The following is a 72,089-nucleotide window of genomic DNA, read 5'->3' on the forward strand; positions in this document are numbered from 1 at the left end:
GTCACATGCTGGGGCAGGTGTTTGCATTGGTTAGGACAGTGTGTCACCTTACTTTGATTAATTATTTTCTGCTGTGTCACATCTTTTGCATAATTTTGGCACTTTCTTGCCATTCTGGACAGTTTTAAATAAATCATGTCTTCAGTATGTCTGATAGAGAGAGCTGTTGGCGAAACTGCTGTTATTCATCTGTATGCATTGTGTGAAGTGAACATGCACAGTCTGTATGTGTGAGTGTGTATATGCAGAATTTAGCTTTGGTTTGAGAACACTATCGGTCACTTGACCTGTTCACCACAAAATTAAGGATAATTAAAAAAATTGATGTAAGGAAAAAATAATATTCTTCCACCCACTTCGCGCCCCCATCCCCAACACACACACACACACACACACACACACAATTATATATATTATGTGTGTGATGCTGAATAACTCATTATCAGAAATGTAAAAAAAATCTAGTAATAATAACATCAGAAGTATTAATATAAGGCAGTTTTCACAGTATTCAGCTTCCGTGATAAGTTTTGGATTGGAAAGTATCTGTATGCAAAATTCTGAAAACATTATGTTTAATGTCTATACAATGAAATGCTATACAATATAGGTACAATAAACATATTCTGAATGCATCTGCTTGAGTTTTTACTTGATTTTTTTTGGTTTTTGTTGTTGTTTTTTTGTTTTGTGGTTGTGTGTTTTTCCACAGTTAACATTTCCTTCTGTTTTCATGTTGATTACGAATTTGCACACAGCAAAAAAAAAAAAAAAAAAAATGAATGCACAATCAATATCATTCACATTAAATGATAAAACTTTGATTTCTTAGGGTATCTGAATCAAATGTTGACTATTATAATGGTTTTAGTTGATGACACAATTCCAACCTCCATCTGCCATCGAATCTACAGACCCAACCAATCATGCTATGCTTACCTGACCTAGTTCTATCCACAAATCAACACACATACATACTTTTTAGTATTTCTTTGCATTTTAACAGCAAATATTTTGTGTTTTCTGATAACAAAAGGAAAAAAATGGATTTTGTGCAAGCCATCACTCTTGTCTGCCATCCGAATCACACAACCTACCTTTTTTTTTTAAAGCATTGCTTTTGGGGAATTTCAGCAGAAGTGATATTTACTCAGTGGTTATCCACTTCCATTCATTGTAAACAAGTTTATGGGTGTTGCCTGCTTTCGAAAGTCAATAGGTATGTTCCCTGCATCAGATTTAGTATCTGTTTCCAATGATTTAATCACAAATGGCTTTAAAAACCTGAGTACTGGTAAGTTTTAATAGTCTTTTTATTGTTTTGTTATGTTTATATTTGTTGAAAATGTGCAAAGTCTATGAATGCAGTCTTTGTAAATTATGTTCTGTCAAACTTCTTTGCCTTAACACCTGCATGTCCTGGGCAGTATAACCATGTAAGTTTTTTAATCTGAAAGTTGCATATTGCCTCATTCCACTTTCAGTTTTTTGGTAAGAGGTTCATTGAGTCTGTTAGAATCATGGCATGTTGGTTTCCAGGCGTATGAATAGATGATAGCCACTGGAAAGCATGTGTCACAGTTTCAACTTCCATCATTAGGCTGGAAGTTGTACTTTGTTCGCAGCTTTCTCTTACCTGATTGTTTTTCCATTTTGCTACGCAGTGAATCCCCAACTGGATTGGTCTTTGGTGACTTAGCCATCCGTGTGTATGATGATGTCCTCTTCTTTAATGTTTTCTTCTATGAGTAGCTTCACTTCTGCATCAGTTTGCCTGCTTGCTATTCATGACAATGTCTTCAGAGACTGGGTGAAATGGCTGTGTTGAAAAAATGATCAAGGTTTTCAGAGTTTTCCTCCCCTTCTTTTGTTTCCTTCAGGTCTTGTAGCCGGCATACAGGTTGGATTGTGTCTTTGGTTTGCTTGCCCCATCCATGATCTTCTGCGTCCTAGATGGCTGCCTTTTGGTTCCTTGACTGCATCATGCAGTAGGTTTTCAGCGTTTTCTGATGCTCTGAAGTAGGCCTTAACCTGTTCCTACTTGTTTCTGGCTTGCATTGAAGGAAGGTCAAGCAGGTATCGCATGGTATCTGCAGATGTGTCTTTTTTTTGTTCCAAGGATCAGCCTCACAGCTTCATTTTGAACTCGTTCTAACTTCAGGAGGCTGCTTTGAGACAGTGTTGTAAGCCCAAGTTCATAGTCGATCACACTGAGAATGAGTGATTGATACAGCCGGAAGAGGTAGCGTTGTTCAATACCTTTGGTTGCCATTGCCTTTAAGACTGAAAGACCCTTTTTGCTTTTGAGAACAGTATTTCAGTGTGTTTTCTGAAGGTCAGCATCATCTCGAACTGTATTCCTCGGTAGCATAGGCAGTTGGTTTTCTGGATCTGAATTCCGTCGAATGATACAGCTGGTGGTGATATGCTTGCAGTTTTGTTGTTGAGAGTGGGGGTTGGCGGTGGGGGATATGGGCGTATGTGTGTGTGCTTGTACAAGTAAGTGTGCCTCTGTGTGTGTGTCTGCCGTGGAAGCTGCGATACGTAGCCTAGAAATGAGTGTGTAGAGGGGGTGCAGGGTAATGTGTGTGTGTTGGGGCTCATGTACGTTTATGTTTATTTGACTGTGCTTTCATATCTGTGAAACTGCATGTTTGGTGCATATGTTATGCATATGTGTGTGAACGTGTGTCTGCATTTTTTACATTTATTTGCTTATTTATCGTCATTGTTGTCTTTTTTATTTATTTATTTTATTTATTTATTTTTTATAGTTTTGTTTAATTACATTATTCAGCTAGCACACCGATTCAGCTAGCACACAGGTAAATAAAAGCTAATTTGTGTTTGCACATTTCTTCTGTCTTTGCTGCTGTGTGCGCATGTCAAAAGACTGGTATAAGGACAGGCCCAGCGCTTCCTTTTTTGAGGAAGTGTCTAGGTTTGTTCCAATGTACCTTTTATTTACCTGTGTGCTAGCTGAATCAGTAGCATAAGCATCACAGACTTGAAGTTGTGTACCTTGTGTAATGGAGAGAGTTACCATTCTTTACTATTATCATTTCCTCTCCTGGCCCCATTATTTGTTAATTTCCAGTATATGTATATATATATATATAATAAAATAAGTACAGGTAAACACAAAGCAAATTTAGCGCTGCTAAGATCGCTCTTGCAATCCAACTGAGTAAGTCTTGACTGTAGTTGTATATCAATGAACTGGGATAAACTGCAAACAACTGTTGCTGCTTCCATTCCTTTTTGCCATATGTCACTGCTTCTATTCACAAAGAATGAATGCCAATTAGCTCCTCATAGCAATCTAACAGCTTCCATGGAAAACATGGGCAGAAAACTAATGGAAGCTGATGATCGAGAAAGTGGACTGAATGTGATAAACTTGAAAAAAGTACAGAGTTTCATCTGCAGTGGATTGGAAACCTGTTCCACACAACTGACAGTCTGAGCTGGATTTCCAAATGACACTTCACAAAACAGCCACACTGCAAAGGAATTTTCTTAATATACAGCAGATCAAAAGATCTTGAACTTTTAAATAAAATGAAAAATGCTGTTTTGAAAGATGTTTATATCATACACCCTGATAATAAAAGTAAAGAAAACGTAAACGGTGACAGCATTCATGGCCATGTGTTTTGTCATGACAGCTTATGCACATACAAAACGAGACTTTTTTTTTTTTTACAATGAATAGGGAAATTACACTGAATTAAAAAACACCAACAAGAATAAAAACAGTCACCAGCCGCCTTGGCGAAGTGGTTAGTGTCGCTGACTGACGGCTGGTTCGAATCCCAGCAGAGGTGGGTTTTTCGGCCAGAGTTGAGTGTGCTGTGGGCTGAAATGGGGAGACTGGGGCCACACAGTCGAGTGTCATCCACTTCAAGGATACGTCTTTGGGTGTGTTGCTCTAATTACCTGACCAACACTGCAAGTGTCTGTATCTCTCGGGCCTGGTTAACACCGGGATATCATTATGACAGGAAGCGTAGAGTACAGCCTTGTCACGCAGTCCCAAACCAAAATGGACCTCCATAGCAACATCGTCATCATCATCGTCATCCTACCCCTCCTCCATCGTCATCAATATAAACAAAATAGTCTCAAAGTTTGTGGCCTTTCATGCCCTGCTCTCATGGTGACCTCAGTTTCAATAGCCCTCCACTTCCGTGCTTGGGGTGAGTCCTGTCAGTGTCGGCAGATTCATGGGGGGCTGTTATTTGAGGGACGTGGTGGCGGTCTCCACTCTGGGAGGGACATCACTCAGTCTGGCTCCGCAACTAAGCCATTATTGTCGTTAGTAGGGGGCTTAGTAGGTGGTGTCCTAAGTACGTTAAAACAGAACAGGCACCACTGAACACCACCGAAGTGCAGGGTCTCCTCTGGTGTGTGGCCTCCTGGGACCTAACATCGATGGTTCCCTGTGGACTGCCGATGCTGGAACTGCGACGGATGAACCCAGGTGTGGCCGTGCATGGGGGAATCTAAATAAGCGGCGTGGGAGTAATGTCACTGAAACGGTGCAGATGACGGGACAGCAAAAAAAATAAAAATAAAATAATTTTTTTAAAAATTTTTTAATAAAAATAAAAAGTCAATGCATGTGAAAACTAACTACTTAGTTCAGATGAGATTACAGAACTGTTGGGTACAGAAAAGTCTAACACTGTATTGAATACAATGCTTTGTGCAACGCAATCTCATGGGAATGGCTGGGGTAGCTACAAGAAAACAGAAATCTACATGGGCGTTTCGAAATGTTGTGTCGGATTGCAGGTGCCTACAAAGAAAAACCAACAGATATTACGAAACTGTTAATGGACAGAAACAGTAGTCCCTCGTGCTGCTGAATTTTGGCAAAGAATCTCTTTATTTGAATGACAGCATCTGGATTATACCAACAAAACCAATATAAGAGGTTTGGTTACACGAGTTGCTATGGAAAACTAATCACAATATGCATCCCAAAACTTAATTCTTCAGATATCTAGAATAAAAATAACAATCTTACAGACATGGATATTGTGTGAATGAATTTGAATATTTATTTATTCTTCTGTTACCCTTCAGTGAAAATATTTTGGAGAAACACTGAAAATGTTCACCCAAGGTCAAACTGTAAAATTAACTGAAACATTTCGTTGATGTTTTTGTTTAGTTTTTTTGCCATGGAAGAAGTCATGTGAAGCACCAATGAAAGACAGAAAAAAGGTAAGACAAAGCTGTGCTCATGCCTCTGAAACCACAGAACAAGCTCCTCACAAAACCCTGTGGGAAATCAGTCTCAAGCAGATATCAACTGTAACATTATTTATCAACTGATATTGGAAAATAATAACTGAAACATTTTGCTTCGAATATTGAAGCTTGATTGTTCCTTTTGCAGTGAGAGAATGAAGGCATTTCAATCGCTTAAGACTTTTCAAGGACAAAATAGTTGGGTTCCTCAGAATCTGATTGATGCACAGATTGACCAATGGCCTCAGCAACAAGATATCCATCATCTCCTGTGGGCAGCTCCTTGGATGTTCTACTGCTGACTGGGGCAGCTCCCTGTTGGCTGAGGGAGGAATAGGAACGTGCAGTCTGCCCCTGTTCCTCCAGTGCTGAATACTCTGGGGGCAGGGGGTGTACGGCTCTGTCTGAAGGCAGGGCGATGTCTGGCTGAAAGGCGGGATTGTCATAAGACACTTCCACGTCATCCTTATCATAGGTTTCGTTAGTATGGGACAGACTGTGAGCCAGGTGTGGCCCTCCCGATGTGTCTCTGTACACCGCCTGTTGGACAGAGAGCATAGAGGCTGTGATGACATGACACAATGCATAGAGGATGTGATGACTTGTAGACAGTGCATACAGGCTGTGATGACTTAACACTGACACAGTGCATAGAGGCTGTATTGAATTAACACTGACACAGTGCATAGAGACTGTATTGACTTAAATGACACAATGCATAGAGGCTGTGATGACTTATAGACACAGTGCATATAGGTTGTAATGACTTACACTGACACAGTCATAGAGGTTGAAATGACTTTTATGACACAGTGCATAGAGGCTGTAATGACTTAAATGACCGTGCATAGAGGCTGTGATGACTTTTACTGACACAGACGTAGAGGCTGTGATAACTTAAGTTCAGTTATGTCATATGACACACAGCAGATATGCTGTCATGACTTAATATGACACATAGCAGAAAGACTGTCATAATATGATATGACACATAGCAGCGAGGCTGTTACGACTTAATATAACACATAGCAGAAAGGCTGTCATGACTTTAAGGCAAATGGCAGAAAGGCTGTCCTGATTTGATATGACACACAGCAGAAAGGCTGTCACAATTTAATGTGACACATAGCAGAAAGGCTGTCATGACTTAATGTGACACCTAGCAGATAGACTATCATAACCTGACACCTAACAGAAAGGCTGTCATGACTTAATGTGGCACATAGCAGAAAGGCTGTCATGACTTGATATGACACATAGCAGAAAGGCTGTCATGACTTGATATGACACCTAACAGAAAGACTGTCCTGACTTGATATGACACATAGCAGAAAGGCTGCCCTGATTTGATATGACATAGAAAGGCTGTCCTGACTTGATATGACACATAGCAGAAAGGCTGTCATGACTTGATATGACAAATGGCAGAAAGGCTGTCACAATTTAATGTGACACATAGCAGAAAGGCTGTCATGACTTAATGTGACACCTAGCAGATAGACTATCATAACCTGACACCTAACAGAAAGGCTGTCATGACTTAATGTGACACATAGCAGAAAGGCTGTCATGACTTGATATGACACATAGCAGAAAGGCTGTCATGACTTGATATGACACATAGCAGAAAGGCTGTCCTGATTTGATATGACACATAGCAGAAAGGCTGTCCTGACTTGATATGACACATAGCAGAAAGGCTGTCATGACTTGATATGACAAATGGCAGAAAGGCTGTCACAATTTAATGTGACACATACCTGACACCTAACAGAAAGGCTGTCATGACTTAATGTGATACCTAGCAGATAGACTATCATAACCTGACACCTAACAGAAAGGCTGTTATGACTAAATATGACACCTAGCAGAAAGGCTGTCATGACTCGATGTGACACAGGAGAAAGGCTGTCGTAACTTTATATGACACAGTGCATAGAGACAACAATGATTTAAATATGACAGTGCATAGAGACTGTTGGCTTAATATGACAAATTGCATAGAGGCTGTAATGGCAAAACTGAGATAAGGCATATCATAGATAGATAACAATGCTGTTTTAACCACAATACAGCATAATCACAAATTCTCACATATGTACATATATCTTCAGCAGCATATACCAAGTTCAGTTCAAGGACTTAAAGGGGTGATCCACTACTGGGCACTATCATATGACTGGAGCGCTTCAAACCAGAGTGGGATACCGATGAAGTGCTTTACTTCAGACAACACGAGGAAGTACTATGATTCATCCACTGTTGCTGCTGCCCACCACGAGCGTTCAACAACACGTGGCAGCTGATGCTAGCGGCAGTGAAGAAGCACTAATCATGACCAGTGTCTTGTGACAAACAATTTAATTGGTCATTCTATGCTCCTCAATGTATGATGATGTGGATCTCCATCAGACAAGACCTCCCTGAACGGTGTTGTCTTTCTGTTGCCCAATGTACTGTGTTGTTTCACTTGTGTAAGACGGCATATGATAGTCGATCATCCTCACTGGACAGGTAATGTAGGTGGTAAGGTAGGTGGGGAGACAAGCAGATAGACAACTATGTCCCGTACTGTGTCCTCAATTTCTGCATACGTCTCCTCGTTGCCAGACGCCCATGGCGCGGAAGGCTGGCTGCTGGCCTGGCCACTGCCTTCCTTGTGAGTCATGCTTCGCCACACCCGGGACTGCTTCATGTGTCTGAAACACCCAGTGGACATGTCATGAGATAATTTTCTTTAGTAACAGGGCTCAGTATAATTGAAAAATTTTAAAGTGTAATGACATAAAATTATAATTTCTGCACTATTGTGCAAACTCTTACACATATGGGTATCTGCAATACTCTCTCTTCCACCAAGTCTTGTATAACAAGGGAAAACTTCGTGATAGGCTGCCCACGAGCGATGATCGCTGCCCGTGCAGTGCTGTAGGTCAAGAGACCAACGTCCAGCCTACGTTGTCAAGTGACCAACGTCCAGCCTACGTCGTTGGGTGCGCGGCCTCCCTGCATGCACTACAGCCCTGTGTATATATAGAGCCTACATTGTAGGTTTCGGCGCTTTTTGTAATGCGAGACAGAAAAGGAACATAATTACATAAGATGAAACCATGCGACCATCATTGTGTAAGCCATTGCACAATAGTGCAGAAATTATAATTTTATGTCGTTACACTTTAAAATTTTTCAATTTCTGCACCATATGAGTGCAATGGCTTACACATATGGGTGACTGTTTGACCGTGGCATGGGTTCAGAAAGTGGGAGAAGAGGATAGAACTGAACATGAGATATAGAAATACAGAGCTATGTAAAAATGTAACAAACATGGACGGATAGCAGAAGAAGGACATGTGTAAACACATGCTGTAAGTACATGCACAAGCAATACCAACCAAACGAAACGTACACAAGAGAACGAACGAAAGGAAAGTACTCAACAGACCGTCAGTCGGTGGGGATAACAGCATCCTGAATCATCTTGGATTCCACACGCGTCACAGTCTCCTGTGGGAGGATCCTGACGTAATGTCTGAAGGGTGTGTCGCAGCGTGACCAATCAGCGCTGTTCATGATGGCCTGCAGTGGAATGTCGTGTAGCACATCACAGCTGGTGGCTGTGGCACGTGTTGACCCCGGCGGTGCAGTCACCCCGGCCTTGTGCAGAATGTTAGTGATCCACCTTCTGACCGTTGCTAGTTTCACGGGTTTGAAGGTGAAAGGGGAAACAATGAGTTGTGAGCCCTCTCGTTGATCCGCTGTCCGGTGCACGTATTCTGACACAAAAGTGACAGGACACAAGTTTTCATTCTCACACACTTTGAGCTTGACCGGTGGAGATCTGAGAGATGGTCTGTCCGTCTTAGAACCGAAAGCTGCTTGCAACACCACACAACTAGAACTGACATGACACAGAGGGCTATCCACTGAAAACAGAAGGAGATCACTCTCTCTTTTAGCTGTGTAAGCAGCAAGCATGAACACGACCTTTTAAGTCAGTTTGTCCAAGGGTAGATGTTGTGCAGGGTGCCACTGGGACAAATGCAACAATACAGTCCCAATATCCCAGGTGGGCACAACTTGTACAGAAGGGGGTCTTTTATTAAAAACACCTCTGATGAACCTATACACAAGGGGATGCTTCCCGATAGGTACAGGTTTGTGTGCTTCTAAAATGGAAGAAATCGCTGAACGATGCACGTTAAGGGTCCTCCATGACAGTCCCTTATCAAACAGGTACTGTAGGTACTGTAGCATTGTTTCTACAGAAACGGTAGCTGTGTCCAGAGACTGGTCGGCACAGAACCGCTGCCACTCGCACCACACAGCTTGGTATGTCGACGGGTACTCCCTTGCCAACTAGTTGCCCTCGAGCACATCAAAGGTGGCCGAGGGAAGGTGAAGCCCTGTGGCTGACCACATATGGGCCATACTGTCAGCCTGAGAGCTTCCAGGTTCTTGACTGGCCGGCCTGTCGCTGTGTTGATCAGGAGACCCAACGACATCGGGATCCTGTGCAGCGTGTTGTATAGCAGCTCCATCATCATCGGCGTCCAAGGGGAGTCGCTCCAGCAGGGGGCTATCAGTAGCATCCTGGAGTGTTTCCCTCAACTTGTTCACCACTGTTGGCACCAGAGTGGGCGGTGGGAAGTTGAGAGCAGGGGAAAGGTCCAGGGCTGGGTGAGGGCATCCACCGCGTACGCCTGGGTGTCCCCCCGTTGTAGGGACATGTATCGGTGAAGCTGTGCCGTCTCGCTGGACGCAAAGAGGTCGATGTGGGGCTGGCCGAACCGGTGAAAGATTTTCTGGACCACACAAGGAGACAGGTGCCACTGCGTGGCTTTGTCGCGTGACAGGGAGTCGGCTATGGTATTGGCCATTCCCTTCACATACACTGGGATTAAAGTGATCCTGTTGCGCCGACACCACAACAGAACACGGCAAGCCAGTAGGGAGAGAGTGAGAGACTTGGTCCCCCCCGTCCTTTGCCAGGTACGCCACAGCTGTGCAGTTGTCTATTTGCGTGCACACGCACTTCCCCGTCACTGTGTCCTGAAACTCCCTCAGGGCATACCACACGGCTAGCAGCTCCAAGTAGTTGATGTGTTGTCCCCCTTCCACAGTCGACCAGCAGCGGCTTGCTGTTAGGGATTGCAAACTCGCCCCCAACCAGTGATGGACGTGTCTGTTGCCATAATGACGTCCGGGCGTGGTCGGCGTAGTGGAAGCGGTAAGGGTTGGAATGTACTCCAAAAGTGGAGACTGTCCCTCGTTTCCTGGTGCAGGTGTACCCTCTTGCCTATGTCTCAAGGGCGCTGGTATACCGAACGAAGTGCGGCTTGAAGCTCCCGTGAGTGGAGTCTTGCTTGGTGCACTCTGTATGCCGCAAAGGATACCTTTCCTAGGAAGGGAAGCAGTAGGCGCACAGATACAGTGTGGCGACTGTGTATCCTGTCTGCCAGCAAGTGAATCTCTGCAGCTTTGTCCGATGGGAGAGTCACTGTCAGTGTGCGGGTGTCCCACTGCAAGCTGAGGTAGGCAAACCGCTGCTGGGGTAGGAAGGCGGACTTCTCCGTGTTGAGGGTAAAGCCTAAACGGGTGAGGAGGCGTATCTTGCTTCTGAGGTGTGACAAGGCTGCTGATCTGGTGCGAGCCAGGAGTAGAATGTCGTCTAAGTAGATGACAAGGCGCACCCCTTGTGCTTGGAGGTAGTGAACAACTGGCCTGGTCACTCTGGTGAAGCAGTAGGGGCTGGATGACAGACCGAATGGCAGCACTGTGTAGCGGAATGTTCGCCCTCTCCATATGAATTGGAGAAACCGCCTGTGCCTGACATGGATTGGGACATGGAAGTATGTGTCTTTCATATCTAGGCACACAGCCCAGTCGCCTCGTTGTATCAGCTGGTGTACATCCTTCAGCATGGTCATGGAGAAGCCGGGAGCCTTGACGAACTGGTTCAGGGGCTTTAAGTTGATGATGGGGCGGAGCTTTCCATCTTTCTTAGGGACAAGGAAAAGGCGGCTGTAAAACCCCACCCCTCTGCCAACTCTCTCGATGGCCCCTTTTTGCAGCAAGGCTTTTATTTCCTGGACCATCTGTTGTTGGTGTGCTGAGGACAGTTTGGTCTCCAAATGCTGGGCCGCCTGTGGTGACATCAGGGGAGGTTTGGTGTGGAACTCCAGCTGATATCCACGGACTGCCTGAAGGACGTAAGGGCTGTGATTTCTGCCCAGGCTGCTGCATGCACAGACAAGCGGCCTGCCATTTTCAACTGTTGGTTGTCATGCCGATTTCTGATACATATTTTTTTGGTAGGTGGTCGTGTGGGCACCTCCTCTGCCTCTGCCAAACCGGCCCCTTGCCTGACTCACCCCGTAAGGCTGACCACGAAAGGGCTGCCGATCAGACTGACGATAGCGGCTGTCATGTGACTGGAAGGTCCTTTTATGCGGCTGCCTGTCACGCTGCGGTGGTGTAGTGGAGTCACGCTGCCTTTGGTGGGGACGTGTAGGCACAGGTCTGAAGGCTTCCCCCACATCCCGTCGTTGTCTGCTGGCCTGCACAACGCTACTGATGTCACCATCAAACAGAGAGGTGCCAGAAGGCTAGATCTGGTCGATGGCAGCCCTACCCTGCTGGTTGGCGACAGTGTCCAGGCACAGCTGACAACGATCTCTGCAGATGGTGGAGCTCTCTGCAGCCAGCATGCGCAGGACATGGCCCAGAGGTGTTGCCACATCCCCACACAGTCGTTGCTTGAGGTCCTGGGGAGTGGTTGGCTGTGAATGGAAGAAGTCAGTGGTAGGGCTGCCAGACATGTCCATTGTCACCTCATTCAGTTTGGTGAGGGCAACACACAGGGCATGAGAGGCAGCACCAAGCTGGTTTTGTAGCGCAGCGAGGTGGTCATCCCGTCTGGCAGAAGTGTCGCTGAGAGGGAACACAGTGTCACGGGACTGTGACCCGAAGGTGGCAGCTTGGTCGTGTGATGTGTACGACGACACAATTTTATTGGCGCGCACACCCCTCCAGTTCCCACCTGAGACCAGCCCCCTGGTGTGTGTCCAGAGTTGCTGGGTTTGCTCCAAAGGTACCCTGCCTTGCCGTGCCTTGCTTATGGCCACACGCGCCCCACAGAGCTGGAAACCACGTAGTGCTGGGATGTCGGCAAAAGGGTCGTGGTTTCCAGATGTGCTCTCGTCGTCCATCAGATCTTCCAGAACGGATGAGAGCAGTGTTGACCCATCGGCCCGTGTGTGTACTGCCGTGGTCAAAACTGGGGCAGGTGAGATTTGGGGAGGGAGGAAATGGTGGGTGGACGCCATGGAGGGAGTGTACCCACTGTGTTGACAGTGGACAATGGCGTAGCACTTGTGATCGGCGGTTGGCCCGGCAGTAAGTGCTGGCTTGTCGTAGCTGTGTTAGCAGCAAGTGAAGTGGTCGCCTGGCCTGTCCCATATACTGACGAAGACATTGGTATATGGCTATGCCCACCCAGCGGCAGAGGCATGAGAGCAGATGCCACTGTGGTGCAGGGAGCCAAACACACATCCACAGACTGGGCCAGATTGGCTGAAGCTGTGGCTGTGGACACTGTGGAAGGCCCCACGGGGGTAACCACTGAGCCTGGGGCCTGCATTCTCGACTGTTGCAACATGAATTGAGACATTTGCCTCCACACAACATCGGAGATAGCCTGAAGTTGTCTTTGGTTTAATCCAGTATCTGTGGGTGCCGCTGTCTCGTGTGCAGACACATTTTCCACGGATGAATTGCTACGCACAGAGTCCGTAGGATCCTGCAAATGGAGTTGAGCACAGTTGAAGCTGGTGTTAGAGGTATCCATGATGGCGTCGCTGAAGCTGAACGAGTGTTGCAAAAAGTGCCGAAACCTACAATGTAGGCTCTATATATACACAGGGCTGCGGTGCATGCTGGGAGGTCGCGCGCCCAATGACGTAGGCTGGACGTTGGTCACTTGATGACGTAGGCTGGACGTTGGTCTCTTGACCTACAGCACTGCGCGATCAGCGATCCTCGCTTGCAGGCAGCCTATCGCGAAGTTTTCCCTTGTTATACAAGACTCGGTGGAAGAGCAAGTATTGCAAATACCCATATGTGTAAGCCATTGCACTCATATGGTGCAGAAATACATGATTTACTGTCCGTCTCTCTGCTTCTTAATTAGTGAATGTAACCATGAAAGCCTCTATAGCTTGGGCTGTCGGCTCCATGGCTAGCGCTGACACACCTGTCTGGTAACTGACACCTGGACTGACCCATCACTGTTTCAGACATGTAATTTGTGATGACATTGTTCTTTGATCCATTGTGCTTGTTCTGATTACCGGATTAATTTGAATGTTCTGTTTCTTCATTAATGATTGAATTTGATGTCTGCCCCAAATGAAATAATCTAGTACGTCCATCTTACTTTGACATGTGAATGGTGAAATGGTCCTGAACTTACTGTGAAGCTTGTATTGTGATACAATAACCCCCTATGTATGCTTACACACACACACACACACACACACACACAGCGAGAGAGAGAGAGAGGGGGGGGAGACTACACAAAACAAATGAGGGAACGCAACTACATAAAACTAATTTACATTGTGACAAACTGTGTGTTCTAATTTTCATATAAAAAATAGAAAGAAAATAGGCTCTTCATCATCAGACTATAACATGCATTTACAGAAGGAAAAAGCAGAAAACAGAACACGATATAGAAAGACAGAAAGAAAGAACGTAGACCAGAGCAACGGAAAACAAAGAAGACACTGCACTGACTGCACTGGGTTCCCTTTCTTCCGGACGTAGACGACGAGCACAGCAGCGATGATGAGGATGAGGAGAACAGCGATGACCACGCCGGCGATCAGCCCCCCATCCACGCCGTCACTGGTGGGGGCGGGCGTGGCGGGGCCCGTCATATTGGTGCAGCGTCGCTGTAGTGCTGACTCGTCCACGTCATCGTAGTCTGTACAAGAGACACCGAGGGGCTCACTGAGATGGAGAATAACCTGACAACCTGGTCATCAGTATGTGAACTCTTCATGGTCACCACCACCACCATCTTCACAACATCACCATCACAGCACAATCACACATCTTCTCCATCACCACCACTACACCATTTGCACAATCAGTAGCAGTTGAGGCAGCAGCAATAGCAGTGGTAACAATGGCAGCAGAAACTGCAGAAGTGGAAGTACAGCAACAGTTGCAGCTGCAGTTTTAGTTGTAGAAACACCAATAGTGGTTGTAACAGCAACAGTCGCAGCAACTACTGCAACAGGTACTGCTTTCCCTCAGTCCGGCCTTTTCATTAAATCATTTTCCTCCAACACATACTCCCCCCTCCCGCCCACCCCTGCCCTCCACCACATAATCTACAATTACTACACATTGACTGTTTACAAAACATTCTACTTCTTCAACCCCAAACAAACTCTTTTTTTTCTTCTTGCTTTTAGAAATTTGCATGTCTTGTTATTTATAGTTTTGCATCTCCCCAAACATGTGATACAGACCTACTATGTCGGAATCGGAACAGCGCTTCCAAGGCTTTTCGTCATCGCACTTCCCATCGTACACCAGGTCAGTCAGCAGGACACATGTCTGCGCTGTGAAGTCGAAGCCAGTGCCTGCGGCACATGCGCTGCGCAAGATGCTGTCTACATTGACACACCGATAGAAACTGGTACAGCTGCACGGGTCGATGTAGTGATCGTCTACTTGGCATGGGTACTTGATGGGAAGGCAGGCGTCTGTGAGACCAACAGTCATCACCCAGGTTGTGAGTATGAACCAATGAATGAACAGACCTCGATAAGCAAATGTGGCCACAAAAATACCTGAGTAAATAAATGAATAAATCAGTCGTACTGATTAGCAGCGGTAATAAAGACACAAAGGGGTAATAGAAAAATGAAAAAACAAATGAATAGAACTAAAAGATTTCATCTGCCATTCCTAAAACGACTTTTGACAAGAGGCAACCAAGGTAAGAACTACACTCTAAAAATCACGCGCGCACGCACGCGCACACACACACACACACACACACACGCACGCACGCACGCATACACACACCTTGTGGATCTGCGCAGCACAATGTCGAATATGTGCTTATGTAAGGATTTATCACAGACGTACAGCCACCTATGATAATAATAATAACAATAGCAATAGTAATGATAATATAATGTAATTAATTCATCAAGCGCCTGTCCAAGTAAAACATGCTCAACTGCGCTGTAAAATGTTCAAACCAACAATTAAAACATGCATTTAAATACAACAGAAAAAACCCATTAACCTCCCAAAAACAAACAAACAAAAAAACCAACCAAACAAACACACAAACAAACACACACAAAAACACGCATAGTCCTGCTACAGACAGCCAACAAAAACCTCTCAAGCACTCATTTATATTCATTCATACATACAATTATCACAGACTCCACAAAACTCAATTATACATATATATCACAGTACCAAAACAATACACATATCTATAACACAGTACTTAAATTCAAAATCACAATACATGAAAACCATAACACGATATTCAAAATACTTCTCAATATAAGAATACATAAGAACCATATGACAACACTGTAAAATCTACTCCAAGCTTTAAAAGCCAGTAACATACATTACAAATACACTAAAAATCTACATTTTATTAATTTCAAAACAGAAGATTTAAAAAGTCACCCTCTTTGCCCCCCCAACAACACATCACCTGACACAGAAAAAAAGGAAACAAGCACTCATCTGTACACATCCTGAGAGGTGAAGCTGTAAAAGGTGCGTTTCTAAATGCTTTTAAAAAGTTGAAAAACATTTAATTTTCTAGGGGACTGAGGCAGGGAGTTCCAGACAGTGGGGCCAAATACAGAAAGATTTTTACCACAGGTCTCGAGGGAGAACCGAGAAACTTTCAGCAGAAAGGAGTCTAAAGAGCACAGAGACCTATAAGGACTGTATAGATGAAGTCTGAAAGATACGCTGGCATACTGTTGTGATAAAGACATTGAAAACTGAGACAGCCAATCTTGTATTGGATTCTAGCCATCACTGGGAGCCAATGAAGTGTTCTGAGCAGTGATGTTGCACTATCGTGTCTGGATATACGGAGCAGGAGTCGGGCTGCTTGATTCTGAATGCATTGAATCTTATTTGGTTTGTTATCAGGGAGAGAGTTACAATCGTCTAATCTAGATAGTATGAAAGAAGAAGCGACTATGTTGGCAGCAGCAGTGGAAAGGAAAGAGCGAACTTTGCCTGTAAAAGTAACTGACAGAATAGAGTACGGCACAAATATTTGATATGTTGTTCCATGGAGAGTGTTCCATCTAAGTAGAAGATAAGATTTCTAACAAACTGGGAGAATGGTATGTCGCAGCCAGAGATGGATCAAATGTTTGGGGTGGCCTGGTTAATCTTTGACCTGGGCCAATGGCAACAAGCTCAGTTTTATCCTCATTCATCTCCAACTTGTTCTCCCTCATCCACCCAGCCACAACCTCAATACAGTTTTCAAATTACAAGCAAGAGTCGGAAAGTCTGATGGAACAGTGGAGTTGTGGAGCTGGGAATCATATGCGAAGACATGATAAGAATGACCCTGCTAACTGACGACACAGCTGAGAGGCTGTGTATACACTGTTAACAAAATGGGGCCCAAGACTGGTCCTTGTGGTACTTCATGCTTCAACACAGATGGAGCAGATTTTTTTTTATGACCAACAAGGATGGACTGGGTACGGCAACTGAAATATGACGAGAACCAATCTAGAACCGTTCCAGAGCAGCGGAAGGTGGTACACAACCGTGTAATGACCATGTCAAGGTCTGTGGTTTCAAACGCTGTCATTAGGTCAAGCAGTGACAAAACAGACAAACACAACAAGGCAGTTTCGGTGCTATGGAACTTACGGTTGGCTGACTGAAATGGCTCTCAAGAAGGTTGTAAGAATTTGAATGCTGCAGCAACTGTTTCAGCACAATGCGCTCCAATACCTTTGACAAGAAAGGTACGTTGGAAACAGGACTGTAGTGTTTCAAATAGTTTGGATCCGGGTTGGCCAGAGCCTGCTTAAAACATTGAGGTACCATGCCAGATGACAATTAGTAGTTCATAATAACAGAAACTACGAGAGTTATCTCTTTCAAATAATAATATAAGACAGGGGCGGGAATATGGTCTCACAGGATTTCTTTGGAATGTTCTGAGGTATCTTTTTCACACACTCCTCAGTTACAGGCTCAACATATGTGACCAGTGTACCAGAGAACTCAACAGCGTCACTGGGGCTCGGTGTGTCATGATCGAAGCTGCTTCTGATCTGTTCAATCTTGCCTATGAAAAATTCACTGAGTTTATTGTGAATAGACTGGTGGGACATTTAAGGGAAGTACAATATCACTTGCTTTCCCTATCAATTGATCATTGAGGCGGAAGAGCTCTCTGGAACTGTCGGCACTTACTATCCTATCACAAATGTATTGCTTCTTTGCCTCACATGCATGTTTTGTCACCATATTACGCATCTGTGTAAATAATCTTCCTGTGTTCAATGAGACCCTAGATTCAAGCCAATTTAGCTCTGCTTGACGCCTTTGTAATTTGACCTGTTTGACTTGGAGAGTTATCCAGGGAGCAGACGTCCGGTCCATCAATAAGAGTAATAAGATGGGCATGATGGTCAAGCAGCTGACGCAAACAGTGTGTTGTATACATCTAAAGGGTCAACTGAACTACACAGAGTGATTTATTCAAATGCAATACAAACATCACACTGGGCTTCACACTGGGTGGGCCCGTAAATGACTAGCAAGTCCAAACGGTCTGCAGCACTGTGGGTAGAGGGGTACCTGGTGCTGTCCAGGATTAAGCGCATTCTCCTTGCATTGCTAGTGTTTCAGAATGGCAGTGCCAATCCTCTGCTCCTCATAAACCGTGACACCAGACCGGACCCGGATGTGCCATGCTGAGTGATCAGAAGCTAGTTCCCAAGTGTTTGGGTCAATGCTGCAGTGCTTGATGGATGTCTTTATAAATTCTTCATAGCGCTTCTTCTGGCCCCCATGGGAGCGATTCCTGCACATAGCTCTTCGTAGAACAGTCTCTTGGGTAGGTGCTCATTGGTCATGTGGACAACATGGCCAGTCCACCAGAGCTGGGGTGCGAAGTCATTAGTAGTGGGGTGTGAAGTCATTGCTTGCACAGGGACTGATTGAGTTTGGATTTCAGTGAGTGAGAAATGGTTCAACGTCGTCAGCTTCACTCTCTCCACGACATCTGTGTGATCCAGTGGAAGGGCAGGGCAGCTACGTCTGGCACGGATGGCATCACAGGAGTTGCTGGAATGATGTTGCATTGCAACACTAGAATGCCTTAGGGATTCCAACTCGGGATTTTTTCTCTGGGTTTACTTTCTCATGAATGAATACAGTTGCAATGAAGTGGAGGTTTGGGGAGGTTGTCAGAGTGACTCACTTTGTAGAAGTGCTTCCGTTTCTATCCTCAGCAGCACCACTGTTTCTTTTTTGCAGCTCTGCAAATGGGAGAGCCGAGTGCGTAAATCTTTCTCCGCTACAGCAAGCCCCATGCATTGCCTCTCCATGAAACCATTCGGATACTGGGTACCACGAAGATCCCAGGTTAGACATGTAGTGACCAAGAGGAGGTACCATGAAGCTCCCAGGTTAGACATGTAGGGACCAAGAGGGGGTACCGCGAAGGTCCCAGCTTAGACATGTAGGGACCAAGAGGAGGTACCGCGAAGCTCCCAGGTTAAACATATAGGGACCAAGAGGAGGTACCGCGAAGCTCCCGGGTTAAACATGTAGGGACCAAGAGGAGGTTTGGCCCCTGGACGTGTGGCACGCAGGCTCACAGCCTTCTGGTGTCCACAAACCAACCACCCAGATATGGGTAAAATAACTGGGTAGGCAGGGGTCGTCAAACTGGGGATGGCAGCCTGGTGATTGTGGACATCTAGTTAAAGTATCAAGTTCGAGAGGATCGAAGGAGGGAACTGTATGGTCTGTTGGAAGAAACTGGATATTGATGGAGTGTGGAATGGAAGATGAACGTTTGATATAAACGGAAGTACAATTAAAGAAAATATTATCATCAAATGGAAGTAGTTAATTTAACAATAGGAACAACTGGTAATGAATGCAATGTCAAAAACATCAACGATATCATTAACTACAGACACACTTTCATGTGAGGCTTCATTGCCTCACAGTCAGAAATGATATGCTGAAGTGTGACATCACTGAAAGAAGTACACTTGATAACAGGGCAATATTCAGTCTGTAATTAATAATTAATTGGATAACAGTCTGGAAATTTAATCTAAAAAAAGGTTGTGAATCGGACCAAAGTCTAAGAGAGTCCACAGACGAGGTATAAGTCGAGCTGGAGCATTTACAAAGCCAGACAGTCACAGATAGTTAGAGCACAAGACATCAGTCTTACCATAAAAATACTTCTTTATTGTAGCGGCTGTCATTCTGTCTCATACGAAATTGATGTCGCACAATGCAACCTAATAACAGAAAGAATATGTGTATTGCACTGCATTGTGGCTAAGACTGTATTTTCACACATCAGTGAAGTCGAATGCATAAACTGTAAGGAAAAACAAACCAAGACCGACAATTAGGGAATAATAGAGGATATCACACACACACACACACACACACACACACACACACACACACACACACACGCTGGCAAGCACGCACACGTGTAGTAATATACACATAGACACACGCATGCATACGCTCGTAGAGAAACTTATACAAATACGCACGTAGGCTACATAACAACTTGCACGCGAACACAAACCCATCTACGAGTACCTGTGCTAGTCCATATTATTGTCTTGTGCTATTTGTAGTGAAAACACATTAACAACACACATATGCACACAAACGCACACACGTGGACACATGTCAGTAAACAGGCACACAGAAACACAGACACGTGTAAGTACATGTGAACATAGTCTGACGTCTCTGAAAGCGGAGTTCAAGGCAGTTACAGAAATGGTAGGTGTACAGGCTATCACCATTCACGTTGTTGGCAAACAAGCACAGGGCTGTGTGAAGCGGAGTCATAACGTGAAAAACAGAAATGCAATGCAAAAATATACAGAACAAAAACATACAATGCAAAAACACAGTACAAAAACATACCTGTGGAAACCATTTAATGCAAAACATTCTGTACAGAAACACAGTACAAAAACATACCTGTGGAAACCATATAATGCAAAACATTCAGTACAGAAACATACAGTACAAAAACATATCTGTGGAAACCATATAATGCAAAACATTCAGTACAGAAACATACAGTACAAAAACATACTGTGCAAAAACATACACACAACAACAAAACACCACACAATGCGAAAACACACTATGAAAATAATGCGAAAAATACAATAGAAAAACGTTCGTTTATTCATTTATAATCTGTTCATCTAAGATGATGACATAGAAAAACATATTGTACATAAACATACAGTACAAAACACAAAAACATGCACAAAAACGTATAATGCAAAAACAAACAGTACTAAAATATACAATGCGTACAAAGGAGGAAGATTCAGTACAGAAAATACAGTGCAAAAACATATACATACACAGTTAAAACATATAGTACAAAAAACATACAATGCAAGAACATACAGTATAAAAACATACAGTACAAAAACAGGTACAAAAACACGCAGTGCATCTTCAGCTGATGTTGCATCGGGATTAACCCAAGTTGTGGTTTGAGAGGTTTGTGTGTGTTGTTCATCGATTTTACGTCTCTTTACCAAGAGTGATACTGGACAACCCCCCCCCCCCTCCCCCGACACCCCCCCTCCCCCCAAAAACAAAACAAAACAAAACAAAACGGGGCGGGGTGGGGGTGGTGGGCTTGGGAGGTCGGGGTGGTGGGGTTCCAAGGGGGGGGGGGATTGGAAGATTTTAAAGGGTGGTGGTGGTACAATTAACAAGATGTGGGAAAAGTGGCCAGTGGCCTGAGTGTACGTATGCTCTCCCCCACCCCCCACCCCCACCCCCCTCCCGATCCCCCTCCCCCCTAATACACAGGTTCAACCTATTGCTATGTATGGAGACGAGTTGTGGGCACTGAATAAAGCAGCTACATATATTGAAAAGGTTCGTTTATATGCATTAAATAAATTCTTAGGAGTGCACATAAATACACCAAATGATTTAGTTTTCAGAGAAACAGGACGTCACCTTACTTATATTAACTAGTCTATTCGTTGCATTAGGTATTGGCTTAAGATATTACGTATGGACGCAAACCGTAAAAGCTTATGAAATGTTGATGTGGTTAGACTCGGGTGGTAAATATACATGTTTCAAGAGTTCGAGAATTTTTGTTCCGAAATAGTTTTGGATTTGTATGGCTTAACCAAGGAGTAGAAAATGTAAACGCATTCTTGCTTGATTTTCGTTAAAGACTTATTGATTTTAATTGGCAAAACCGGTATGAACATGTTCTGAATAGTGACAGATTTTCTTTTTATAGAACATTTAAATCGTCGTGGAATTGTAAAAATTATCTTCGATGTGATATTGATAGATATCTTAAATGTTATTTGGCAAAGTTTAGATTTCGCCACCGAAAAATGAAATTGCTTCCAATACTTTGACATGTCCATTATATAAAACTGAAAAAAGAAGATGAAATGCATATTTTATTGTGTTGTCCTGCTTTGCGTGATCTCAGGTTTGATTACATTCCTAGAAAATTTTACGTTAACCCATGTCTCTTTCATGTAACGTTGCTGATGACAAACCAAAATAACAATATAATGAAGAATCAATCCACATATTTATATAAAGCCTTTAAGTGGCGCACTAACGCTCTTTAAGAATAAAATATTTGTTTCTGAATGCTTTGGCTATGACACTGATTGAAGTACCTATAGAAGCTGTCAACTCACTTTTGCTTGTACATCCTTTAGTTTTTTGTTCGTCATAAATGTCATATTTGTATTTAGATCCCCTTCAGAAGGGGTTGTGGCCTAAACTGAATAATACTTTCGTTTCGTTTCTCTCTTCTAATAACTGCAGAGTCATTTTACTGTCTGATACCGGCAGTAAAGTATTCATTGCAATTATTAATGTAGGATTCGGGAGTATGTAGAATATAACAATATATCAGGTGAACATTAAGCTGGTTCTTAAAGGATATTCAACAATTGATCACATGTTTATTCTTTTTGTTCTTGTTCAGAAACAGTTTTTTCTTAATTGCAAATTTTATGTAACATTTATTGATTTTGAAAAGGCGTTTGATTCTATCAACAGAAATTCATTATGGCCAGTTCTGGCAAAACATGGCATAACAAGAAAACTTTTTAAATGTATGAAGAGTGCGTATAATTTTGTCAAAAAAAGAATTAGCTATGGTATCAAACTTACTGGTTATATCAATTGCACTGCAGGAGTAAAACAAGGAGATGTTTGTAGTCCTATTTTGTTCTCATTATTCATAGATGAATTAGCTTTAGAAGTAATAAATCGAGGAAGACATGGTGCGAGATTCACAACTGATTTTATAGAGCTATTTATATCATTACTTTCTTATGTTATTGTTTTGCTCTCAGAGACGCAACTGAATAATTTTTAAAAAAAACACCCCAAACACTGAGCTAATAGATTACAATCAAATGTTAATTCAGACAAAAGTAATATCATTGTTTTTAGGAAAGGTGGTTATCTGGCAGCAAGGGAAAGGTGGGTGTATGATGGTATAGATATACCAGTTGTCAATGCTTACAAATATCTTGGAATTCTTTTTTTCTACTTGCTTGAGTTTTGTAGCTGCATGCAGGGATCTTTTAAGCAGAGCAAAGAACGTGCTGTTAATTATTATGAAGAAAATCTGTATTGAACAACCATTCTTTGGATATTTTCATTAAGATTTTTGATACCCAGATACAGCCCATCAAACAATATGTTTCAGAATTATGGGGTCTAGATAAAAATGCTATTGTACAATTTGAGTCCGTTCATTTATTCACACTGAAAAAGTTTTTAGGAGTTGAAATGAAAACATCTAAAGATTTAGTATATGGTGAGACAAACAGATACCCTATCTGTATAAATTCTGCAGTTAGATGTGTTCCATACTGGTTTAAACTACTAAAAATGAATGAATTTAGACTGCCACGTAAATTCTATAATATGTTATATGATTTAGATTCTAGAGGTAAAAGGAACTGGGCGTCAAATGTACGAACTTGTCTATGTGAGCTGGACTTTGGATATGTATGGTAATATCTAGGAGTAAGTAAAAAAAATATGTTCTTGAAACCTTTTCGCCAACGGAAATAGACTGAATATGGCAAAACTGGAAAAACCATATCCATTCAAGTGATAGATTTTGTCTCTGCAGATCTCATACTTCTACACATTTATGTAGCCAAGCGCTCAGCTGGCTTCATTGACTGTTTCACGCACGAACTGTATAGCAGCCACCTTTTTCGCAACTAACACGCTGGTCTGCAATGACTCACTCACAATGCGTGACGCCATTCCAAATTTGAATGCAAAGCCCCTTTTGCTCCAAACATGTATTAAATAAAGTCTCTGTATTGTTCACTGCAGATTATATGTTGTGCTCACACACACACACACACACACACACACACACACACTTTAATCAGTTAGAAGCATAGTTTATTTTAGTTTAATTGTTCGTCAGTATAAAGATTTCAGCTGATGCTAAGATTACGTTATTTTGTCTTTTTGTCACATATAAAGCTACAGTTTACAATTCCATATGTGACTGCTGTTGGAAACTAAAACCACACTAACATAGTGTTTGGATGAGAACAGATCAGACATTTAGAAATTACAAGGCCGATTTTCATTGTCTACACTTAAGACAATCACTCCACAACCAGTGTGCTTGACAGCTTTGGCTGAGTTGAAAAGTGTTTCTACACTGTATATTGAATTAAATATCTCTTGTTGGAACAGCTAGTAAACTACAAGTATGATATAATGGCAGAATTGTCGTAATTCCATCTTTAAATCTATACCATTTGTGTTTGCCTACATTAAACTGATGTAACACAGTTTGTAATTTTCAGCGACTAACGCGTTAAAAACTGATCAATCCAGGTGATTTAAATTAAGATTATACATTCATCTTAAATAATCAACGCTCCATTTTATACTCACTAGAAAGGTGATGTTAAGCTCTCTCTTTTGCGACCAATCCGACGTAAATCGGTTCAGGAATCACTGAGAAATCTAACACTAAACACCTGACAACAAACAATAATATTCGTCAAATTTAGCCCGATTTGAGCCCTTTGTTTCACAGGCCATGCAGGCGTCTTTGCAGTTCGCATAATTAGTATAAATATGATGGGAGTACACTACATCGACTTTTCACTTGCCCATGGCAATAGCCAGCTAGCTGACCACTGACTATGTGTGTCACACACAGTGTGTCGCCCCAACGGCTAGGGTCTCACCACATTGCTGTAAGTAAGGATTGTGCTGGGATAAGTTTATTACACTGTTTGACAGATGATTGCCTTTGAATGTGTGATGTTTTAGACTGTTTCTGATTTAAGCACTTGATTCCTCAGTCACAGAATGATGTTGGACATTAAAGGATTTCTCTTTGACTGGATGTGCTATCTGTTGTTCCTAAACATAGGTAGGTAGATTTGATTCTTTTGGAACGTCACTGTCAGTGACGTCTCTTCCCACTGATAGTTTATTGGACTACTCCAGAATGGTTTTGCTGAATGACACGTTCTTTCTCATTTGTTGTCACTGATGAAGGTTAGGTTATTTTTGCATGTCTGGCGTTGAGCAGAGAAGTTTTGAATGATGAACACAGGCTGTACTTAACTGTGTTTATGTATGACGCAACCAGACAACTTGTGTCAATTCATTTACCACTTAATGGTCAAGCCATGATAGTTCTTCCAATCTTTGTATTGAGCACTGGCAATCGGGTCTCTCAGTTTGCCAGTGTTGATTATCAAAGCCACTGATTCTATTATCTTTTCTATTATTCATGTATTATTTCACATGCTGATATCAATTGTACTGCTACAGTGTTTAACTGACGCTCAGTACCATAGCTTCAGAGTTACAGTGTGCTCAGTACTCTAAGATGTGTGTAGTATTCTGTTGTGGTGATTACAAGATAGTGTTGGATTAATATCAGCTATTGGTTAAAACCATCTGATATGTACCACAGTCTGTTAATTGTAATTTAGTTATCTTCTTCTTCTTCTTCTTCTTCTTCTGCGTTCGTGGGCTGCAACTCCCACGTTCACTCGCATATACGCGAGTGGGCTTTTACGTGCATGACCGTTTTTACCCCGCCATGTAGGTAGCCATACTTCGCTTTCGGGGGTGTGCATGCTGGGTATGTTCTTGTTTCCATAACCCACCGAACACCGACATGGATTACGGGATCTTTAACGTGCGTATTTGATCTTCTGCTTGCGTATACACACGAAGGGGGTTCAGGCACTAGCAGGTCTGCACATATGTTGACCTGGGAGATCGTAAAAATCTCCACCCTTTACCCACCAGGCGCCGTCACTGTGATTCGAACCCGGGACCCTCAGACTGAAAGTCCAACGCTTTAACCATTCAGCTACTGCGCCCGTCTGTAATTTAGTTATCATGTTCTCTGCTATACAGCTTACTCCAGTATAGTGCTACATGATCACTGATTCATTTGAGTCACTTTGACACAGTATGAGCTTTACTTAAGTCTATACTGTCAGTGTACTTTCACTAAATCAGCATAGCTTCAACCACTTAATTGCACTATTTAAATATATTAGAACTGTCCTTTGCTGTCAGTGTTTGGTCTTCACACATGTGCATTATCTTATGTTGTTCCTTATCCCAAACTGAGTGGTAGTCTTTCAATGTAATTGGTATACATGTGCTTACTATTCACGTGCATTCCTGACATGTAATTGTTGTGTCTTATTCAGGCATTGTCTTTTCTCTTCTTCTTATAACTTTTGCAAAAATAAAACAATAGAAAAACCCTTTTGTGACTGGCCTGCCATATGCCCCTGGCCTGTGCATGGATCTTTTCTATACTTTCATCTGTATACTCTTTAATACAGTAAATCAGTAAATCTTTTGTACCGTCCCCTTAATATATCACTCGGTCTACGACATGGCTACAAAAGTGACTTCCCCGACAGGATACTGATCCATCACAACATAGATCCAAATCATTCCTTTTAATCCTTTAATCCATTTCCTTTTATTAAAAAAAAAAAAAAAAAATCATAAACAACCCCTTAGGCTAAGTGTACTTTGCTACATTTAGTTAAAAATTATCTTGTGGAAAGATATCTATGATTATTAGTAACAAGATTTAAATTTGACATTTCTGAAATCTATATGCACAGCTAGGTACCGTTATAAAAATGTTGATCATTCAGAGAAGCTGTGTCCTTTGTGCAAGGAGTCAAATGAAGATAAAGTTCGGTTTGTTTTGAAATGTCCTGTGTTGCATTATTTCCTCGTGAGATTTATTCCAAAGAAATATTATGAACGTCTATGTTTGTTTGAATTCTGTTCACTGATGGCATCTTTTGATAATGGTGTTGTACATAATATCGCATTGTATTTAAATAGAGCTAAAACGCTCTAGATAAACGGTATTGTCAACATTTCTGTAACCAATTGTGAAAATAGTGAATGCTCACTGATAGTTATGGTGACATCTGCACATTGTGTTATCGCTCTTCATTCATTATATTTGGCCTTAACTGAATAAATCATCTCTCTCTCTCCCTTCGCACGCACGCACGCGCGCGCGCGCGCGTGTGTGTGCGTGTGTAAATGTGTGTGTGAGAGAGAGAGAGAGAGTGCGTGTGCGTATGTGAGTGTGTATGTGTATGAGAGAGAGAGAGAGAGAGAGAGAGAGAGAGAGTGTGTGTGTGTGTGTGTGTGTCTATGTGTTTGTGTGCAGCTTTCATTAATTTAACGTCTTTTCACGTTGAGTGATATTGACGTGTCATGTGTGTGTGCCTGTTGGTGTGTGGGAGGTGGGGTTGGGATGGAGTTTTAAGGGGGATACATACAAAGAAAGGATAAGCTATAACAATGGAATAAGCAATTCATAAACATATGTGAAACAGCAATTATCAACATGAACAACAAAAGTGAAATGAAGTATCGGTATGTCGCATCACAGAAACAGTCCTATTGGACTATGTAACAGGGAATCAGCAATTTCGAATAATAATAATTGATTGGACATTATTTCTTTTATGTTTTGTTCTGAAAATTTTGGAGCCTTACATGTATTTGGAAGTAACCTGACAATTCTTTGACACTGAAATGAAATTTGATTTCGTGTGATCTGTTTACCACAGACACAATAAACGTTTTTGCTAAACTCTGTCTTGAAACCATTCAGTCATATACGAGACACCAGAGAGATTACCAGTCTATAACAGTACGATGGGAAGTCTATCATTTGTTGTTGTGCAATTTCAGTGGTAAACCCCTTTTCCTTTGGGTAAGAAATCCTGTACACAGCAAGAGAGGACCCAGTCACAGTGCACGGGAGTAAGCTGGAAGAGGTAAAGGCCTTCACGTACTTGGGCAGCATCATCGACAAGCAGGGTGGCACAGACACAGACGTCAGAGCAAGAATCGGCAAAGCGAGGGCAGCATACTTGCAACTGAAGAACATCTGGAGCTCCAAGGTGTTGTCGATTAGCACGAAGATCAGGCTGTTCAACTCCAACGTCAAGTCAGTCCTTCTGTATGGAGCAGAGACATGGAGGACAACAAAGACCACCATCAGGAAAGTGCAGACCTTCATCAACAGCTGCCTGAGAAGGATCCTCCAGATACGCTGGCCCGACACTATCCGCAACGCAGACCTGTGGCAGCGTACCAACCAGCTCCCAGCCGAAGACGAGATTCGGCGCAGAAGATGGAGATGGATCGGGCACACCCTGAGGAAGCCAGACAGTAACATCACCAGGCAGGCACTGAAATGGAATCCCCAAGGAAACGGAAGAGAGGAAGGCCAAGAAACACCTGGCGACGTGACCTCGAGCAAACACCAAGAAAATGGGGCACACCTGGAGACAATTAGAAAGGGCAGCCCAGGACAGAGGACTCTGGCGGACTGTTTTGAGCGTCCTATGATGGGCATAACTGACTGAATGAACTGAAGAAATCCTGTCAACTGTACCAGCTTGACATCTGCTCCATATTGAAGGCTCGAGCTGTCTGCAGCATTCTGAAACTGATTGTTGTATATGAATTTCTAAAGTATTCTCTATTCTTTGTGCACCCCTTTTTGCTGCTCTGTCGGCCATTTCATTTCCTTTGATGCCAGTATGAGAGGGTACCCAGCAAGATTATGTGTTAATGCCTTTGGCTGACAGAATGTGTAACAGATAATATATTTCAAAAATAAGGTCTGACCGGTTTTTATATTAATTTATTCTAATGCATGTAACACTAATTTTGAGAAATCAAGAAAACTATTTTGAATATAGCTACTGGGAGATTTATTAGATATTCCAACACAAGCATTATAGCTACTAATTCAGCTGTAAATATAGATAGCTTAATTACGTCCCAGATAAAATGATCTTTCAATTTTAAGTGAAGGAATTACAAAAGCTGCACCCGTGTTTTTGTTTTCAAGCACTGAGCCATCTGTAAACACCTGAAGGTGGTTTTGATTTTTTTCATATAAACGGGTGTTTGCATTCACTTCCGTAATATTAGTATTTTCATCTTTTTTTTCTGATCAAAATAGTTTACATCAAAGGCTGGTTTCTGTGTCTCCCATAATGGTATGGGTGTGGATACATAATCAGCTGTCACGTTTTGTTTTTTTAAATTAAAATTATATATATATATATATATATCTGTTCCCGAACTTTCAGTTAGCTCAGTAGTTATATGTAGCTATTGACAATTGAGATGAAATTATGCTGGCCCTTTTGGAAAGTCTGTATCTGATCTAATTTTCAACTCCTCTCCAATTTAGTTATCACTTTTTCTAGCTCTTATCATAAACTTTGATGTTGCAAGTTCTTGATATTCATCCAGTGGTAGAATTCCAGCTTCTCTGTATGTTTCACAGTTTGATGCCTGACTTGGGACACCTATTGCAAGTTTATACGCTTTACAATCTAAACTTTGTAACTTTTAAAGTAAATATTTAGGGGCACTAAAGTACACTTCTTGGCCATATGTAAGTTTTCATCTGGTAAGTGCTGTGAATAGGTGTATAAAAGTTTTTACATTCATCCCCCAAGGCTGTTTACTAAACATCTCTAGGAGATCAAAACTTTTCTTGCTTTTGTTAGTATGTAGTTAAAATGAACATTCTAAGTCAGTTTTGTTGTATGGAAAATTCCCAAAATTTTAGCACATCGTTTATATTCTAAAGGTTCTCCAAGTAATTTGAAATTAGGTAACTCCGCTGGGTTGTTTCCGGGGTTAAGTAACATCACATTGGTTTTATCAGTGGACAACGATAATCCATTTTCAAACATGTATCGCCCGAGGCTGTTAAGATCGACCCGATTTAATTTCCTAATGTAATCTTTTGTTCCTTTTGGTGTTGACTCTTTAACGTTACGTTCATCCACATGCAAATATCATTAGCATATTGGACTAGGGTCACATTTTTGACACTGCTTTAGGGAGATCCTGTATAAGGATATTAAAAAGGATGTGTGCTATGATTGATCCTTGTGGAATTCTCATGTCTAGATGTCGAGTATGCAGTTCCTGTTCCAGCTTGCATAGTTCTATTTACATAATTGTACATGTTTCCACTTAGACCTATGGTTTTCAGCTTCAAAAGAAAGTTTTATGCCATACTTGGACATGTGCCTTTTTAACATCAAGGAACGTTGCAAGAACACTTTTTCTACAAGCAAATTGTTGCTTTACTTGAGTAGATGATTTAATCAAATGCTCAATTGGAGATCTTTTTCTAAATCCTGCTTGATTTACAGGTATGATTTCATTTTTTTCACAGTAGTGTAGCAATATATTTAAAACGATTTTTTCAAAAATCTTTCCTGTTTGGGACGTTACTGCAATAGGTCGATAGCTATTCATATCACTTTTGGGTTTTACTGCTTTCAAAATTGGAATAACTATGGAATCTCTCCATAACTGCAGTATAGTGCCAAACTCCCAACATTCCTTAATAATGTTATGCAAGAAAACAATGCATTTCTCGGACAATTTTTTTTAACATCTGGTTACTAATTGCGTCAAGGCCGACAGGACAATTTCTATTGTTTATCGAAGACAATGCATTTTTCAGTTCTGTCATCTTTATTGGAGAATTAATGCAAAGATCATTTTGTGGTTTTGGTTCAGAATACAAATTCTTCGATTCTTCTTTGACTCTATGTCCTTTCCATGCGAGGGAAGGCACTCTGTTCTGCTATTCTTTGAAAGCATATCTACAAATATTTCCGCTATTTCGTTGTCCACAAGGGGAAATTGTTTTTATCATCATTTTGATTGGATAAACAGGTAGTTTAATTCCGTTTTTCATGTCTACTATTCTTTTCCAGACCTTTTTAGAATCTTTATGGTCAGTAACATCTTTGGCGCAAAATGAACTCCAGTATTGTTTTTTTGCTTGAGCTATAACTCGTATTATTGTGTGATTTTGCTTTCTTCATTTCTGTGTGATTTTCTTCCGTTCTGTGTTTTACATAAATTATATATTTTTTCTTTTTCTTTTCAACAACTTCCTCACGGGCGTCGTTCCACCAAACATAACCACAATGCTTCGCCAATCTAATGGTTTTATAGTTACCTGTTGCACTAATAGATAAATATTCGGCATTTGTCAGACAATCTTTTTTCCTTCCGCCGAGTGGGAACTACAAAGAGCTCAGTGTCGTACTGACCATACCGATTTGAAAAGAAAAGAAAAACAGAAACGAGAACATAAACATACTAGCCATTTATGTTAAATCTGATATTAAAAATAAATACCCAAATCATTTGAAAATAATTTATATACGGACGGATCTGTAATTGATAAAAAGGTGGGTTCTGCGTATTAATGCCTGATCTGAAGACAGAGAAATCGTTTCATATTGGAAACAACAAATCAATTTTCTAAGCTGAACTCACTGCAATATTGAAGGTCTTTAATTTTCCAATTCGTTTTACAAAAGAAATTTTAAACATTTTTTTCTGTGTTGATTCCAAGTCAGAGCTTCATGCAATACAAACACTGAAATTACATACATGTGAAATGATAATTGAAATCAGCCACTTAATCAATGCTTCATGTTTCCATGGGCACTACAATTAAGTTCTGCTGGATACCAAATCATCCTTCGCTTTATTATAATAACAGAATGGACAAAGCAGAAAAAAAGAAGGAAGAAAATGTCATCCGGAGTCAGTTCATATGGACATTCCTTTGTCCATACAAGAACTTTAGTAAAGTAGAATTGTATTCATGGAAACGTTTTCAGATTTCCCTTACGAAATAGCATACAAATATATTATACGATTTTTCCTATTATCTATGCAAAAAAAACAAAAACAAAAAAGATGTCCAAAATAACAGAAAAATTACATCCTGTGTGTAGCTGGAAAGATAATAGCAAATGTACCAGAAATATGTGTATTTACGAACAAATATATCACCCCTGAACATGTCCTCACCCGTGATGCTACGAAGTAATAGATCCCAGTCCTTTGAAAACACTCTGTTCAAAACATTTTTGAATAACCAGTCAATATATGGGGTTTTCTGTTGTTGTTTTTTTGTTGTTTTTTTTCAATTTCAAACAGTCTAATAAGCAAGTAGGGTATATTCATAGACGTAGGGCTTTTTCCAGCATTAGGACAGGACTTTGTATAGGATTTTCTTGTTGTCCTGTTCATCGATATCTCTGTTGCATTGTGACATGTTCGAAATAAAATACTGTCTAAATCAGATGCAGGGCTTGACTTTCTTCTTCCTTTCTACACAAAAATCAGGAATGGCAAAATATTACATCATTAAGAAATTACCACACACACACGCGCGCGCGCGCGGGTGGGCGCGTGCGCGCACACACAAGCACACCCTCCTCCCCCCCCCACCCCCCACAAGCAGTATATTTGCACCCGTCTAATATCACTAAACAGTGAAAAGACGTTAACTAAACTAAAAATAAAAAAGCATATTCACTCAGGCCACATTTCCCATTTCCACTTCGCCTTTCACCGTAGCTCCTCCCCTTCCGCGCTCTACTAATATTACAACTGCTGCTACTAATGAACTTCTTCCAAAATTAACAGTGAGTCAGTGAGTGTGTGTGTGCGTATGAGAGAGACAGACAGACAGACAGACAGACAGAGAACAACTACCAACATCATTATACAACCGATGAACTAATATATAGAGACACTGACGTGGACACGGCATGATTTCGCTGGTAACTTTCTTTTTTTTAAATTTTATTTTTACCCTTACGAACAACTGAACACATTTAACACAAATAAAGAGGATACCGATCTAATGAAGTAACTGTTGAGTTTTACATTCCTTACCTTCCAAAAGCGGCAAACTCTTCACTCACACAATCCTTTCCGCACTCAATTTGTTCGTCACGCTGTTGGCCAGATACAGTCCCCAAACTGCAAGGGTGAAAAAAAAGTGGTCACTGGTCTTGCAAATCTAAACATTTCATGCCTCTGTCATAGATCGTTGTATTGTCACGCGAGTCGTAACGTGACCTCGCCAAACGAACCGACGACTGTGTTCTTCGTCGGTGTTGCTGACAGTGTACAATGGTGCAGTATAAAGTAGTCATGGGTCGCTACCTCACCCGGGTTTACTGACGCTGACACAGTCGTGGTGTGTTCACGCTTGAGAGGACACAGCAAACGACACTGGGCCGAATGGCGGAGAAACAGAGGGGGGAGACAGGGTTACAGGAGGGTGGGTGGGGCCAGAGACAGGAGAGACAGACTGACAAATAAAGGGACAGGGAGAGAAAAACAGGGACACACACACACACACACACACACACAGAGGGAGTGCGAGCCACATTTGACTTCAGAAAACAGTTTCTCTGACACACCCTGACAGCAGACTGGGTGACAAAAACATAAGGTCAGTCAGTCAGTTTTCATACAGGAAAATCTGCGTTGGACTTGAGGGCGGTCCTTGGATATCCGACTACCCGTGTACCTACATAGACACGCCATAGAGACAGGTAGAAATATAAGACTATCTTCAGGAACCGGGCCAGTTGGATGTCAATGCGGCTGCCGTGTTTAAAACGTCGACGGAAACAATGGCATGTTGTTTGTTGTTGTTGTTTAAGTGTTCTTGTTGTTCTTGTTAAGTGTTATTCTTGTGCGCGCGCGCGCGCATGTGTGTGTTGTGTGGATCCACATTTTTACACAAGTTGAAAGTCGCCCAAACAAACGCTGTGCTGATTGTGTAACTTGCAGGAGACAGTCATAAAGAAGGGCATGAAAGGAAAGGAAAGGCAAAAAGAAAGAAACACGAACAAAACTGATTGACGCAAACGTTCCTACGCTTCCGTGAACATTTGGATTTTTTTCCCTGTAGATGTTTTTATTTTACTCTATGTATTGACGTTATTTGTACATTAACGGCTCAACACTTGCTTAACCTCAGAAGGCTTCAAGCAAAAACCAAGGTCATGACAGACATCATCAGAGACTTTTTGTTTGCTGATGATTGTGCCCTCAACGCTGGATCTGAAGCTGACATGTAACTCAGCGTTGACAAGTTTGCCACTGCCAGCAGGAACTTCGGCCTTACCATCAGCACAAAGAAAACTGATGTTCTCCATCAGCCAGCACCAGGGAAACCCCACGTTGAGCCCAACATCACAGTCAACGGTCAGAGACTCAGTGTGGTGGAGCGGTTCATATACCTTGGCAGCACACTGTCACGAAATGCGACCATCGACGATGAAGGGAATGGCAGGATCGCAAGAGCAAGCGCAACTGTTGGTAGACTCAATGCAAATGTCTGGAACAGAAGAGGCATTAGTCTTGAGACCAAGCTAAAGGTCTACAGAGCAGTAGTTCTCCCCACACTACTGTACGCCTGCAAAACTTGGACAGTGTACCAACGACACGCCAAGAAGCTGAACCACTTCCACACAACATTCCTCAGGAAGCTACTGAACATCAAGTGGCAAGACAGGACCCCAGACATGGAGGTGCTTGGAAAAGCCACCCTTCCCAGCATCTTCACCATCCTGATAAAGTCCCAGCTTCGCTGGGCTGGACACGTGGCTTGCATGCCAGACCATCGGCTGCCCAAAAGGCTCTTCTATGGCGAGCTGCAACAAGGGAAGAGATCACACGGAGGCCAGAAGAAGCGCTTCAGAGATACTCTGAAAGTCTCTCTGAAAGCGTTTGACATCAACCCTGACTTCTGGGAGGAATCTGCAATGGACTGTGACAAATGGCGCGCTGCTGTGCACAAAGGCGCCAAGTTGTGCGAGGCCAACAGGACTGCTGCTGCTATTCAGAAGAGGCAGGCCAGAAAGTCACGGGCAAACAAGCTCCCTGACAATGATATGCCTGTCTTTGTCTGCCCCAACTGTCAGCGAACATTTCGTGCGCAGATTGGACTATTCAGCCATCAGCACATTCACAGATAGATTCATGAGCACCACCCCCCGCCCCACCGCCACTCTCTCCCCATCCCCCAGCTGGATGACAACGATGGTCATCAATCGACATCATCGATCTCGATGGACACACATCACCACATTAACCTTCACCGTACTTTGTGGGTCTGACAGACCCATTTTTGCCTTAAAAAATGCCTTTAAAATATATTTGGTGTCCGATTAATTTGAAATTTCATGACTTTTGTTGTCACAACATATGCATCATTTTAGTAAATTAATGTACACTTTAACTGATTAGTTAATCAGTTACGTAATTGTGAAAATTTTTACCTGCATTCCTACGTTGTGGGTCTTACAGACCCATACTCCCCAAAGAAGAGAAAACACTAAGTACCCTTATTCGTAATTCGTGGGTCTCTCAGACCCATACTCGCAAAAGAAGGGAACAAACCAATAATCCCTTTGTACTACGTGGAACGAAGTGATTGTGCGTACATGACTGATGACACATAGGCTACCTCACTGCTTCTGTAGTTGGCTGGCACATCGCATCCGGCTCTCACGGAGAACACAACAGTACAGCAGGCTACCGGTGTCATTGCCTCAGGCAAGTTATATTTTGATGATTATCAAGTTTATTAATTGCCATCAAGTTAGCTTGCCATCTGTTCGATACTTTAGGTCGATTCCAACATCGCCATCTCTGAAGGCATCAGTAAGCATTGCAGAGAACATGAGGCTGAACAGCGTTGGAGCCAGGACGCAGCCTTGCTTGACACCATTTGTGACAGCAAAAGGAGCAGATGTTTCGCCATTGTCCTGGACTCGAGCCTGCATGCCTTCATGGAATTGGCTGACCAAGGAAATAAATTTCCGAGGGCATCCATACTTTTTTTTTTGTTTTTGTTTTTTTGTTTTGATGCCCCATCATCTGCGCCGTTTCAGTGGCATTACTCCCACGCCGCTCATTTAGATTCCCCCATACACGGCCACACCCGGGTTCGTCCGTCGCAGTCCCAGCGTCGGCAGTCCACAGGGAACCATCGATGTTAGGTCGCCTGGAGGCCACACACCAGAGGAGACCCTGCACTGCTGCTGAGTCACTTCAGTGGTGTTCAGTGGTGCCTGTTCTGTTTTAACGTACTTAGGACACCACCTACTAAGCCCCCTACTAACGACAATAATGGCTTAGTCGCGGAGCCAGACTGAGCGAGCGTCTCTCCCAGAGTGGAGACCGCCACCACGTCCCTCAAACAACAGCCCCCCCATGAATCTGCCGACACTGACGACATTGACAGGACTCACCCAAAGCACGGAAGTGGAGGGGTATCGAAACTGAGGTCACCATGAGAGCAGGGCATGAAAGGTCACAGACTTTGAGACTATTTTGTTTATATTGATGACGATGAAGGGGGAGGAGGATGACGATGATGATGACGATGTTGCTATGGAGGTCCATTTTGGTTTGGGACTGCGTGACAAGGCTGTACTCTACGCTTCCTGTCATAATGATATCCCGGCGTTAACCAGGCCCGAGAGATACAGACACTTGCAGTGTTGGTCAGGTAATTAGAGCAACACACCCAAAGACGCATCCTTGAAGTGGATGACACTCGACTGTGTGGTCCCAGTCTCCCCATTTAAGCCCACAGCACACTCAACTCTGGGTAGGAGCCGGCCACGGGCCGAAAAACCCACCTCCGCTAGGATTCGAACCCGCGTCCTCCCAGCCGTCAGTCCGCGACGCTAACCACTTCGCCACGGCGGCTGGTAGGGCATCCGTACTTGGCCATGATCTTCCACAGTCCCTCTCTACTCACGGTGTCGAAGGCCTTGGTGAGGTTGACATAGGTGGAGAACAGAGCAGCATTTTGCTCCTGACATTTCTCTTGCAGCTGCCTTGCAGCAAACACCATGTCGGTGGTTCCGCGCTCTTTCCGGAATCCACATTGGCTCTCAGGCAAATGACCTTGGTCAAGGTGTGCTGTGAGGCGGTTTAGTAGGATCCTGGCAAGTATCTTGCCTGCGATGGAGAGCAAGGAAATGCCCCGATGGTTATCACAGGCTTGCCGGTTCCCCTTTCGCTTGTACAAGTGAATGATAGATGCATCTTTGAAATCCTGGGGGATCATCTCTTCTTTCCACATGAGTGAGTACAGCTGATGGAGCTTCTCAGTCAGCACAGTGCCTCCATCGTTGTAGACCTCTGCTGGTATGGAGTCTGAGCCAGGTGCTTTGCCACTGGATAGCAGATGGATTGCTTTCTGGGTCTCAAGAGGTGTTGGCGGATCGTCCAGTGTTTCGTTGATGGGGACTTGTGGGAGACGGTCTATGGCTTCATCATTTATGAAGGAAGGGCGATTTAAGACACTGTTGAAGTGCTCAGCCCAGCGTTCGATAATTTTCTCCTTCTCGGTGATCAAGGTATTCCCATCTGCACTGAGGAGGGGGGATGATCCTGAGGATGTGGGGCCGTAGACTTCTTTTAAGGCATCATAGAACCTCTTCATATCGTGCCTGTCAGCATATCCCTGGATCTCATCAGCTTTGTCACTCAGCCACTTATCCTGCATCTGGCGTAATTTTTGCTGAACAGTCCTGCGGATGGCATCGTACGCATCGTTTTTCGATGTGGACTTTGGGTTGCTGAGGTAGGCTTGATGCAGACGGCGTTTCTCATCCAGAAGCTGCTTGATTTCATCACAGTTTTCATCAAACCAGTCTTTGTGCTTTCTGGTCATGGGTCCCAGGGTCTCTGAAGCTGTACTATAGATCAGCTCACGCAGGGTCCTCCAGTCAGACTCCACATTCTGGTTGTCCAGAGAGGCGGATTCCAGACGATCTTCCAGCAGCTCCACAAAGGACTGTTTGATGGTGATGTTTTTCAGCTTAGCGATGTTAAGCCGTTTTGGAGCCTTCTGGCCTTGGGGGCGTCTCTTGGGCTGGATTCGAATATTCAGCTTCGAGACTACAAGGCGATGGTCTGTCCAACACTCGGCGCCGCACATGGTCTTTGTTACACGTACATCTTGCCTATCCCTTTTCCTGACGATGACATATATATATATATATATATATATGTGTGTGTGTGTGTGTGTGCGTGCGTGCGTGCGTGCGTGTGCGTGCGTGCGTGTGTGTGTGTGTGTGTGTGTGTGTGTACACCCGCACATTCCAATATTCCGTTGCTCCTACAGTACACATGCAAACACACACACATACCTCATCCTCTATACACACACGAACACACACACACACATGCGCGCGCGCACAGAGCTCTCCTGACGTGTATACTTACACGCTCGCGCACGCACACAAATACACACACACACACAAATATATATATATATATATATATATACAGAGGCTGCCACACATACACACACACACACATACAGAGGCTGCCACACACAGACACACAGACACAGACACACACATACAGAGGCTGCTATTGATTGGCCGGAAGAGGGGTGGGAAAAGATCTGATGACAGGAACGTGTTGCTCAGTCTATTGAAGTTGGAAAAGCCCACATTAATTTGTATGGGTCTGTCAGACCCACGATGTATGAATAGGGGGTAAGCTCTGGATTCCTTCTTTAGCGAGTGTGGGTCTGTGAGACCCACAAAATATGGATAAGTGGGAAAATAACCAAGTACGGTGAAGGTTAACAGACGAACATTTCTGAAGGTGTCTGTCGAAATCTGACTTTTGACTGAAAGTTTGCAGGTCGTTCCCGTATCTTATCTTTTATCTATTTCTTTTATAGACCCCCTCCTCTTTTAAGTTATTTAGTTGTAGAAATGTCCAGTTTCAGTTTGAAGGGGGCGCCACAAATCCAGAGTGACGCTCCACAACATCTGATTGCCTGAAAACTCTAAAATGGGAAGAGATGCCTGGCCTATGTAGACCCAACATCTGATTCCATTAAAACTATCAAAGGAGCAACAGATGCCTGGTCTGTATAAACCCAACATCTGATTACCTAAAAACTCTCAAAGGGGCAACAGATGTCTGGTCTGTATAGACCCAACATCTGATTACCTAAAAACTCTCAAAGGGGCAACATGTCTGGTGTGTATAGACCCAACATCTGATACCTAAAAACTCGCAAAGGGGCAACAGATGCCTGGTCTGTATAAACCCAGCATGCTGGCCAGACCTTGAGAGCCTGTGTAATGTTGCAGGGAACAACGAATAATAATTCAGTTACAGTGAAGCTCTGCATTTCGTGAGAACTGTTTGGTAGGGACAGTGACACTGACAGTGACACAGTGACTGTAAGTCTGCCACTGGGTTGGGGTGTGTCCGGACCACTCGTCACAGCGCGACCATTGTAAGAGAAGAGAATACACACAGGTGAACGGACAACATACTGGCCCACTGACCCCTCCGGTCACCTGCCACTCACAGTGATGGGGGCGTGGCACAGTGACAAGAGCTGTGAGTCAGCGGGTCACTGATTTATTTCGGTGGGAAATGGACGAACTGGATGATCCGTAAAATTATGCTGTGGAGACTGGCTGACAAAGTTTGGTTTGAAAAGGGGCCAAGTATTTTTATTTCTTTTCTTTCTTTCAAGTGTGCATTGTGTGTCTGTATCATTATTATTATTATTATTATCATTATTATTATATCTTTAGACATTATTTCGATTATTCATTTATTTACTTATCTATTTGTCTTAAGACAGTGTCATTGTACTTGAAGAGTGTGTGCGCATCTCTCTCTCTCTCTCTCTCTCTCTGTGTGTGTGTGTGTGTGTGTGTGTGTGTGTGTGTGTGTGTGTGTGTGTGTGTGTGTGTGTTTTCATGTTTGTTTCTTCAGTTTAACATCTTTTCACTGTAAAGTGGGATGATAGACAACAATACCGACAACAAAAAGAAAAAAACAAGAGAGGCAAGGCCTTCAAGACTCACTTGTGACATGCACTTACTACAACAACTGAATCAAAACACACAAAAAAGCAATTGCAAAACAAAAGTCACGTGCACCTCAAACATAGAAATATAGACCACACAAAGTTGTGCTGGATTTCACATTGTTTTTTTGTTTTGGTTTTTTTTTCACTTTTTTTTCAAAATTAAAGTCACAAAGGAAAAAAAAAATCATTTCTAACTCACACTTGCTTTTGTTTAAATGAAAGACGAAATGCACCTAAGTGTGACCAACATACAGACACCCACAAGATGGGTAATAACTTAAAGTTAAGTTACATTTTATACATGTATAAATATATAAGATGTAACTGAACTTTTTCTTAAACTATTATGTAATGCATTATAAGCTTAATCATAAAGAAAACAATTAATACAATGTGAAAAAACTCAATATGGGTATTAACAATGTGCCTGCCTGTTATGATTAAAATTAGTATTAGAAAAAATGACATTCACAACACATTTTCATCATATTACAGATTTCTGTGATAACCCTGATTCAATAAGACCCAACACACACACACACACACACACACACACACACACACACATATATATATATATATATATATATATATATATATATATAATTACTTCATAATCTAGACCATTTTTTAAAACAGTCACTCATTTTCTGGTATTAACTTCAAAGTCATACATACAGCTATTTGAGTATGCAGCTGCATTACATGCTCACACACGAAAATCAAAATTCAAATGATAAATATAGGTCAGTTACTTTTTATACATGTATTTATATAAATACATAAGATGTAACTGAACAGTGAGCTTTTTACTATGTATGGAAAACAAAAACTGTTAATTACATAATTATAAGCTTATAATTGTTGAGAAAAAGTGTAATACAGTGTGAAAAAATAAATATAGATATTAACAATGTGCATGGCTATTTGTTTCACATGATTGTTCAAACTCAAATTTGCTTTTTGTTTAAGTGAAAAAGGATTCAACTTCATATAAGAAATAAAGTTCAGTTACATTCCATACACAAGATGCATGGTTCAACCCCCCCCCCCCCCCCCCCGGATTGGATCAGTCAGGCCAGGGTCTGTTTCCCAGCAGTCTGAAATCAGTTATGTAAACTGCTATCAGTCATACTATATTATTGTAACAGAACCTCACACACACACACACACACACACACAAATACACACATGTGAACACAACAAACAACTCTTTCATTTAATAAATATCTATGTATCCTCATGAATAAAGATTTTTTTCTTGTAATCTCTCTCTCTCTCTCTCTCTTTCTCATGCACCTCTAATTCAGTAAATACATTCCGCATTTGAATCTATTTTGTGCTTGTTCAAAACATGTGTACACACACACACACACACACACACATATATATATATATATATATGAACACAACAAACTTTCATTTATCATATATCTATCATCCTCATGAATAAAGAATTTTATCTTGTAATCTCTCTCTGCCTCTTTCTCAAACACATCTAATTCAGTAAATACATTCCCCTTATGTATAAAGATTTTTTTCTTGCTCTCTCTCTCTCTCTCTCTCTCATGTGTGTGTGTGTGTGTGTGTGTGTGTGTGTGTGTGAGGAGTTTGAAGAAATTCAATATCAAAGTTCAAATTCACAAGACATGTCATAGTATTCAGATCTATATCAAATTGTATGATATGAATAATATTGATTCAACCCACACATGTTCTGATCTTGATTATAAAGATGACATCAAGTTGACAGGATCTGTTGTTCTGGATGGCTGTGTTTCAAAGGCGTGTGACACTGTATTGTCTAGCCTGGTGTAGTTTTCGTAGTGCAGGCCCGGGGTAGTCTGCCGCTGATGCAGAAACTGACCCAGTGGGGAGTTGTCAGACTGGTCAGTTTTGAGGGTGGATGGTTGACTGGCTTCATCAGTGGTTGCTGTCTCTGTCGTTGTTATTGTTCTTCTTCTTTCTCTTCTCTACCGCCTTCATATGTTGTCGAACACAGTGTGTAACAAGCATCGTCTGCTACAAGCATGACTGACATCAGTCTCGGGGTAAATGACGCCCCATTTTACCATCTAATTTTATAGTTTTAAAGTTGATGTGAAAATTGAGTATTTTGTTAAACTAATAGCATGTAGAGCCAAGTACGAGTACTTCTAAACGTCGTATGAAGTGAAAAGGACTTAATTTTGAAAAAAAAAGTAAAGACTGAAAATTTTCACGTTTCATAAAGGGTATTAACTCTCATGGTTTATTATTTTTAACTGCGAATTCCGACTGATTTTGTTGATATTTTATGGCAGTTTGGGGCATAATCCAGTAAGTGATGAGGCGTTCACAAACCATTCTCTGAATAAATATTTAACGGTATCCTTCTTCAACTTTCCATCACATGTTATCGTGTATTGTCGATTGAATATTGGATTGAACAGGCAGGTCAACTTCTTGAAACAAAATGTCGCCCTTCGAGCTTCCGAGCATGCGCTTTGAATATGTATAAATATGTGTACGCTATTGATTTTTGCCCATGACCTTCAGGGCTCAGCCAATAGATCTATAAAGTCCACTCGTAGTATTGATTTTAGTATTTTCCGAAAAAGACCACTTGGGCGAATGAACTTAGTGAAAGCCCTGTACACAGAGAGCAAAACACACAAGCTTTTTATGTATTGAGTATAATTTCAAAATGTAATGTTTAAAATGAGAAAGATCAGTTTAAAGCAAATTAACCCCCCTAGCATTAATTACAGATTAATTTCCCTTCTTTACTATCTGCACCAAAGACATGCACCAGAAATATAACTTCCATGCTTAGCAAAAGAAGTTCCTGTTTGAACAAAAAATGATAAAATGACTGCTCTTGTTGTTGAGTCAGAATATCAGATCAAAGTGCCAAGTTTAGAGAATAAAAAATATATAAATATAACAGTAAATTCAGTTTGCATAAAATTTGGCTTCTTAAAAAAAAAAAAAAAAAATTGTGCCCATCCCAAAGGTACAATATTGTTTTAAACAAGATGACTAGAAAGAACTGAATTTTTCCTATTTTTATGCCGAATTTGGTGTCAACTGACAAAGTATTTGCAGAGAAAATGGCAATGTTAAAGTTTACCACGGACGCACAGACACACACACACACACAGACAACCGAACACCGGGTTAAAACATAGACTCACTTTGTTTACACAAGTGAGTCAAAAAAGTGTGTATGTGTGGTGTGATGACAGACAGGGAAAGTGTCATAAAGAGTGACTTGGAGGTTAATAAGGAAGAGCAACGAAAGACTTGACAAACTGAAAATAAAGTGTAACTGTCTCAGACATCCCTATATCAGATCAAAGCATGCTCATAATAATAATAATAATAATAATAATAATAATAACGTGATCAATCAAAGGTAGATTCCAACTGGTCTTTCATTCAAACATTCAACCATTTCTGGAATTAATAAATAATTATCCAAACAACTTCTAAGGACAAATGTGTGTTCAGTGGAAACTGGTCAGCGAATTTTCGAAAGACTGGTTGTCTTGTTCTTGGGCACTTGAAAAGTATGTAACTTCCTTTCCGCATAAACACTGTTTGATTTTGCAAATTTTTGTTCAAAGAGCAGTCAAACGACATCGATAAATTGAACTTGTAGTTGGTCTTAACTGGGAGAAAAATTATTTATTTTTAAAAGCCTTGGGGTTGCTAGTTGTAACTGCCTTTATACAGCGACGGTAATATAACGAACCTTTTAGCCTAATTTTAAGTTGATGTGTGTGTGTATGTGTGTGTGTGTGTGTGTGTGTGTGTGTGTGTGTGTGTGTGACTCTTGGCCCCTGACCGTTTTTAGTTAACGTTGTGAACTGTGCAGTCATCGCATACATTTTTTAAGTCTGTGACTATCAGTGATTCTGTATCTATAACAGTGTTGTTTTGTTGGATTACCATAGTTTCTTTGACTTCAGTATGTTCCTTCAGATCTCTGTGTATGTGAGTCATATTTTATGTTTTGTGCCTGTGGATGAAACTAAAGGACATATTTGAGAAGAAAAAAAGACAATATGCATTCTAAAGAAATAGTTTCATGAAAAACTCAAAACATTAAGGCAAAGCATCCATGCACCTCTCCTTTGGTTTTGTGTCACAAAAACAGCAAAGAATCTGGACCAGTAATTACAAAGATACATGCTTTTTAAATCTGTGGGTGTGAACAACGGCTGCGATTGAAAAAAGTCAAGCGTTTACATGGTTGATTCTGTACAATGAATGTGCTAATTTTGTCCAGTTTCTACATTGCTGTGGGCTTTACATTGTCAATTATTTGTTCTTCTTTCAGTTCTCAGCGTTTGTGAGGGTATTGACCCGTATTTCTTGCTGTGTGTGTTAAAAAAAAACACTTCTAAAACCTTTTACCAAAACAGTCTTAATTTCAAGAAAGTTAGTCCAAATGTTTTTTGGGTTTTTTTAATGTCTGGAGTTCTAATTTCCCGAAACGCTCGGATGATGTCTGTCACATCTGTTTTCCTGACACTCACACTCTTCACAGTCATGTTAAATGACAGTTTTGTTGTGAGTGTGAAAGCAAAGCACATCCACTGATTACCACTTCCAGTCTCGATCTGTCCTTGCATGTATCATTTTTCAACTGCTGAAAGACGTCTTAATAAATGCCCCACTTTTCTGAAAACCATCACTTAATTTTGTTTTCTGTAAGTTCAACTTCTGCCAACCTTGTTTCACGCTCTCTCCAATAGAGACAATGATTTTGTAGCCCAACAAGGGTGTGCGATATTAATGCGGATATCTTGAGCACACAGCAGGAAAAGATTAAAAGGATCAATTTATTGAAAGCCAAACACCATGTTTCCCCCTTTCTGAATCTCTTCTGCTACTTAATTAATGGATAAACAGAAAACATGTGGACTTGATAAACATCCTTGTTTTACACAACATCGGGGATTCCAAGAAATCTCTGTTTATTAATATCCACTTTGGACATTGCACACACAGAGAGACAGACAGACAGACAGACTGACAGAGGATGGAAACAGTAGTCAGGGGAGGTCACACTTGACAGCCCAGCCCAGGCCGACGTGACGAACACCCGGACACAGGACGTCGTGTCAACCAACACTGCACTGTTTATTGTCATGTCTATTATTTTTTACTTATTTTATTTTATTTATTTTTTGTTATTTTATTTATTTATTTATTTGTTATGTTATGTAGTGAGTGAAGTTAGATGTGTCTGTGTTGTGCAGTGTGTGGAGCTAGATGTGTCCTCGTTGTGCAGTGAATGAAGCCAGATGTGTCCATGTTGTGCAGTGAACGAAGCTAGATGTGTCCATGTTGTGTAGTGAGTGAAGCTAGATGTGTCCATGTAATGCAGCGAGTGAAGTTAGATATGTCCATGTTGTGTAGTGAGTGAAGCTAGATATGTTCATGTTGTGTAGTGAATGAAGCTAGCTGTGTCCTTGTTGTGCAGTGAGTGAAGCTAGATGTGTCCATGTTGTGTAGTGAGTGAAGCTAGATATGTTCATGTTGTGCAGTGAACGAAGCTAGATGTGTCTGTGTTGTGCAGTGAGTGAAGCTAGATGTGTTCATGTTGTGCAGTGAGAGAAACTGGATGTGTCCATGTTTTGCAGTGAACGAAGCTAGATGTGTCTGTGTTGTGCAGTGAGTGAAGCTAAATGTGTCCATGTTGTACAGTGAACGAAGCTAAATGTGTCCATGTTGTGTAGTGAATGAAGCTAGATGTGTCCTTGTTGTGCAGTGAGTGAAGCTAGATGTGTTCATGTTTTGCATTGAGTGAAGCTAAATGTGTCCATGTTGTGCATAGTGAATGAAGCTATATGTGTCCATCTTGGGCAGTGAGTGAAGCTAGATGTGTCCATATTGTGCAGTGAGTCAAGTTAGATGTGTCCATGTTGTGCAGTGAACGAAGCTAGATGTGTCTGTGTTGTGCAGTGAGTGAAGCTAAATGTGTCCTTGTTGGGCAGTGAGTGAAGCTAGATGTGTCCATGTTGTGTAGTGAATGAAGTTAGATGTGTCCATGTTGTGCAGTTAATGATGTTACACGTGTCCATGGTGTGCAGTGAGTGAAACTAGATGTGTCCATGTTTTGCAGTGAGTGAAGCTAGATGTGTCCATGTTGTGCAGTGAGTGAAGCTAGATGTGACCATGTTGTGCAGTGAGTGAAGCTAGATGTATCCATGTTGTGCATAGTGAATTAAGCTAGATGTGTCCATGTTGTGCATAGTGAATGAAGCTAGATGTGTCCATGTTGCGCATAGTGAATGAAGCTAGATGTGTCCATCTTGGACAGTGAGTGAAGCTAGATGTGTACATGCTGTGAAGTGAGTGAAGTTGGATGTGTCCATGTTGTGCATAGTGAATGAAGTTACAGGTGTCCATGTTGTGCAGTGAGTGAAGCTAGATGTGTCCATGTTGTGCAGTGAGTGAAGCTAGATGTGTCCATGTTGTGCAATGAATGAAGCTAGACGTGTCCATGTTGTGCAGTTAATGATGTTACACGTGTCCATGGTGTGCAGTGAGTGAAACTAGATGTGTCAATGTTGTGTAGTGAGTGAAGCTAGATGTGTCCATGTTGTGCATCGTGAGTGAAGCTAGATGTGTCCATGTTGTGCAGTGATCAGTATCAGTAGCTCAAGGAGGCGTCACTGCGTTCGGACAAATCCATATACGCTACAACACATCTGCCAAGCAGATGCCTGACCAGCAGCATAACCCAACGCGCTTAGTCAGGCATTGAGAAAAAAAAGGTGAATAAATAATAGATAAGCTTACATAAACAAATAAATAAATAAAAATTTTAAATAATAAATAATAAATAAATAAATAAATAAGACAACAATGATGATAAATAAGCAAATAAATGTAAAACATGAAGACACACATACACCCACACATGCATAACAGATACGCACCAAACATGCAGTTTCACAGATATGAAAGCACAGTCAAATACATATAAACGTACATGAGCTCCAACACACACACACACACACACACACACACACACACAACACACACACACACATTACCCTGCACCTCCTCTACCCCCCTCCTCCACATACTCATTTCTAGTCTATGTATCGCAGCTTCCACGGCACACACACACACACACACACACACACACACACACAGAGATGAACACTTACTTGTACAAGCACACACACACACGCCCATATCTCCCACCCCCAACCCCACACACATAAGACTTCCGGTTGAAATGGCGACATACACTGAAATTCCTCGGTTCTGAGACAAAGTCGACCTGAATCACACTTGCCAGAAAACTAGAAATAACTAGAAAATAAGAAAAAGAGAAGATGGCATCAAGAAAAGCGAACCCGAAAGATCAAAAACTGTATGCAGTTAGCAATGGACGGAAGATCGGAATTTTTAAGAACTGGAACGATGCATCAAGATCCGTGACCGGTTTCTCCAAGGCAACACACAAGGCCTACGACACGATAGAAGAAGCGTTGACGGCAATGAAACAGGCAGGACATGAGAACCCAACCGATTTATGATATCGGTGAGTACGACAATGAATATGACAGTGACTCAAACACGAAAGACAATACAATGAACAGTGATCAAGAGGAAAGACAAAATTCTGAGCCAGACGACAATAACATTTGTATCTGTGGCAATGCCAAAATGGAAGACAAAAGTTTAAAATGCTCAGACTGTTCAAAACATATCCATTACACATGTACCGAACTTCCAATCTACCAAATATGTATCTTCAAACGATCACAGAGAAAATTCACCTGCAAAACATGCAGCGAAATATTTCATGACGAATCAGTAGCCGACAGCATGCAACATGAATGGAAAGAAACACGTCAAACACAGAACAATGACGTCGCGAAAGATGACGTGAGAATTGTTGACCAAACTATTCTGGAACAGATACTGAAATCACAACACCAAACCACGACTTCAGTTCTTCGAAACCTAGAATCATCCATTCAAAACTTAGTAACATCAATGGCAGACCTGCAACACCCCCAACAAAATCAAGCACTAGTTTCTCAGATTGTGGAAGGTATCAGAAGAATAGGTTTTAATGGGAAAAACGAAAATGCACACCGTGGTGCCAAAGAAAGTCCAAAACCAACAAAAGGTGTTTCCACTCAGACAGAAGAAAATGAAAAGGTACCATCACTGAAGTCTTCATTTAAGTCGTTATTTGGCAGAAAGCCCACACCAAGACCAGCAGAAACATCTAAAAGCAAACAGGACTCTGGTACACCACCTTCCTGCAAAGACAAAGCTGAGCACATTTCATCAACACCGAGTGACAGCTCCGCCCCTTACTGGCGACACACGGATTTCAACGAGAAGTCAGTTCTCATGACTGCCAGTGACCCATCAACTCCTTTTGCGGCTACCAGCAAGGACAGAAACACACCACTTGCCTCTAACGACAAGCTCACAGCTACAACCCCAGTTGTCGAAACCAGTGATTCCAATTGTTACAGAACAAATTATCAAACACAGAAGACAGCCAAACACAAAATTCAAAATAAAAGTCTACACCACGCCAAATATCCTGAACACAACAGAAAATCAAATGAGATAAAGAACAACGCTGGAAGAGAAGATGCGAGTTGTGACAAGAGTGAAACTGTTTCAAGTAGTGACTCTGAAAGTGAGGCAATAAACAGTGAGAAGGAAGATGACTTTTTTGCACGAAGAGAAAGAACAAGACCACCACCAGCTCCCACGAATCATCATATACCATGATTCCGTCCTCAGGGACGTTGATGCCATCAGACTCGGGCGATCATACGGCTTGAAAATACAGAAGAAGAAAGCGTATAACGCTAGTTACCACACACTAGACACCATCAGTGAAACAACGTCACCTGATGCTGTACTACTGCACACTGGTATCAATGATCTGAAGAAGAAAAGCGCAGAAACAGTGACAGCCGAACTCGTAACAACCGTCTCCAAACTGCAGGACAACTACCCGGATTCTAAGATCATAATCAGCAAAGTGACAGAAACAAAATCAGAAGAACTCACACACAAAGCCAATTTGCTGAACGCCTTAATTTACACCAGGCTGCATGACAACGCAAGCATCTCGTTCCTCGGTCATGAAAACGTAAGGACAGATCTGCATCTACAAGATGATATCCATCCCAACAGAAAAGGAGCAAGCTTGCTGGCGGCGAACATTGGCCGGTACTTTGACCACATGTTCTGGGAAAGGCCAAAAAAGAAACTTCGTCAAAACTATTGGAAAAGACGAACAGAAAACAATCCAGAGAGCCGCAAGGAATACCAACCAAGCCGACGCAGATTTATTGTAAGACAAGATCCAAGACGCTACGTGAGAGATGCACCAAGACGCAACAACAACGACTACACGGTGGGCTACAGAGGTACCAACAGACGGGACAACATACCACATTTCAACACGCAAGGCAACTACAATCACAGCAGAAGGCCCTACAGAGGTACGAGGACACACCGCCCCGTCCAGCCGTACGACCACGCAGCACAACACCACTTCAGTTATCAACGGCGATACGACTTCATCCCCTACAACAGAGACACAACGACATACAGTGGCTACAAACAGGGACAACGGTTCAGAGACAGCTGGTTCAACAGTACGGAACAGAACAACTACCATTTTGATTATTGATCATAACAATGTTTGACTAGCAAGGAGATTTAGGCAATGACGATTGCTCATCAAAAAGTTCCTTAAAGACAACAAAAAACAAAAACATTCACATATATTTCTTCTCTTTTTTTTGTTTGTTGGTGTTATAACCACTCGTTAGTGTTAATTTTTCTTTTCTTTTGTATATATATATTTTTAATCTAATTGTTATGTTAAAAAAGTCATTGAACATACTTTCATGGAACCTCAAAGGGTACAAAGAGACAATAGATGGACTTACCACAAATAAATTAACACATGATTGGGTAATAAAACACTTCAGTAAATATGATATTATCTTTTTACAAGAAACCCATCTAGATAAAGACACTGCAAGTAACATCTTCATTCCAAATTTTGCACCTGGAATTCATTATGTACGTCAAAAACGTAAAAAAGCAGTAAGTTCGTCAGGGGGGATATCAATTTACATTAAAGAAGATTTAAGAAAGAACATCAAAATACTGCCAAGCAGTAACAGCGACATTGTGTGGATAAAGATACCAAGCACCAATGGCAACGACGACACTTTTGTGGGATGTGTCTACATCCCTCCAGAAACATCCTCTTTTGGAAAAGATAATACCACGGACATCTGGGATAAGTTAGAAGAAAACGTCGAAGAAATCAACGAAAGGGGAAACATCATACTTTGTGGAGATTTCAATGCACGAACAGCTGTGATACCAGATTTCATTCAAATGGAACATGAAAACAACAGATGTAACTTACCTTATAATGATCATTGTGATTTGATATATAACAGAAATTCAATGGATGGCTATGTACAAAAAGCTGGTAGAAGACTGGCGTCCATATGCACTGACAATAATTTGTGTATCCTCAATGGAAGAACACTGGGTGATTTAGATGGACACTTTACATGCTATAGTCCAAATGGCTGTAGTGTTGTTGATTATTTTATTTGTTCTACCACCATGAAAAAAGACATCTTACATATGAAAGTTCATCCCCTTAAATCTTTTTCAGATCACTGTCCGATGGAATTAAGTTTTTTCGTAACTGGATTTTCGATAAAATCAGAAAGGAATTCAGTATCAGTTAAAACGTCACGAAAAGAAACATTTAAAGCTGAAGACGTCACACACCGATACTTATGGGATGCCTTCTCAGACGAGAAATATTTAAGAGCTTTCAACATGCCATGGATAAAAACCCAACTTGTTCAAATAGAACAAAGATTAGATACGTATATTGAAAATGATACCGGGATTTCTAAACTAGCACTAAACAATACTATTAATGATTTTACACAAATGATGAAATTTGCGGCTAATGTAAGTCTTAGGAAGAAAACAAACGTTCGTAAGCGCAAAAGAAAAAAACATTAAAAAATGGTTTGATTGTGAATGTTATGAACACAGGAAAGATCTTCGATCGATACTGAATGCCATAAACAGGCATCCATATAATAAATCCCTATGCAAAAAATATTTTTCCAAACGTAAGATCTATAACAGACTGTTAAGACGAAAGAAAAGAATGTACACAAACGACCTTGCGAATAAAATCAGCGACGTCCTTTATAAAGATCCAAACACTGCTTGGAAAACATTAAAAAGTTTACAAACTGCAGGCGAGAATGCCACACGCAAATATCAGTTGAATACATCTATATGGATTTCACATCTGGAAAAGCTCATTGGCAAAGAGGTGAATGTAGAAGAAAAACAAAGGCAAAAAATCAGAAACGAACTTAAAAACAGTCTAACAGATGAGAGTCTGCTTTCAAATATCAACTTAACAATATCAAACAGAGAAATCAAGAAAGCGTGCAAGCATCAAAAAAAAAAAAAAAAAAAAAATCACCAGGATTGGACGGCATTACAAACGAAATGGTCAAAACAAGTCTTCCAATAACTATCAATATCATTCAAAAAATGTTTAACATTATTTTCACTCAAGGTATATATCCAGAATGTTGGAAAAATGGTTTAAACATTCCATTGTATAAAAATGGGAACCCGGGAGATCCAAATAATTATCGGGGAATAACATTAACCAATACCTTGGGAAAAGTATTCTGCACAATATTAAATAATCGAATAACTGAGTACCTAGAACAAGGTGAACGCCTAACAAAGGAACAAATTGGATTTCGGAAACACTACAGAACAACTGATCAAATCTTCATTCTAAAAAAGATCATTAATGAAGTAATAAAAGTAAAAAAATGGTAGATTATACGGTTGTTTTGTAGATTTTGAAAAAGCCTTTGATAATGTTTGGCACGATGCCCTGTTCCTAAAGTTGAAGAAAATGGGCATAACTGGAAAATGCTTTGATATAATTAAAGACATGTATGATAATTCCAAAATTCAAATAAATTCATACGGAGGTCTCAGCACAGAAATAACTGTACAGAAGGGTGTACAACAGGGCAATACACTAAGCCCAACTTTATTTAATATTTTCATAGATGATATTGTAAAATCTATGGAAAGTAACGATTCTCCAAAATTCAATGCTGTTTCACCCAGCAATGTACCATGTTTACTTTATGCTGATGATCTGGTTATTCTGTCTTTAACAAGAAAAGGATTACAACAAAAATTACATAATTTGAACACATATTGCCATAGTTGGGGATTAAAAATTAATAGAGAAAAAACGAAAGTGGTAATCTTTACAAGATCTGACCCAAAAGTACCAATATATTTCTACTGTGGGGAAGATATAATACAAACAGCAGAAGAATATAAATATTTAGGAGTTATATTCCACAAAAGTGGAAGTCTGATAAGAGCTCAGGAACACCTAACTAAACAAGCAAACAAAGCATTGCATACTTTACGAAGAACATTCAAAGCTATCAACATCAATCCAGGTACCATATCTAAACTATATGATACTTTGATAACGCCAATATCGATTTATGGGGCGGAGGTATGGTTACCTTACCAAGTCAAACCGGATGATTCTTTCGATTTAGCACATCTTTTTGACGACTGCTTATCGAATAAGTTTCCACATGAAAAATTACACATTAAATTCTGTAAGCAATTACTTGGAGTACACAAAAAAGCTATGGTGCTTCCTGTGTTAGGTGAACTGGGCAGATTCCCAATAAGTTTAAAGATAATGTGCCAAATTATTACATATTGGATTCACATTATTCAATTACCAGAAACTTCCCTCATCAACAAAATATATAAGTCCATGTACCAACAAGAAATACAACTTCCCCATGGTTGATTTTTGTTAAAAAGATACTCGAAATTATAGGCCTTGATCACATTTGGAAAAATCAATTCACATTCAACGTACATAGACTGAAATACGTCGTGTATAAGAAATTAGAAAATGAATATATCAAATACTGGAAAGAGAAAAGAGAAAAAACATTAAAGCTAAAATTTTACAGTACGATTGTAGCAGAGTACAAAACTGAAACCTACCTTTTAAATATATCAGATACAAAACACAGACAAGCTTTAACGAAACTCAGAATAAGCGCGCATGACCTAAAGATTGAGAAAGGTAGATATTTAAATATTCCACAAGAAGACAGATTGTGCAACAAGTGTAACATCCTGGAAGACGAAATCCATCTTCTTGATCATTGTATTAAATATAAAACCTTAAGGCAACAATTTTTAAAGGATATTCAAAATTCGAATAACACAGGACATATTCCCAGTCAGGTGATGCTAACAGATGATGAATATATACAAACAAGATTAGGAAAATTTGTGCATGAATGCTGCTGCAATTTACCGCATTAACTGATTGATAAATTATGTGTTTTTCATTCGTTCATTCATTTACCATTGCAATTGTGTCTTATAAACCTTACGGTTTCATGACAATAAAATCTATTCTATTCTATTCTATTCTATATACAAAGATATATATATATATACGTTCCAATATCCTGTTCCTCCCACAGTGTAGGCATGCATACACTCACATACCTCATCCTCTACCCCACCTCCTCTCCGCACCCCCACCTCCCCCTCACACACACACACACGCACATGCACAGAACTCTCCTGATACTTGTGTACACTTACACTCTCGCGCATGCACAAACGCACTCAAAAACACAGACCCACAAATACACACAAACACACACATACACACACGCACAGAGGCTGCCACTGATTGGCCGCAAGAGGGGTGGGAAAAGATCTCTGATGCCAAGAACGCGGCGTCCAGCGTGCCGCTCAGTCCATTGTACTTGGAAAAGCCCACAGAGACTCTGTTCCGTTTTGAAGAAATTTGCGCAATGTTGGTTTGGAAATGATGCCGATATTTGTTTGATTTGCAAAGCATCGTGCTCTACCTTTCATGTTAGACTTACGGCCGCTCCCTCTCTCTGCTTTTATTTCTTTGAGGCGATCGATGGTGTGATGGCCTTGTACCTGTTCTTTTTGATATTCTTTGACTTTTCTGAGGATTTCCGATTTTCCTAGATGTAGGCCGCTCGTTGGTGTTGTGTTACCAGCAAGTCTGTCAGCTCGCTCATTTCCCTTAACTCCTGCATGTCCCGGGCAGTATGACCATGTGAGTTTTTTTATCTGAAAGTTGCGCATTGCCTTATACCACTCTGGGCTTCCCATTCCGTTTTCAATTTTCTGTATGAGGTTCATTGAGTCGGTTAGAATCATGGCATGTTGGTTTCCGGGCGTATGGATGGACGATAGCCACTGGAGGGCATGTGTCACAGCTTCAACTTCCATCGTTAGGCTGGAGGTTGTGACTTTGTAGGCAGCATTCTCTTCCCTAACTGTTTTTCCATTTTGTTTCGCAGTGAATCCCCAACCGGACTGGTCTTTGGTGACTGAGCCATCTGTGTGTATGACGATGTCCTCTTCTTAACTGTTTTCTTCTATGAGTAGCTTCACTTCCACATCAGTTTTGCCCTCTGGCCATTCCCGACAATGTCTTCCTAGAGTGGGTGAAATGGCTGTGTTGAATAGATGGTTGAGGTTTTCGGGGTTTTTCTCCCATTCTTTTGTTTCTTTCAGGTCTTGTAGTCGGCATACTAGCTGGATTGTGTCTTCTGCTTGCCCCATCCATGATCTTCCTCGTCCTAGACGGCTGCCTTTTGGTTTTTTGACTGCATCATGCAGTGGGTTTTGAGGGTTTTCTAATGCTTTGAAGTAGGTCTTGACCTGTTCTAACTTGTTTCTGGCCTGCACTGAAGGAAGGTCAAGCAGGTATCGTATGGTTTCTGTGGGCGTGTCTTTTGTTGTTCCAAGGATCAGCCTCATAGCTTCATTTTGAGCTCTTTCTAATTTTAAGAGGTTGCTTTGAGACGGTGTTGTTAGCCCAAGTCCGTAGTCGATCACACTGAGGACGAGTGATTGGTATAGCAGGAAGAGGTGGCGTTGTTCAATACCTTTGGTTGCCATTGCTTTTAAGACTGAAAGGCCCTTTTTGCATTTGAGAACAGTATTTTCAGTATGTTTTCTGAAGGTCAGCATCCTGTTGAAGTGCATTCCTAGGTAGTGTAGGCATTCAGTTTTCTCATCTGAATCCCATCGAATGACACAGAAGGTGGTGATTTGCTCGCGGTTCTGTTGTTGAGGGTGCACAGCAACGTTTGGGCTTTCGCTGGATTGATGGAATATCCTGTGTCTTTGCACCATTGAGCAATATTGTTCAGTTGTTTCTGGACGGCTTTAGTTCTTTCCTGAGCATCTTTCGAAGTTTTGAAGACCAGGCCATCATCCGCAAGAGTAAGCACCCGAGCTATTCCATTGTTGTTTAAGTCTGCAAGGCCCTTCGTATAGACATTGTAGAGGACAGGAGAGAGTGGAGACCCTTGTGGCAGTCCCATGGGTAGTTTAGAAGGTGCAGACATCCAATCTCCAAGGCGTAGGACGACGGTTCTTTCCTGAAGTGCTGCTGCTATCCATCTTGTCAGTGTCAAACTTACTCCATATCTTAGTAGCAGCTCCATGAGGTGCGCAAACTGGACTTTATTGTAGGCATCTTCAAGGTCGATTGCTACTGCTAGTGTTTCTTCTTTCCTTTAAAAACCTTCATACACCTCATATGCAAAAGCAGCTGCATTTTCCCATGTGGACTTGCCTGTTCTGTAACCACCTTGATTTGAAGGGAGAATGTGCCTGTGTTCAAGATCCCTTGCAAGTTTCCTGGCTATCATGCGTTCCATGAGCTTTCCAGCAATGTTTTGCATGGTTAGGATCCGGTAGCCGCTTACCTGATGATGGTCCTTTCCTGGTTTTGGTATGGGTTTTAAGAAGCTGTGTGTCCAGTCCTCCGGCACATGTCCATTGTGGAAACTGTTTTGATATAGATTGAAAAGTTTGCTTCTGTCTTCTTCCGATAGTTCCTTGATGTCCGAGTAGCGAACTTTGTCTGGGCCAGGAGCTGATTCTTTCTTGCACTTAGCTATTGCTTCGTTTAGATCATCTATTGTCAAGTCATCATCAGGTCCAATCTGCATAAGGGTTTGGTTTAACTCCTCAACATATTTCTTTTTCTCATCTAAGTTTCTTTGATCGCTCTGTTGTATGAAACGTTTGAGCAGGGCGGATCGTTTTTCTTCGTTTGTCTTAAGCTTGGTTCCGTCAGTGTCTACCATGTCTGGGGTTGTTGTTGTGCACGTTTTCCCTTCCATGCGACGATAAAATTGCCAGAACTCTGTCAATGTTGAGTCATAACTGAGTGCCTCGCAAAACTGTTTCCACTTGTCATTTTTGGCCTCTTGAGCAATGATTTCAAACTGTTTAGTTTTTTCTTTCATTTTTGTTTCAATATCTTTGTCCGGAGATGGTTTTGTTCTTTCTTTTTGCCAAAGTTTGACAGCCGCATGTTTTTCTATCCAGGCTCTCTCTGTGTCGGTATTCCACCATGGGGGCTGAATAGTTTGCATCCTCTTCGGTGCCGTTCTTTTGTTTCTTCTGCGTCTTAATTTTTCGATGATGGTTGTCTCTTTGGTTTCGTACTGAAATGGATCACGCGGTTTCATACAGGGTTTATCTGACAGTTTCTGTAGACTGAAAACTACCGGGAGGTGGTCACTGCCTTGGTATGGAAGCGTCTCTGCATTCATTTCTGCTCTGAATTTTGGAGATGTTAGAGCGATGTCGATCTCACTGTCACTGTTCCCTTGTCTTGTTTCAAGGCGAGTTGGGGATGTGGTTGTTAATGGGCTAAGAAGAATTTCCCCTATCATTCCTTCAAGTGCGAGTCCTTGTGGGTTGGTGTTCCGCTGGTCCCATAGCTTGGATCTTGCATTTAGGTCTCCACAGATAATGACTGAGTCTCCAAGTTCGTTCACTATGTCCTCTAAAAAGGCCCAATCCTCTTTTGTTGTGCAGGTTCCTGGGAGAACATAGGCATTGATGAGCACGATGCTTTTGTGAATTCCGTCAGGTTTTTCGAGACGCACCCCCACACTGCAGTGAGTGAAGTTAGATGTGTCCATGTTGTGAAACTAGATGTGTCCTTGTTGTGCAGTGAGTGAAGCTAGATGTGTCCCTGTTGTGTAGTGAATGAAGCTAGATGTGTCCATATTGTGCAGTGAGTGAAGCTAGATGTGTCCATGTTGTGCAGTGAGTGAAGTTAGATGTGTCCATGTTGTGCAGTTAATGAAGCTAGATGTGTCTATGTTGTGTAGTGAATGAAGCTGGATGTGTCCTTGTTGTGCAGTGAGTGGAGGTATATGTGTCCATGTTGGGCTGTGAGTGAAGCTACATTTGTCCATGTTCGGCAGTGAGTGAAGCTACATTTGTCCATGTTGGGCAGTGAGTGAAGCTACATTTGTCCATGTTGGGTATTGAGTGAAGCTTCATTTGTCCATGTTGGGCAGTGGGTGAAGCTAGAAATGTCCATGTTGGGCAGTGAGTAAAGCTAGATTTGTCCATGTTGGGCAGTGAGTGAAGCTACATTTGTCCATGTTGGGCAGTGAGTGAAGCGACATTTGTCCATGTTGGACAGAGTTTCTATGGGTGGGTCAGACGACCTACCCACAAAGAGGCGTCTGCAACTTGTGAGTAAACAATTATTACAGATTGCATCTTAGTCCTTTATCATCAGAAGAAACATGCACCTCTGATCGAAGAGCATAACAATGCAGTCTTGAAATATCGACAGCTGTCATATGCAGCTATGAAGACAATATTGATGGTGAGGCATACAAGAGTCCAGTAATAATAATTATGTCCTGGATACTCTCTCTCTCTCTCTCTCTCTCTCTCTCTCACACACACACACACACACCTGAGCACACCTCTCTCCCCACTCCTTCCTCACCCACCCTACAACACACACACACACACACACACACACACACACACACACACACACACACAGAGAGAGAGAGAGAGAGAGAGAGAGAGAGAGAGAGAGAGAGAGCATGTATTGGACTTTGTGCAATGTCTCCACTCCGGCTTTCCGAACCCCATACCTGTATGTTCTTTCTCTGGAAAGTCTCACGTACCTCCCCATGCACGTAGAATATTTAATCCAGGAAACTGTATTTCAGCTTCATCAGCATTGAATCTCAGTGAAACAGTCAGCATTGATGGACACACTTAGGCTGACAGAAAACAAAGTCACGTCACGTGGCTGTGTTCACTGACGTCCACTCGTTCCCCAGAAACACACGGCACTCAGCGGTGTCGCTGAGTCACACTGACGGGGCTTGGGAAGCACAGCTCTCAACTGTCACACCTGACAATGAGAACGGGAGGCTGGTGGAGGGGAGGGTGGGGAGGGCTGGTTGAGTAGAAAGGGGAGGGGGTATCAAATGTCTTTTGGTAGAGAAAAAATGTATGTTAACCTGATCGCATCAAAACGAGAAGTTATTATGTAAATTTCCTCACCCTTGCAACAGATTTTTTCTTTCAGGAATCAAAAAAACTACAACTTCAGAATTTCAGGTTAAAGGTGAAAGGTCCCATGGCCTTTTGTTGCCATCAGATCAGTGAATTCGTGTTCTTTGTGTCTAGGGCACGGAATAAGAAGGCGGGGCCCAATTTGCTCCTTCCGCCGTTTTAACTTTCCCCAACTATTGACATCTGGGTGGAGTGAGGACAATAGGAGTAAAATGCCTTTCCCAAGGACACAACACCATGCTCACATGGGGCGTCCAAACCTGATCACTGGTGACACTTCTTACCACACAATCTAACGTCCAAACCTGATCACTGGTGACACTTTTTACCACACAATCTAACGTCCAAACCTGATCACTGGTGACACTTTTTACCACACAATCTAATATCCAAACCTGATCACTGGTGACACTTTTTACCACACAATCTAAACTGTCATTTTTCTTCTTTCTATTCCTTGGAAATATAATTCAAGGAAATTTTCATTTCATCCCTAATCGCAATATGATAAATGGAATTATGAATTAAAAGAATCGCTGCCTAAGGAACCATTGTTTGTTTTAAAAGAACAGAACGAATTGCAGTTGACATCGAATGTTACAGTTCACGTGGGATGTTACAGTTCAGGTGGGATGTTAAAAGTGAAATGGAATGTTACATTTCACGTGGGATGTTAAAAGTGACATAGAATGTTACAGCTGACGTGGGATTTTACAGTTGACGTGGGATGTTACAGTTCACGTGGGATGTTAAAAGTGAAGTGGAATGTTACAGTTCACGTGGAATGTTAAAAGTGACATAGAATGTTACAGCGGACGTGGGATTTTACAGTTGACGTGGGATGTTACAGTTCACGTGGGATGTTAAAAGTGACATGGAATGTTACAGCTGACGTAGGATTTTACAGTTGACGTGGGATGTTACAGTTCACGTGGGATGTTAAAAGTGAAATGGAATGTTACATTTCACGTGGGATGTTAAAAGTGACATAGAATGTTACAGCTGACGTGGGATTTTACAGTTCACGTGGGATGTTACAGTTCACGTGGGATGTTACAGCTGCTGTGGGATGTTACAGTTCACGTGGAATGTTAAAAGTGACATGGAATGTTACAGCTGACGTGGGATTTTACAGTTGACGTGGGATGTTACAGTTCACGTGGGATGTTAAAAGTGACATGGAATGTTACAGCTGACGTGGGATTTTACAGCTGTTGTTACAGCTGTCATGTGATGTTACAGCTGTCATATGATGTTACAGCAGCTGTGGGATGTTACAGTTGGCGTGGGATGTTACAGCTGTTGTTACAGATCCGAAAAATGATCTTTAGATTTTCAGGTCCTCCTGAAGGATGAACAACTTTGAAAATTCTCGTTCTTTTCATCTGCCAGCTCGGTCATGCAAATGTAAACCCCCACCCGCTATGGCAATGCTCTGAAAACAGTGGACTGGTAACGGTCCGTTCTCCTACGGCCATGAAGGGATTGTACACACATTGTGAAGGCTCTGTTTATATATATATATATATATATATATATATATATATATATATATTCTAGGCATCAACACATATTATATATTGATCCTCCAGTATCGGTATGTACCGATGACTGTGCGCTTGCTGCACACACCCATGAGGACATGCAGTTCATCATGGACAGGTTCTCAACCTCCTGCAGGCGCTTTGGACTCACCATCAGCCTCAGCAAGACCGAGTCCATGTACCAACCGGCTAGCTCACAGAACGCCAGTGCCTCTGTCCCCCTCCCCGCCCCCACCTGCAATCAAGATCAATGGCACAGAAATCAAGTCAGTCGACAAGTTTTACTACCTCGGCAGCACCCTATGCAGCAACGGAGCCCTTGATGCAGAAGTGACGCTGCGCATCGCCAAGGCCAGCTCCGCCTTTGACAGACTCAACAACAGGCTGTAGAACAACAAAGGCATTAGGCTCAGCACCAAAATCAAAACCTACAGAGCTGTTGTGCTGACCACCTTGTTGTACTGCTGTGAAACATGGACGACGTAACGCCGTCACATTCAACAACTTGAGCAGTTTCACCAGAGATGCCTACGAAAAATCCTCGGCATAAAGTGGCAAGACAGGGTCTCCAATCTCCAGGTTCTAGAGAGGAGCGGCCTGCCCAGCATCGAAAGCCTGCTGATCCAGTGCCAGCTACGCTGGACAGGACAAGTTGTCCGCATGACAGACAGCAGGATCCCGAAGATGCTTTTGTATGGCCAGCTGAAGGAAGGCCACCGTGAACTTGGAAGACCCTGCAAGCACTTCAAGGACACCTTGAAGACAAACCTCAAAGCCTGTGACATAGACATCGCTTCCTGGGAAACAGATACCCTTGACCGCTGTCGCTGGAGGATGCTGTGCTCTAGTGGCATAAAGACGTTTGAAAACAAGAGAACGCTGGCCATTAAGGAGAAGCGTGAGCGAAGGAAGCAGGGCTCAACTTCTGGAGACGTTTTCCCTTGCAACACCTGTGGGAAGTGCTGCGCATCCAGAATCGGCCTCTTCTCCCATATGAGGACACACACCGACAGATAAGCCTGCCTGCCTACTCATCCGTCGGACCGACGGGAGACTCCATCATCATCATCGTATGTTGAGTACCATTATCAGTTCGAGCAACTGAATAAATGAATGAATGAAGTAGGGGAGATAGGAGAAAAGAAAGCAAAAAGAAATATGTATATAAAAAAGTGTGAAGCATTAATGATAGTTGTCACAGCCAGCCAACAACAACAACTATAACAACAGTTTATGCTGTTGGCAGAAAACAGAGTGCTTATTTCCAGCTAAACGAATCCGAGTTCTATTCCTTTAAAACACAATAATACAAAACAAACCTCCACAACTGTACACGACATAATTCAGTATACCTCTGTCTCTGTTGTTATTATATTTTCTGAATAGGAAACAAATTTGTGCGTTCCATGCAGATCTAATTTTCCTTATATCTTTTATTCGTCCGTAGAAGTGCATGGCAAAAGCAGAGGCTGGTACTGAACTATCGAGCGCTTTTCACATTGCCCTCACATGTTAGGTTTTTGACGGTGATATCTCCCCATAGTGGATTCTGTTTGTTTTAAATGGACTACCTGAGTGTCCTGTCTTCCAATTCGTTCAACCGACCAAGACCACGTTATTCATACTAAACGGGAAGGAACTTTTAAAATTTTTTTATGCCTTTCTTTCTTTCTGTTTGTTGTCTGTCTGTCTCCTATCTATTTGTGTATCCCCACACTCTTACGCTTCCCCCCACCTCTCTCCCTGGATGAAGAACCAAATCGGGACAGAAAATCGTGACTTTACAATGGTGTCAAATTGAGTGACACACCTTCCTCTCTAAGTGTATGTGTGTGTGTCTCGGTGTGTGTGTGTGTGTGTGTGTGTGTTCCGAGCCTTCAGCAAGTTCAGATCAAAATGAAGTGAATCTCAAAAGACGCAAGATCTCTTTCTCCCCCTCTACCTCCTCGATCCACCCCCTCTCTTTCTCTCGTTTATTTCATTCTGTCTTCTCATTGGCGGTGCTGTCCAAAAGAACGATTGCAATAGCGTGATATGTTTCCTATTTAAAACATAAGGTGATCTCGATCACCTCCTTTCCCACCGGCGATTAAAGAAATGAATTCAACAATAATACATTTTGTACTGTCAGATAGGGCACCAGTGGAGAGAAACGAGTACCAGTTAAGTACAGTATCCAAGTATCACAGTGTGTAAACCAACCAAAAAACAAAACAATCAAATACGAACAAATAAATTAAGACATTAAATTGAATAAAAGAACAACAACAACAACAACAACAACAACACACACACACACACACACACACACACACACACACACACAGTGTGTGTGTGTGTGTGTGTGTGTGTGTCCATGAACAGAATGTGAGATTCACCCCAATGATGTGTCAATGGATCGAGCAGCTTGCTAAACAAGAGAGAGAGAGAGAGAGAGAGAGAGAGAGAGAGAGAGAGAGAGAGAGAATAAAAGCGAAAACAAAAGAAGGAAGAAAAGAAGAAAAAAAGACAAACACACAGGTAAAGGAAAGAAGGAACAGACCCAAAAGAGAGGAGAAGGGAAAGAAAGATTGACGTTTAAATCCTTTTTTTTAAAGACAGAAATCTGACAAGCTGACAGAAAGATCTGAAAGAAGGAAAGAAAGAACGATACTGAAGAAAAAACAACAACAAACATACCAGCCGCCGTGGCGAAGTGGTTAGCGTCGCGGACTGACGGCTGGAAGGACACGAGTTCGAATCACAGCGGAGGTGGGTTTTGCGGCCCGCGGCCGACTCCTACCCAGAGTTGAGTGTGCTGTGGGCTTAAATCAGGAGACAGGGACCACACAGTCGAGTGTCATCCACTTCAAGGATGCGTCTTTGGGTGTATTGCTCTAATCACCTGACCAACACTGCAAATGTCTGTATACTCGGGCCTGGTTGACGGCGGGACATCATTATGAAAATAAGCATAGAGTACAGCCTTGTCACGTAGTCCCAAATCAAAATGGACCTCCATAGAAACATCGTCGTCATCATCGTCATCCTCATCCTCCTTTTTCATCTTTACTAAAATAAACCAAAAAGTCCTAAAGTATGTGGCCTTTCATGCCCTACTATCATGGTGACCTCAATTTCGATACCTCTCCACTTCCATGCTTGTGGTGAGTCCTGTCAATATCTTCAGTGTCGGCAGATTCATGGGGTGCTGTTGTTGGAGGGACGTGGTGGCGGTCTCCACTCTGGGGGAACGGGGGGGAGGGGGGGACGCTCTCTCAGTCTGACTCCGTGATTAAGCCATTATTGTTGTCAGTAGGGGGGGGGGGGGGGGGGGGGGGTTAGCAGGTGGTGTCCTAAGTACGTTAAATCAGAACAGGCACCACTGAACACCACCAAAGTGACTGACTCAGCAGCAGTGCAGGGTCTCCTCTGGTGTGTGGTCTCCTGTCAACCTAACATCGGTGGTTCCCTGCAGACTGCCGACGCTGGGATTGTAACAGGTGAACCCGGGTGTGGCCGTGTAAGGGGGGGGACTGGGAATGAGCGGCGTGGGAGTGATACCACTGAAACGGTGCAGATGACGGGGCAAAAACCAACAACACCCAAAAAGCATTACCATTTCCTTGTGAAGCATCCATGGTAACCACTGAACGGACAGAGAGAAACGGAAACACCTACTGGTCATTATAATGACCTGACTTCAGACTTCACAACGCCTATCCTCCTCTCGCCATGTCTATGGGGTCTGTAGATGAGTGATGTTGACAGCGTCAAGAGGCCATTTAGCGTGCAGAAGAGGGACAGTAAACCATCGCTGTCAGATAGCGTGTGTTGACATAGGGCTGTCACCTTTCACTTCAAGGACCATGTGACTGGAACGATAACGGTCCAACAGTTTTTATGGTTGGGTTTTTTCTCACCAACAGCTGTATGCTCACTTGTCCCTCGATCCGTCTTGTTCTTAGTGCTGCACTGAGCATTTTTATCCCTCACACCACCATTGTTGGGCAGTTTTATGGCTTCCTTCTTTGACCTCCCACCCCAATTCCGTACCCCAGTTCTCTTGCTGTTCTTTTCAATAATATTATTTCTGGCTTTCTTTGTGTTGCCTCTACAGCCACCCAAGAAAATATTGAATGCCTTTATTCATTTATCAATCTATCTTAAAATTTCTTATCATTTTAAAAAGATATATATATTTTTTTGTTGTTGCAAATTGAATAAACATGATTCAGCCATTTTTATTTGTGTGGGTCGGCAGCATTAGATTTTTTTCTTTTTCTCGTCACTTTTCCGCCTTATCAGTCCAGTGTTAACCCTTTATATTTTTAGTTGGAAGTCTGCATCCGATAAACTTTCCATAGGGCTGCCATATAGAATACCCCTTTCCCCTGTCCTTGACAACGTTTAAAGGAAAGAGCGTGCAGATCTTAACAAAAATGGAGTGGCTCGTGTGCTTACCTTATGATGGCCGGCCTTGTCTTTGGCTTAATCAGCTGCTCAAGAAAGTACGGCAGCCGCCCAGAAACATCTTAACAATATCGCCCAATGGTGTCAGGACACAGGATCTTCCACGAATCCAACAAAAACCCAGTCGTTGCAACAAATTGAAAGCAATGCTGATTCATTCGACTTTATGGAAAGTGAGAAAGCTGATAATCTACGCTTCTTTAGAATAAACTTTGACAAGATGCCAACTATCAGAAAACACGTAGAAAGCATTATTCTGAAATTCGAAAAGGGTCTTTGTGTCTTAAAGGCAATGCCAGCAACAGGCACTGAACAAAGCCATCTCTTGCTGATATGCCAATCAGTTCTCGGTGTAACTGTATACAGGCAACTCTTTCTCAAAGCAGCCTCCTGATAGTGTAAAGAATTCAAAATGAACCAATGGCTGTTTGGGGAACAACAAAAGGACATTCTACGGGGGATCATGCGATCCCTTTTCCCCTTGGGCCCCCATCCTTCAATGCAAAACCCGACACAAGGTTTTTAGAAACATTTAAAAAGTTTTATTAAGAGCACAAAAAAGGGCCCCCAAACCCCATTGCATGTTTGCAGAAAAGGGAAACCCAAAAAGCATTTTTTTTTTTCCCCGTTAGGCCCCACAAAAACTTGGGGGTGCTGGGCCTGCAAGGGACCTGAAACCCTTTTTTGAAGGGGAAAAATTTACCCACAGGGGTTTTAAAAGCCCCAAAACAAACAGTTTTGTTTGGGAGACTTTTGTCAAAAAAGGGCCCGGGGGGTTAAACTCATGAAAGGAAAACTAAAAAGAAAAAAAAATCTAAAAAAAACAAAAAGGCCCCCACTGATAATTTAAACCGTGGGGCCACGGTGGGGAAAATTACACATGGACAAATTTACTTTTAAAAAAGGAATCCCGGGAAGTACGTACGAAGTCACGAACTCCAGAAGTAACATGAGGCATGTAGATATGGGATTTGAAGTCTTCAGTCAAATGGAAAGAGTAGCAACACCCCAAGGAAAATGTGTGTGTGTGTGTGTGTGTGTGTGTGTGTTGTGTGTGTGTGTGTGTGTGTGTGTGTGTGTGTGTGTTTGTTTGTTTTTTATGATCTTTTAAGGTTTCCTTGTTTTTGTTGACATTTCAAGGCTTCCTTGTCGCTTGTGATAACGTTTTTATTCAGGCTTCCTTGTTGTTTTTGATGACATTTAAATGCTTCTTTTTTTTTTTAACGGTTTAAGGTTTTGTTGTTCTAAATAATGTTTTATGGCTTTCTTCATGGTTTTTTTTTTTTTTTTTTTTTTTTTAAATTTATTTTTAAAACCCTTTTTTATTTTTTAGGGGCCCATTTAATTCTGTTGAAGATTTGGAAACCCAAAACAAAATTTAAACCCCTTTCACTGCTAGTACGTTTTGTTTGGGCCCTATGCTGGGGAAAAATTTTCGGGAAAAAAACAAGGAAAAAAACCACGCCAATGTTTTTAAATTTGCTTTTTTTTCAAAAAGTATGAAGTTTAAGTGTTAAAAGAAATTTCAAATAAAGGGGGGAAAAGAAAAAGATTTTGTTTTTTTGATCCCTTCACATGTTAAATAATGAGTAAATTCGGGCAAAAAAAATTCCATCAAATGCTTTAAAAAAAAAAAAAATTTGGGGACTGTTTTTTCCCCCCCAATCATGTAGGTGTTACAATACAACCAGGTTGTAAAACCCGTTTTTTGGGTGTTGTTGTGATCAACCACACCCCACTTTTAAAGGGTGAGCAACAGTTTTTCCCAGGGGGCAAAAGGGAACTCCAACACGGTCCACACAAAGAATGAAAAGGGTGAAACTCCCCGGGATCTACCGCCATTTTAAAAAGCTGTGTGGGGGGTACTTGCAGAAACAGTCTTAAAGGGAAACGTGGGGGTTTGCGGGGGCCCAGTTGGGCATTTTAAAAACCCCACATCCTTTCTTTGTCCTTTCTTCCAGCAGAGGACCCCCTTTGGGGGCCCGGGGCCTTCTGTGGGGTGGTGGGTTAAAGTGTCGTCCACAAAAGGGAAAAACAGGGGGTTCTCTTTGGCAGTTTTCTTGGTCCCAAAAATCAGGCATAATTACCCCCTTCGGAATTTCCGGGGAGGTACTGCTGTTGCCGCTTTTTTGGGGGAGGATGGGTGCTTTCACCCCATGGCAATTTGTAAAAAATTGCAAAAACAGCTATTTGTAACTTCAGGGCTTTCCTTGTGCATGGGAGGGCTGAAAGTTTTGGGTTTTCATGATGGTAATGGCCCCCATGTTTTTGTTGTAACCCAAAAAATTGCTGGGGCTTTTACTGCCTTTTGGTTTTGCTGCGGGCGGGGTCTTTCAGTTTTTGGTTTTGTGGCAAGCTGTCAACCCCAGATGTCCAGGATAAACCCTCATGATCTCCCCATGTGCATCCCTAAAAACACTTGCAAAAAAGGGACAAGTTTTTGGGGTTTTTGGGTTTGTTTGTTTTTTTTGTTTGTTTTTTTTTTACCTATAAAAGTTCTTAAAAAGGTCCCTTTTTTTATTTCTGTTTGGGTTTTCAGGGGGAAAAATCCAAAACAACAAAATACCCCCCCCCCCCAAAAACCCCCCAAAAAAAACACACACAACAAAAAAAAACTGGTTCTGGTTTTTGCCACACCCCTTCTTTCTTTTTCTCATACAAAACAAAAGGGAAAAACACATCACCACACACACAAAACACACACACCCCACAAAAATTTTTTTCCAAAGTGTTGCATTTACAAAAAATTTGGGAAATTTAAGTTTTTTATATCATTTTCTGATTTATTTTTATAAACACCCTCCCCCCCCCCCCCCCCCCCCCCCCCCCCCCCCCCCCCCCCCCCCCCCCCCCCCCCCCCCCCCCCCCCCCCCCCCCCCCCCCCCCCCCCCCCCCCCCCCCCCCCCCCCCCCCCCCCCCCCCCCCCCCCCCCCCCCCCCCCCCCCCCCCCCCCCCCCCCCCCCCCCCCCCCCCCCCCCCCCCCCCCCCCCCCCCCCCCCCCCCCCCCCCCCCCCCCGCCCCCCCCCCCCCCCCTCTTTTTCACTCATCATCAAAACACACAACAACATAAAAAACAACAAAAAAAAAAAACCCAAAAAAACATCAGGAACGAACACACAGAAAGCTGCAGGCCCGCGACACATGTGTCCTCAAAAAAGGAAACAGCCAGCAAGCCACGCCCCTGGGCTGTGATGGTCAGACACCGTACCCCCCATTGGGCTGAATCTTTCCTTTCCTCAGCAATGATTTTCCCGGGGACTGCGAGAGCCCCACAGGTAACCAAATTCAAAAACAACATGCAGTATATTCATTGTTAAAAAAACGGAAAAAAAAAAATAAACTGACAAAAACCCCGAAAAACACCCAACCCGAAACTTGAAAACGCTGAGCTTGTCTGTCTTCAGTTTCGTCAAACAAATCAGTCCACCCTTTCCCACCCCCCCCCATGTCAAAATCAGCGGGCTTTAGCATCAAATTCCGCAGTTTGTTATTTGTCCAAATTCCCTTATCTTAAATGTTTGCATCGCGAAGGGGAAATTTTTTCAATACAAGTGCAATTGGGGGGGTTTTTTCCCGCGTCGCCTTTGGTTTGCAAAACCAAAATTGAGCTTCGTACAAATTGCAAAAATTTCGATAAAAAAAGACAATCCAATGTTTTTTTTTTTAAAATTTTTTGTTAGGGAAATCAGGGGGTTTAAAAACTCCAGGGGAGCTAATTTTTAAAAGTTTTTGGACTGTATTTTCTTTTAATTTCGGGGAAAGAAAAATTTGAACGGGTTTTAAAAATGGCGTACGGCGCACGTCCAATTTAAAATTTGCTGAGCGAGAAAATTTTATGCGTACCGCCGTACGTCAAAAGCGCAAATCAAGAGGTATACATGTGTGGGCCAAAAAAAGCCAAAAAGGGGGGGCCAGGGGGGGAAGCCCATGGAAAAACGAAGTAAGAATACAAACAAAATCTTGGTGATGTGCGGCACCAAGAAATAAACCCCCAAAAAAAAAGTAGAAAGGAAAGGGGGAAAATACCGTGTATAAACAAACAAAATGAACGTGAAGGGGGAAAACTGGACAAACTGAAGGGCACCCAAAAAAAAAAAAAAAAAAAAACCCTTGGACAGAAAAAAAAAAAGACAGCCCTTTTAAAATTTTATTTGTAAAAGAACCCGACCAAACAGAAACCAAAGTAAAAAACTTCACCCTTCATGACAAAGAAGGGGAAAAGTTTTCCCTTTCAAGGAGGAAAAAAAAAAACCAAAAAAAAAAGGGGGGGAATGAGTTCTGTCTTGACCCCTTTCAAAAAAAAACACAGAAAAAGGAAAAACCCCAAAAGGGACTTTCCCGTGCCCAAATTTTTAAAAGGTGAGGAAATTTCCAAAACTTTGGGCAAATACCCGAGAACATATCATTAATTTTATCCCAAATAAATTTTTTTATTGTTGTAGTATTCTTATTATTATTAAATTTTTATTTTTATTTGATAATAATAAAAATAATAATAATAATAAAAGATAAATAATAATAAAATAATAAAAATAAAAAAGTAGTAGTGTAGTAGGGGTAGTAAGGTAGTGTGTTAAAATTGTAGTAGTAGTTGGGAAAAATATAATAATTTAAAACAAAACAAAACCAAAAAAAAGTTTGTCATAAGAAGAAAAAGAATTAAATTTTTTTAAATTTAAATTTTTATTATTATTTTTTTATTTTATGTTGTTTTTTTGATGTTTATTATTATTAACACTGTTCTTAAATTTTTAGATAATAATAATAAAGATAATTAAAAAAAAAAATTTAATTTTTTTATTAAACATTGTTTTTGTTATTTTTCTTTTTTTTTTTTATTTTTATTTTATTATTTTTTATCATCATTTTTATTTTAAATTTTTTTTGAAAAAAATGATTATTTTAAAAACAATTTTGATAATAATAATAATAAATTTAAATTTTAAATAAAAAAAATTTTTTCCCATTTTTTAAAATTTTTTTATTTAGATTTTGGGAAAAATAAAAGGGTTTTTTACCATTTTTTTTAAAAATTAGTCATTATTATTATTATTTTTATTTTCTATAAGATTAATATTTTTATGATTATGAATTTTCTTTTTTTTATTTTTATTTATGATTTTATTTTTTTTATTATTTTGAGTTGGGTTTAAATTTTTGGTTTTTAATTTTTTTTATTATTATTTTTTAAGGGGTGAAATTGTTTAAATTTTATTTTTATTTTATTTATTTTTTTTATATTTGAGTGATAATTGGGATTTTTATTTTTTTCAATTATTATTATTTTTATTTTTTATGATTATTATTTTTAAATTTTATTATTATTATTATTATTATTATATTAGAGTGTAATTGTTTTATTTTTATTTTTATTATTATTTTATTAAAATTTTCATCTTTTTCTTAGAGTGATTTAAATTTTTTATTTTATTATTTTTTAAAATTTTTTTATTATTTTTTTATTATTTTTTTTAATTTATTTTTATTTAAAATTTTTTTTTTTTTTAATTTTATTATTTTTTTTATTATTAGGTGATAAAATTTTTCTTATAAATTATTTTATTAATTTTTATCATTATTCTTCTTCTTTTTTCTTTTTTATTATTATTATTATTATTATTTTATTATTTTTTAAAATTTTTTATTTTAATTTTTTTTTTTATTTTTATTTATTAGAGTGATAATTCTTTTATAAATTTTTATTTTTTTTAATTTTTTTCTTATTTTATTTTGAGTGATAATTGTATTTTTTTATTATTATTTTATTTTATTATTATTATTATTATTTATTTTTTTTTTTAAAATTATTTTTTCAGTTGTTAATTTTTATTATTTTTATTTTTTAATTATTTTTTTATTATTTTTTTTTAAATTAAAATTTTATTTATTTTTTATTATTCTTTTTTTTTTGAGTGTTTATTTTTTTTTATTATTTTTTATTTTATTATTTTTATTAGGATTATAATTTTTTTTTTATTTAATTTTTAAATTATATTTTTTATTATTATTATTATTTTTTATTTTTTATTTATTTAGGAGTGTTTAATTTTTTTTTTATTATTATTTTATATTTTTATTATTTTTTTATTATTTTAAAATTTGAAACTTTTTTTTATTATTATTATTTTATTATTATTATTTTTTATTATTTTTATTATTTTTTTTATTATCTTTTAAGATTTGTTTAATTGTATTTTTATTTTTTTTATTATTATTTTTATTATTAATTTTAAATTTATTTTTATTTTTTTATTTTTATTATTATTTTTTTTATTTTAAAATATTTTTTTTAATTTTTTATTATTTTTTTTCATTTTTGAGTGAAAATTTGGGTATTTTTTTAAATTTATTATTATTATTTAATTTTTTTATTATTTATTATTAGTTTAATTTTTTTTTATTTTTATTTTTCTTTTTAGAGGATTTTTTTATTTTTTTTTTTTATTTTTTTTATTATTATTTTTTTAATTTTTTTTATTATTATTATTTTTTTAATTTTTGGAGGGGTTTAATTTTTTATTATTTATTTTTTTTAATTAAAATTATTATTTATTATTATTTTTATATTATTAATTTTATTTTTTATTTTTTTTTTTAGAGGGATAATTTTTCTTTTTTTTTTTATTATTATTTTTATTATTATTAAAATTATTATTATTTTATCTTAGAGTGAAAATTTGTATTTTTTATTATTATTTATTATTTTATTATTATTATTTTAGAGTGATAATTTTTTATTTTTATTATTTTTATTATTATTATTTTTATTATTTTAATTTTTTTATTTTAAAATTATTATTTATTATTATTATTATTTTTTATTATTATTTTATTATTATTATTTTATTTAGGGTGGTAATTTTATTTTTTATTTTTATTATTTTTAAAGGTTTTTAATTTTATTTTTTTTTATTTTAAAATTTATTATTATTTTTTATTTTTTATTATTTTTATTTTTAATTATTTTTTTTAATTTTTTTAAAAATTTATTTTATTATTAATTTTTTTATTATTAATTATAATTTTAAAAGATTGATAATTTTATTTTTAATTTTTATTTTTATTTATTATTATTATTTAATTATTTTTTAAAATTATTTTAATTTTTTTAATTATAATTTTATTATTTTATTTTTATTATTATTATTATTATTTTTAAATTATTTTTATTATTTTATTTTTATTTTTATTAAAAAATTTCAATTTTATTTTTTTTTTTTAAATTATTTTATTTTTTTTTTATATTATTATTATTTTTAAATTATTTTTTTTATTATATTTAGAGTGTAATTGTTTTTTATTTTTAATTTTTTTATTATTATTTATTTTTATTTTTTAGAGTGATAAATTTATTATTTTTATTATTTTAATTATTATTTTTAATTATTATTTTTTTTTATTATTTTTATTTATTTTTTATTATTTTATTATTTAATATTTTTTTAGTTTTGTTTTAAATTTTTAATTTATTTTTTTTATTTTTTTTTATTATTATTTATTATTATTATTTTTGGTGATTAATTTTTTCATTATTTTTTTAATTTTTATTATTTTTATTATTATTTTAATTTTTTTTATTTATTATTAAAATTTTTAAAAAGGAAAATTTCCCTTAAATTTTTTTTTTTATTATTATTTTTTTATTTTGGTGATAATTTTATTTTATTATT

At 40.4% G+C, this 72,089-nt stretch overlaps 1 protein-coding gene across 3 annotated transcripts; it reads right to left on the reverse strand.

Annotated features, from left to right (window-relative positions):
* Positions 1-4,868: 4,868 nt before the first annotated feature.
* LOC143299426 (uncharacterized) lies at positions 4,869-58,238 on the reverse strand. 3 transcript variants are annotated; one of them, XM_076612616.1, is made up of 7 exons: positions 58,027-58,238; positions 32,899-32,985; positions 19,772-19,841; positions 14,802-15,038; positions 14,059-14,248; positions 7,832-7,958; positions 4,869-5,799 (listed from the first exon to the last, which is right to left on the reverse strand). In XM_076612616.1, the coding sequence occupies exons 3-7, from the start codon at positions 19,803-19,805 to the stop codon at positions 5,434-5,436; spliced, it is 954 nt and encodes a 317-aa protein (XP_076468731.1). In that variant the 5' UTR covers positions 19,806-19,841; positions 32,899-32,985; positions 58,027-58,238; the 3' UTR covers positions 4,869-5,433. The 3 variants fall into 3 exon arrangements, with proteins under 3 accessions (XP_076468731.1, XP_076468730.1, XP_076468732.1); XM_076612615.1 differs by having other exon boundaries at positions 57,994-58,238; XM_076612617.1 differs by lacking the exon at positions 58,027-58,238 and adding an exon at positions 41,600-41,898.
* Positions 58,239-72,089: the final 13,851 nt, after the last annotated feature.

Source organism: Babylonia areolata, chromosome 25 (genome assembly GCF_041734735.1).
Source record: "Babylonia areolata isolate BAREFJ2019XMU chromosome 25, ASM4173473v1, whole genome shotgun sequence".
Classification (NCBI taxonomy): domain Eukaryota; kingdom Metazoa; phylum Mollusca; class Gastropoda; order Neogastropoda; family Buccinidae; genus Babylonia; species Babylonia areolata.

Excerpts from the sequence above, each read along its gene's own strand:
- LOC143299426 (XM_076612616.1), bottom strand. The coding sequence starts at position 19,805 with ATGACAGCCGCTACAATAAAGAAGTATTTTTATG. Across the intron at positions 14,249-14,801 it reads TTCCGATTCCGACATAGTAG|ACTACGATGACGTGGACGAG; the intron begins GTCTGTATCACA and ends TCTCTTGTACAG. Across the intron at positions 7,959-14,058 it reads AAGAAAGGGAACCCAGTGCA|ACACATGAAGCAGTCCCGGG; the intron begins GTCAGTGCAGTG and ends TGGGTGTTTCAG.